Source organism: Mesocricetus auratus, unplaced genomic scaffold (assembly GCF_017639785.1).
Source record: "Mesocricetus auratus isolate SY011 unplaced genomic scaffold, BCM_Maur_2.0 Super-Scaffold_100691, whole genome shotgun sequence".
In the NCBI taxonomy this organism is placed as follows: Eukaryota; Metazoa; Chordata; class Mammalia; order Rodentia; family Cricetidae; genus Mesocricetus; species Mesocricetus auratus.
The window spans coordinates 49,227,704-49,299,792 of NW_024429267.1; positions in this window are offsets into that span (position 1 = coordinate 49,227,704).

A 72,089-nucleotide genomic window follows, 5' to 3' on the forward strand; every position below is an offset into this window, starting at 1 on the left:
AGGCAATCAATATCAAATCATGTAGAACAATTGTGAGACAGTGTGTGCTCAACTGCCTAGATAAGACCTGTCCAGATCTGAGAGGAAGCCCGTGAGAGTCCACGGGAAATTCTCTAGGAAATAAAACTGTGGGGAATGTATTTGATGTTCTTAATTAGAGAAAGGGTGGGGCCAGTCTGGAAGAGTGTGTAGTAAATACATACTAAGAGAAATTTTTTTCTAACATGTAAAATGTAACCACAATTCACTAGTTGGGATAGCCATTACTAATTAGGTATCTTATTGCCAGTCACTAACATGGATAGTGATTCAAATAGTGTGTATAAAATAACTGCTTGCAGCCACTAAGCAGAAGAAAGTAGAGCTCTCTTACTTCAAGGCTGGGATGGTCTACACAGTAAGTTCCAGACTAACCACAGTTCTATAATAAGACTCTAGCTAACAACAACAACATAACTTTAGAATAGAGATGTAGTATGGAACCTTTCATTTTATCTAAACCCTAATCAATAGATAGTATTTAAATGGGTAAGTAAACAGTACTTATAAATGTCAATGTAGAGGCATAAACACATAGCTAACAGAACTGAATGGTCTTCTCTTGTCTATGAGACTCTGCTATCGAAAGGCAGAACAACTAGTTTGGTATGTTTGTTGCTTTCAACCATTTAGAACAATTTTATTTTTTAAGTGCACTTTAAAAAACAAAAATAAACAGAACACAAATTAAAATGCAGAAACTCACATCTGGTTAAAGTGCTAAGAATAAGTGTGTGGGCTAGGAGGTGGTGGCGCACACCTTTAATCCTAGCACTCAGGTGGTAGAGACAGGAGGATCTGTGTGAGTTCGAGGACAGGCTGGTCTGCAGATCTAATTCCAGGACATCCAGGGCTATACACATAAACCCTGTCTTGAACCCCACCTGCCCCCCCAAAAAAGTGTGTGTAGCATGCTCATTCATAAATGTACATCAGTATCACAGTCCCTCTACCCTCAATGCTCAGGGAGCATCTCAGAGGAGAAGACAGAAAGACTATGGTGTCCAGAGGTCAGAGAGGTCTGATATGAAGTAGGACTGCTATGTTCATGAGCTCACAGTAGCTATGGTTGCCTGAACAAGAGAGTCAACATTCCAGATGGAGAGGAAAGAGGCTCATGAGACCCCAGTCTTAGCTGAAATGTTCTTAACAGTTGGTGGCTACTACTACAGGAGGGAGAGTTGATTTTCTTCCAGGGTATGGCCTCAGGTAGGTAGACCATACTCCAGTGAATGGCCCCATGCCATGCATATGTGGTCAGCACTAACTTGACTAAAGAAATTTTCCCAGGGCAAGACAGGAAGTTGGGAAAAGGTGGAAAGGTAGGGGATGGATCTGGGAGAAGTTAAGAGGAGTGGTGGGGACTGAATGTGATCAAAATACATGGTATGTGTGTATCAAATGTTAAAAAAACTAATAAAATATTATATGCAAAAATAAAAGATTTCTACTTGTGTTTTGGGGAGATTAAACTATCTTTTTATGTATGTTTTTTATTTAAATTAGAAACATGCATGCTTCAAATGTCAATCCTGGCTCCCCCTTCTCTCTCCACCAGCCCCCTCCACCCCCCCTCCAGCCCAATCCCCACATCATTCCCCAGGGAGTGTGAGGCCCTCCTTGGGGGGATATCCAGAGTCTGTCATTTCATCCATGGCAGGACCCTAGGCCCTTCCCCATGTGTCCAGGCTGAGAGAGCATCCCTCCATGTGGAATGGGCTCCCAAAGTTCATTTGTGTGCCATGGTGAACACTAGTCTACTACCCAAGGCCCCAGAGATTTCTGAGGCCTCCTCACTGACACTACATTCATGGAGTCTGGATCAGCCCCCTGCTGGCCTCTTAGTCATCAGTCTGGGGTTCAAGAGCTCCCCCTTATACAGTCAGCTGTCTTTGTGGGTTTCACCAGCATGGTCTTGACCACCTTGCTCATCACTGCTCCATCTCTGTTACTGGGCTCCAGGGGGTCAGTTCAGTGTTTAGCTGTGAGTATCTGTCTCTGCTTCCATCAGTCACAGGATGAAGGTTCTAGGATGTCACATAAGGTAGTCACCAACCTTATCATCAGGTAGGGGCTATTAATGTAGTCTCTCCGCTATTACTTAGTTTTCCAGTTGGTGTTATCCTTGTACATCTCTGGGAATCTCACTAGTGTCAGCTCTCTCCCCAAAGCTATAATGACTCCAACTATTATGGTTAAACTCTCTTTTCCCAGTCACAGCTACTGGAGGGATGAGTTTCAATTTTGCAACTGTGATTTTGTCAGAAGTATCTGAGATTTTATAGCCACTATACTACATCTGTGATTTATTATTGAAAACACAGACAATGACCCTTATCAGAGGAGAGAGAAGTGTATTCCTGATGAGATTAAATGAGTTGCTCATTCCTGCAGAAGCTGTGTTACCGGCAGGACAATGCGTGCCCCTCACTACCCTGAGATACCAGTTGAAGTGTCAACAAAGCAGAGAGTGTAGCAATGAGGAAACCAGGGCCAGGTGGAGGGAACAATGCTGATCACCAATGTGTCACCGTTGTCCTTGGACATTCCAGACCTCTGCCTCTCCTGAATATAGTTCAGTCCTCCCATGGAGGAATGCTAAATTCAGAGCTGCCACAGGAATTGTTTCCATTCTCGTTTTTCTAAGCTCTAAACATAAAGACCATCAAGGTCTGTCTCCCAGCATATCCTTCTTGTATTCTCTCATCTGCAGGATAATTTGTCTTTGATCCTCCATGTGACTATCATCCATATACAAAGACAACATTGCCAATATCTAACTAAAGCATGAACACACGGGCTTATGGGAAGAGAGTGTTACCCTAAAGCATCAAAATTACTTAACCATCTTTGGATGGATGAGTCCATCCACAAGACAGGGGTCAGTTCCTTCCCTCTCCTGCAGGCTCCATTTCTTCAGACATGATAACACTGTGGATAAAAGGAGATTCAGTCATTTCAAGATAACAAGAATGCAGGCTTTACAAGCAGTCAGTTTCCCAATCTTTACAGTACCAACACTGACAGCACTATCAGCAGAGTGGGAGTGTGTTCTTAGGACACTTCCAGGGTGTGTCCTGACATTGGTTGTCTCAAAACAGAGTGTGTCCTTGAACTCCTGCTGTGTTTGTTAATAACATGGTCATTTGATGACATTCTGCACACCGTTAGTGTTGACCTGTGTGGTTTGACTTTGAAAACCATCCACAGCCTTTGCCACAAATGTTGTACACATCACTTCTTCCTAAGCTTTTCCAGGACTCCTAGCAACTCTTGAAAAAAGTGTCCTGCTGGTCCCATGCCTGTGTCCTGCTGATTTCACAGCCTATGCTCTAGAGCTCTTCTGGGTACTTGGACACCAGAAAGAGCCAGAACTAAAGAGCAGATAATTATGTGCACTCATGCAAAGACTTGGGTCACTAAACTGGGGACAATGCAAGAAATACAAGGTTGCATATAACTCAAAAACTCTGTGTACTATCTCTTCCTCATTTGAGAAATAGCTCTGGTACCTGACCCTCAGTTGGTCTGAGGGCACAATACGTCTTTACCTGAAGGACAAAGATGAAGCACAAGCAGGCACATTGTGAAAATGGTCAAGGGTGACCAGAGTAAGCTATGTTAGCCCCTATACATCCTTCTGTTTTTCTGGGGCACCTGACTTCTTGAGGACCTTGGGATGCCATATTCATTAAGAGGAATGCCTTATTCTCACAGATGTACTCCTTACACTTCTGCCCAATATTTCACAGCAATAGTGAAGAAATAGAAAAATCTTTAGATAGGGAGTAGCCAAGGTCATCCTTGCTTTTAATGTATGGGATGCATGTTTTTAAATATAAACAATACCAACACATCATTGAAGTGACAGGAAAAATACTAATATCTGTTGTGTTTCACAAAGGTTTTGCTGAGCAGTAGGCTGCACCCAGCATTGTTACTTACTATGTGTTGATGTATGGAGACTTCCTAGGACTGTGTAGCATAGATTCTCATGCCTGGAAAGAGGGAGCTGAGTTGAGTGGAGAAGCCAGAAGAGTCAGTGATTTTCTCTCAGGAAGAAAATCCTTCCTGTGTTGGGAAGGGCAAAAGAATAAAATAAAAATAATGATTCTTGCATGTGTAATTGACACTGTTTATCAACATCCCCATTTCATTACTAGGTAATTAAAAAAATTTACATTTTTCCTGCTAGTGCATAGAAGCAGAAAATAGAACAGGAAAGCTTTGAAGGGAGACATGTGTTTCAAAAGATGAAAGTGAGATTCACTCAGGAGGTCCCTCCATGTGCTCTGTCTCCACACAGTCACAGAGGAAAACAGTGATGATGGTGGAGAGAGGTAGGGGCTGTCTTGAAAACCAGATGCCATGTCTAATGGACTATGAAATACAATAACCAGATATCAACAGGGGCCCAAACAGTAGCCATAGCAGACCATTTACACTTCTGTGCTTAGCATAGAAACAGGCTCTGTGCACCACAGAGTGAGCCATTCAGTAATGGGCCAATAGAGACTAGAGCAAAAGACAGGGAAACACAGAGACAAAAAGATAGATAGCTGATGCCCCTTCCAGGTGTACTTACATCAACTGAGGAAAATCCCGCAAATGGCTGAAAAGAATTTGCAGAAAAAAGTACCCAATACTTAGGGATCTAGAGATTGCCCTTATCTGGTGAATCCTTGCAGTCAATGGTAACTTGTTCTATAGACAAGGAGCTCAAAGGAACCTCTCTCTTTCTCTCTCTGTCTGTCTCTGTCTCTATGTCTCTGTCTCTGTCTCTGTCTCTGTCTCTGTCTCTGTCTCTCTCTCTCTCTCTCTCTCTCTCTGTGTGTGTGTGTGTGTGTGTGTGGAGGCTAGAGCCATCCTCTAGTATAATTACTCAGGTGGTGCCCACCTTGATTTTTGAGACATTGTTTCACACTGAGACCTGGAACTCTCCATGTAGACTATTTGAGGGGGCCAGCAAGCCCCAGAATTCTTTGTTCATGCCTCCCCAATGCTGGGATTCAAGCAGCACATGACACCACACTTGGTTTTTTAGGTGAGTTCTGAGAATTAGAACTCAAGTCCTCATCTTTCTGCAGTGAGGACTTTGTTGACTGGGACATCTCTGTAGTTTGCATGAAGAAACTCAACCTAATGTTCAAGGTCTGGATATATGTGGTTCAGATTCCAGAGGATGCAAGTCATGATGCCAAATCTGGGTCTTTCTCTTTGTGGTGGACCACCATGCACTCTTTTCCATTCTTTCCTCCGTGCTTGCCCAAATCCTGCAGAGTAGAGAGTCTATATGGATGAAAATGGGGCTAAAATACTTTCCTTACTGTTGGGTTGTTTCTTGATAAGGATATTCCTGGTTCTGTTTACTGATGTAGATGCCATTTTAGTGTTTGCAATTTAATTCTTATGCAGACAGGATAATATGGAATATATAAAAATGCATCCCATTGTTTGTCAGTTCTTACCTTAGCATGTTTCACTTAATTTTTAATATTTATTTCTATATATTGTTCATACACATACTATTCTACTCCACTTAGTATTAATAAGTGATTTACTTAAACATCCTTTTTTAAAGAAGAGGAGCTTCTGGGGCTGGAGAGGTGGCTTAGTGGTTAAAAGAACCTGCTGCTCTTACAGAGGACCTGGGTTCTGTTCCAGAGCCCACACTGCAGATCACAACCATCAGTAATTCAAGTTCCATCTTCTTCCCCATAGTCGCTGCACATACATGGTACACAGGCATACACACACACACACACACACACACACACACACACACACATGAAATAAAAATAAATGCATGGAAAAAATAAATACACCTTTAGAAGTAAAATACAATCCTTTTGAAAAGTAGATGAGCTATTGTGATTTACTGTTCTCCAAGACTGTGGAAAGGGTTGGCTGTCAGTTCAAGGATCAGCTGAGAAGTGATTTGATCCTGAGGCACTAAAGTCATCAATGATCTAATGCACTGATGAGCTAGCTCATCCTGAACAGTCTGGAAGAGGTGAGACCTGCTTGGGGGAAGTAGGTCACTGTGGACATGTCTTTGAAGGGAGCACCTTGTTGCTTCCTCTTGCTCTCTCTGTTTCCAACATGAGGTGAGCAGCTTTGTTCCTCCACTTTCTCCTCCATTATGTTCAGAATCATCACACATCAACCTCAATGGAGTCAGCCAACCACAGGCAGAAACCTCTGAAATGATGAGCCAAAATAAACTTTCTTTATGTGGTTTTCTCAAGTATTTAGAATGCCAGTGGAAAGCTAACCAACACATGATCTGTGCCTAAGTCATCACTAACAGTCATAGACCTGTGACTCACACATTATGTGTCCTTTCAGAGACAACATTGTTTCTGTCATTTATATTTCAATAAAATGAGAATAAAATGTCAATGATTTAAGGCTGTTGGTGCTTATTGCTATCCATCTACAAAAGATTATGTTAACTTTTGCACTGTGAGGTTGCCCAGTTCTTCACAGCCAATACATGTCATGGCCATTTTTCTTGTTGGGTTCTGAATGTTTGAGTATTTTGAGTGTGAGTCCTGGTGGGAAATATAGAAAGTAATTCCATCTCATAGGATACCTTCTACTCCAGTCTCAGGGGAATTGCCCTTCTTTTAAGGGCCAGTTTAATGTTCAGTGAGGGTCCAGAGACCAGTCTTGCCACTTCTGAGAGCACTTGGCACCTCTAAAGAACTTGAACATGTGTTATATTACTCTTTACAAACATCTACAGACTTCCTTAAGATCAAGGCATACTTTTAAAGGTAACAACCTTGATGCATAAAGCAAGTAAATAGTGTATTATTGTTATAAACTCCAAAACTACATCAACCCAATGTATGTATAAGTCCCATTACCCCAAAATTTCAGGCTCTACCATTCCAATGGCTTTGAGAAAAGACTTAGCAGGTTGCCATTCTGCCTCTGAATATTTCTTGGTCCTGGATGATTCCATCAGTTCACCCTTCACCACCTTGGAAAGGTGGGTTTAAAGTCAGAAAAAATCTGTAGGGACCCCATGTAGCAGACCTCTAACTCTAGCTACTCAGGAGGTTGTCACAGCCTGTCTGTATCAGCCCCATGTTTGGGAGCCATATGCAGCGGACAAGTGTTTGTAGAGCTGTGATTGGGACCAGCCGAACAGCCCAGGTTGGTTCCTGAGTGGGGGATTGTGGATAAGAGAAAGGCTAGCTATAGATGTTAAAGAAAATATGGAGACATAGAATAGTGTCAGGAGGGCAGATTCAGTTAATACAGAATACTGCAGTTTATTCATATATTATCTTAAGTAACCAACCAAAGGTGGGGACAATGGCAGAAGACTTCTATTATCATGTATAAAAGGCAAATAGCAATTATTACCTCAATCCAAAAGACACTCTGTAGCTGCAAGTAACACTTGGCCTTCAGGCATTACAAAGCTGCATGTATCACCTAGCCTTCAGGGTGATTGTAAACTGGCCTGGGCCTAGGTCTATTGTTATTTAGATAGTAGTCATTCACTACCAAGTCTAGGGCATCCTGTAGCCATTAAGCTAATATCTTAAAGACAATAGGAGCTCTCTGAACTCATGTCAGGATGGAATAGATATCTCTACAGGAGGCTGAAGCAAGATTCCAAATTCAAGGTCAGCCTGGCCAACTTGGTGAGATCCTGTCCCAAATAAAAAATGAATACAGATCTAGAGATCTAGTTTAGTGGTGGAGTTCTTGCCTAGCATGCCAGGAAACCTAGGCTCCATTCCTAGAACATTAAAAAAAAAGCAAGTTCTACAAGACTCTATTAGGATTCTTGTTTTATCAGTATAATTCCCAAGAGTCTGTCTTAGACAGCATGTAGAACTTTTATAATGGAGGAAGGCTCAAGAAGGAAATGAATGCCTTTAAAAAGAATAATTAGCTGTGATTATCATAAAAAGAAGAGTTGAAATCATGTTAATGTCTGATTATACTGCATGACATTAAGAAGAATTATAGTAATGCTTGCTGAAGTAAGATGTATTCAGTTAATTCAAGAGAAATGGCCTAAGCCAATATAAGACAGTGAGATTTGCTGAAACTTGAAAATGAGAGCTTGGCCCACCTTGTCTTCACTGTTTTCTCTCACCACCCAAAGGGTCCCTGGCCAGGAATGGATAGTGAGAGGCCCACTGATACTTGGCTGAAGTCAGAGTCAGTAAAAGTTAAGAAAACACACACCAGATTATTCCAAGTTGCATGGGCCACAAAATAACTGTCTAAGGTTCCTATTGCTGTGATGAATCACCGTGACCAACACTGAAACTCTATGGTACAGTTCCTCTTGTTCTGGTGACCCTCGACCATAAGATTATTTTGTTGCTATTTCGTAACTGTAATTTTGCTACTGTTATGAACCATAATGTAAGTATCTGATATGCAAGATATCTGATGTGTGACCCCCAAAGAGGTCACAACCCACAGGTTGAGGAACAGTGGTGTAGGCAATGTACCCAGACACATAATATCAAAATATTGATATTACTTAAGTGTACTTGTCTATGGTGATGCGAAACCTTCGTAGGTTGCTAGTGAGAGGTTGTTCGGCAGCCTTACTGAAGGCTCTCAGCAGAACACAACCCTCTAGGTAGCTGCAGGGAGCTTCTCCCCTCACTGAGTCTCCACCTCTTCCTGTGACTTCCTCTCACTAATGAGTATCAGTGAGCACTACAAGGAACAGGTATTAGAGTTCTGCAGAGCTGCAGAACACTTGGGAATGGCTCTATGCACACAGTGAGCCCACAGGAAGTATGCTGAGCGAAGCCATCAGAGTTCCTAGAGGGGAATAGAAGTTTCTTCAGAAGAGGCACTGTAAGGGCTTCCTAGGATGGGGAAAGTATATTTGCCCTTGAATCTATGGGCACAGAAAAGATACATCCTAGAAAAAGCTAAAGAGTTTATCAGCTTCATTTTAAATTATTTATTTGTATATTTTACATCCCAACCAAAGTGTCCCCTCCCTTCTCTCCTCCTGTTCTCTCCCCCCACCTCCCCTCCACACATCCCCAATCCACTCTTCTGTTTCTGCTCAGAAAGGTGTCGGCTTCCCATGGGCATCACCAAAGTGTGGCATATCAAGTTGTACTAAGACTAAGCACCTCCCTTTGTATTAAGGCTGGGCATACAACCCAGTATGATGAATAGGTTCCTAAAAGTCAGTCAGAGATTTAAGGACAGCCCTTGTTCCCAAGTAGATCAAGCTACACAACTGTCACATATATGCAGAGGACCTAGGTCAATCCCAAGTAGGCTCTCTGGTTGTCATTAAGTCTCTGTGAGCTTCTATGAGCCCAGGTCAGTTGATTCTGTGGGTTTTCTTGTGATGTCCTTGACCCCTCTGGCTCCTAAATCCTTCCTCCCTCTCTTTAGCAGGATTCCCCAAACTAAGTCTAATATTTGGCTGTGGGTCTCTACGTCTGTTTCCATCAGTTACTGGATGAAGGCTCTCTGATGACCATTGGGGTAGTCACCAATCTGGTCATAGGAGATGGCCAGTTTAGGCTATGTATGCACTGTTGCTGGGAGTCTTAGCTTGTGTCATTATTGTAGATTCCCATATGTTTTCCTTGCATCAGATTTCTACCTGACCCTGAAACGCCCCCCTTTCTAGTCATTTCTTTCAGTACTCTCTCCCTCCATCTATCCCCTCAGCCCCATCATTCATGTTCCCATACTGGCCTGCCCAGAATCCACCCAAACAAGATCAAAATTTCCCTCTCTTAGGGAGATCCATGCAATCCCACTTGGGCCCTCCTTGTTACTTAGCTTCTCTGGATTTGTGGATTGTAGTCTGGTTATCCTTTACTTCACAGCTAATGTGCACTTATGAGTACATACCATGTTTGTATCTCACTTGGGATGACTTTTTCTAGTTCTATCCATTTGCCTTCAAATTTCATGATGTCATTGGTTTTAATACTTCCAGCATCATTTTTTTTAGCAAGTCAGAAACTCATCAGTATCTGCAGTATCTGAGGCAGGAGAGTACTCATTCAGCACCTACCTAACCATGGCTGATGTATGAGGCTGCCATTCTATCTAATTAGACAATTTGTACCATCTAGGACCTTACCCAACAAGGCTCTATAAATTCTGCACAATGAGGATATCTTGTAACAGCTCCTACGGCCACCATGTCAGTGTCTGCCAGTATAAGATAACATTGATAAACAGCACAGCTTTCTGCCAATAAAACTAGAGAGCAAATTGAGTTTAAAGGCTTCAGCTAACTTTTTCTTGTGAGCCAGACAGGAGACAGGGGAGCAGAAGAATGAAGAGGGCTTGGTGTTCTGATTCTAGACTATGTGCATTGGGACTATAGCATCTGTCTCAGCTGTTGAGTCAGTGTGAACAGGCTGAGTCGCTGCCTAGGTCAGGTGGCGGTGTCCTCTTTGATGGTCTGGTGTGCCTGGGATGGCTGCTGAACTGTGTGAACTGTTGTCAGGGCAACATGAGACACGCAGACTGGACCACTGAGTCAGTGGCGGTCTCCACAGCAGCCTGCTCAGTCTTTTCTCCATACCTCCTACAACAACATTCATTTGGCTAAAATAACAACAGAAGGATGACGGTGGACCAGTTCTTCCGGTATGTGGGTCAAAATAAAAAGGACACTTCTGGGCAGGTGATGACATCAGTCAAAACTTAGTGAAGGATCTGAAGGGAACCTAGGTGAATGCATTTCCCAGATTTACACACTTTTAACAACAGGGGGCGACAGGCGCCCATGTTGCCTGTAGTATTCAGTACTAACTTTCACCCTTTCCTGGCTCCCTAGGCAGCTCCCAAGTGAAGTGTGCGTGGGGGTGCTGTTACTGCGCCGTGGATAGCTAGCTCTTCAGCGAGTCAAATGGAGACACGTCTGGCTGATGAAGCGGCAAGAGACTCCATAGAGCTGACTGTGCGCACAACATCCCGAGACTCCATAGAGATGACTGTGCGCACAACATCCCGAGACTCCATAGAGATGACTGTGCGCACAACATCCCGAGAGCAGTAACATCCAGCCTCCTTCTAGCAGCCACCAGCAAGGCTGTAACAACAGCAAAGCTTCTGTGCTCGGAAGTACTCCCTGACCCCTCTCTCGCTTTCACCTCTCCCTGAAGGTGAACTCTTTACTGCACAGTTTGTATTCTGATAGGGAGAACAGATGTTCATCCAGGAGTTGATCCAACTCACGTTCTTGCTTGTCCACAGCGTTTCTCCCTGCGCCGCCCAGGGGATGGATGCAATGTCTGAAGCTCCATATATTGCCAGTCATTGTAATCTTCCCTGTGTCTGGGGTGAGAGAAGTCATCATGTGTCACAGAAAATGGTGATCCCCAGCCACGAGTGCAGGGTGGGACACAGTTCCATTAAGACATCTGTTGCCTTTCAGCTAGTCCTTGAGCATTGAATTCAGAACCTTCTCAGGAAACACACGAGAAGGCCCACGAGCCACGTGTCGAAGAAGCCTCTCTAATTTATGGCTCAGTGGCTACGTTCTTGGAGAAAGACACAACGCATGAAACCTCAATACCCACCCTTGTCACACTATCATCCGTACCACTGAATGGAAACTTTAAGACCAGCCCTGGCGTCATTAAAAGAGAACTCCTTGGTTTTCTCTCCTCTTCTTTTGAACCTTTAACTAAAGTTATTGGCAAAGGATACTAACTTCCCACGGTCACTTGGTGGCCAAGGGAAATAAAGAAATATCTGTAACTCTCAAAAGGAGTTATTTTCCCTTCTCCATCTTCCTCCTCCAAACTGAACACTAATATTTTTTTCTCACTGTGTAAATATACTAGTATTTATCTCAATATCTTTTTCTATCACTATAGGTTCTGCTTAGGGGATGCCATCTTAAAGGGTATCATTACTATGAGCCCAACACACAACATTCTGCTTTTAAACTTTTACAAGCAGTATTCCAGAGTGATCCGCAACCGTCTCGTGTGGAAGAAAGGGGCAGTATGGTCACAACTGGTGGGAGAGGAAGAGGTTCTGAGGAAGAGGACTTTTTCTGAGGGCTCGCTCTAAACAAGACACAGGAGTCAGTGTCATGTAGAGAGGCATACGCAGTATCCTTTTAGATATCTCTTTTGGTTATTTTCTCATGCTTTTTTAAAGATAAAAAAATAAAAAAGAGCCTTTTCAGAAATTGCCCTTTATTGACAGGTGGTCCCCTCCCTCCCTGTCTCTGTTAATGAAACATCTTGCCTTCAACTTGGAAACAGCCAAGTGTGTGATGATTTGTAGCAGACAAGGTAAATGGTCCCCATTCTGTTCTTCCCAGCCTCTTGAGTGGGGCCTTTGAAAAGGCCCCGTCGCTGTTTTCATCATTGGCAGGATTCTCTTTATTGGAAAATAGACAGCTGGGAGAATTTGTGTTGGGGGTGATTCCTCTTTCTTGAGAGGATGATAGCATGGCTGAAATTATGGACGCATAAAAGCTGCAGGTTCTCTATAATGGGCCCCGCTCAGTATTATTAATAACCACACACAGGCACTTTTATGTTGGCAACTGGCTTCAATCATTTTTATCATGTAATAGCTGCAGAGGTTGAGTGAGCTTCTCAGTCTCTTTGCAAGATTGGGTCCCAGTTACATATAGTTTTAGAGCTGGAAGGAAAATCCCCAGGCTCATGCAAGAAATACTTGTGAATTAATAATTCACACAATAGTTTATGCATACCTGCACGTGCACCAGGGTATATCATTGGGATAAGCCGGTGGGTGCCCAGTTGTCTCATTTGATCTCTGCAACAGTCGTCTGAGAAAGATACTGTGGCTGGCTAGATTGCATTCCAGACTACTGCTTAGGCCACGCCCACCAGCTGCAACCTCTTTCTTCTGTAAAGGAAACAGCAGTCCAGCTTTCCCCTTTTACAGATGTTTACAGCTTGGGATTGCTTGCCTACAGAGACCTTCTACACAGGCAAGCCCCTACACCCAGCTGTACATAATAAACATGCTGAAGTTCCAGAGTGTGGCTCTAGAAGGTGCTACTCCACCAGAGGGCACATACCCCACCACACCTAAGCTTGTCTGTTCTTCCTTCCCTTGCTGTCTCTAGTCAGGGTTTCAGGATCCAAGGACAGGGTATTTCTCAGTCCCTTCTTTGACTCCCTTATAGCCACAGTGCCTCATGATACAGCAGGTATGCATTCTGGAAATAAACATCAGAAAGAGGGAAAGAAGTCAATTTTAAGATCAAATCAATAAACTAGGAAACCGCCCACCCCCCCAATAAAAAGAAAAAGAGAGAAATGTTTGTTTCTTAAAATTTAGAAGTTACGTTTTGAGAAATAATGATAAACAAAGTCCTGGCAATATAGGAAAAGAAAAAGAGTAGGATCCCGAAAGGAAATATAGGCAGCAATTCTGAAAGGGTTATGCAGTTAGTTATTCTTTTCAAAGCTATGCACAATTCACTAGCAATTTTAAATATTTTACCACAATAGTCAATATCTGCACTAATTACACTGAATATATTTAAAAAGTAAAGAGAAGGGGAAGCCTTGAATGATAAACACTAGTGGAAGAAAGAAAGCAACTTTGAAGAGTCAAGATGCATTGATGAAGTCCTGGGTTTTACTAAGGGTTTAAGGTACAAACCTTTCTCAAATTTTGTGTTTTATTTTGAGTGTGTGGATGTGCCTGTGCCAGTGCGTGCGTGCATGTGTGTATTCATGACTATTGAATGATTAAAGGTTATTAATTGACACACACTCCCAAGTTTACTTATGACCATCATATTCCATGATACTTAGAGGCCAGAGGACAATTTCTGGAAGTGGGTTCTCTTGTTCTACCACGTGGGTCCCAGAGCTTGAACCTAGAACCACAGTCTTGGCAGCAAGCTCCTTTGTCATCACAGCCATCTTGCAGTTCCTGAACCTTCATAGATAAAGCAGTCTGGTGAGGGAGGCACTAGTCTCTTACAGATGGAGAACAAGGTAAGTTTCATGACCAAGATGACATAACAGGAAGTGGGGTCAGGCTTTCAGACCTCACTTTCTCTGGGAAAGTTTCCTAAGCATTCCACAAACTTTCTAGTCAGCAACACCAACGTCCAAACCTATGAACCTATGTGAAACACACTGCATCAAGTCATAGCATTCGGGTAGTTTATTTGTGAAATTTCACTGCCAGACGTCTCATTGAAGGCTTGGTGCTCACTCTCTTCCTCTAGACACTTTGAGCAGTTATGAGTCTTTGCATCAACTGAAGCATCTTACATAAAAGAAAAAAAAGTGTTTCTCTGACAAAGCCCAAGAGCAGCCCAGGTTATAAATAGAAGCATTTAGAAGGCACTTTAACAGCATAGCCATTTAGTAAAATTTCAAGAGAAGGTTTTACCCTACAGACTTCCCAACCATGTGCTTTCGACAAGTATTACAGTTTCAGGAGTGAAAGTTCCAAAGTGGAGCAGGCCCCGGGTCCTATCAGAAGTGGCTAGTTACACCACAACAGTGGCCGCACTACTATACCAGTGGGTACTTCTTGACAGGTAAGTTTATATTACTGCGTGCAGGGGCCAGAATGCTCTGGTGAATGCGCTGGCTTCATGCGCCTATGACCAGCATTAGGGGTTATTAAGAAAGAAGGAGGAGGAGAAAGAAAGAACTTACAAGTTGGAGAGATGAAGGATCTGATCATGTTTCCTCATACATTGCTATGAAATTCTGAAATAAACTTTGAAAAGAAAATAAAAATGATGTCTAAACCAATTTATTTTAGTAGTCCATTTAATTAAAATGTCTGGATATTAGTTTAAGTTTCACAGACTTTTCATTTGATAGTGGAGATTTTCTTGGCCTCTCTCTCTCTCTCTCTCTCTCTCTCTCTCTCTCTCTCTCTGTGTGTATATGTGTATAATTTTTGTGATGGTTAGTTTTTACCAATGTTTCACAAGTCAGAGTTACCTGGGATGAAGGGAATTCAACTGAGGAATTGCCTCCATCAGATTGGCCTGTGCACGTGTTTGTGGGGGCATTTCCTTGATTAATAACTGATGTGTGTATGCTCAGACTACTCTTGGAAGCACGCCCTTGGGCAAGCAGTCCTGAAGTGTGTAAGAAAGAAAACTAAGTGAGTTATGGGAACAAGCCAGTTAGCAACGTTCATTCATGGTCTCCAGCTTCAGTTCCTGTCTAATTCCTGCCTTGCCTTCTGTTGATAATAGACTGTGATTGGGAAGTACAAACCAAATAAATCTTTTTCTCCCTGGCCTCTGTGCTAAATTGCTACCATCTTTGGGAGTTCTACTGGGCCTGCTTGAAAAAGATTATTACAGCTGGTTCTACTAAGTAGTATAAGGAGGCAGTAGGGGGGCCCATGGAACCCTCACCTGAATATTTGGACACCCATCAACTAGCTGTGTGCAATCTGCCATAAGAGCACATAGGTAGGGATAGGTTCTGGGGGGAGGACAGAGGCAGGGAAGGATTGGGGAGGGGACTCCATTTAGGTGGTTATAGGAGAACCATAATCCCTGCTGGGTAAGGACTTTCCAAGGGATCTTTTTGCTTTGAGGAAACACCTATTGTCTTGTAAGTAAATCCTCCCTGTGTTCTGTAAGGAAGCCTGATTAAGTCATTGGTTCCTCAAACAAACATTGCTGGAACTGTACCTTTAGATTGTCTTTGGGACCTTGGGAGGGTGGTGGATGCTGTTTACATCTCCTCCTGGGAAGGTATTTTAGTCACACTATCCAAGTTGCTTATTTGTAAAGTCAGTGTTATATTGTAGCAACAGAAAGCAAACTTGCACAATCTTCCCTTTGGTTATTTGTATCATTAAATCCTACTATACAAAACAAAAACACAACAAACTTCTCAAGGACTCACTCATTTTAATACTGGCAGAAATAATGACTGTGTGCCCAACTGTCATCTCCTTCTAAATATTCTCAATAGAATGTTGTTAGCTGAATGACACTGGCTTTTGAAATAAAAATGAATTTTCCTCCTAGGTCTAAGAATGTCACATCAATCTTCCCAGTAGATTTTCCAGGGCCTGTCCAGCATTCTATAACACCTCTAACTTGCTGCAGACTCGAATTTGTAGAGCATTCTCCGAAAAGACTGGGGCTATTTAGTGCACTGTGCTGGAAGGCAAGCCCTTTGGCACAGGATTAGTAGAGGCTGTGACAAATTGATCCAAAGGGAACACCCAGCTTCACTCCTGGAATACCTTGTAACCTGTAGCCTTGGAGCAATTAGTTTGACAGTTTTTTTTTTTTTGTACTTGAACTGTCAAAGCAGTCATTGGTCATCGTACCAGGTATCTGTAGTTCAGGGGTAAAACTGTCATTTTCAGTTGGCAGCAATAGCAAGAGTTCAACTCAGCCATTTTTGAAGGTCAAGAATCGATCGGAGGCAGTCTAAAAATCATCACCTAAAGATAGAGAACAAAGGAGAGAATCCCATGTGTACACAGTAGTGAGACTCACTGTTAATTATTATTGAAAATTTGACTCAGAAGAGAGGGGTGTTAAATCACTCTGAGCCCTGACATATAAGCACTAAGTGCTGATGAATTCTAACAATCATATTGGGCTCATGGCAGCAAACACATTAAGAATGAAACAGGTAATCACAGATGTGTTAACCCACAATGATACACTGTTTATCTTTCTAAAGAATGAACACTCAAAAGTGCAATGATCAGTTGATGATAGAAATCTTAAGAGATAGAATGTTGAACATGAAGAGTCTTGTGTCTCATCTCAGCACTTTGGGTACTGAGGCGGGCTTGTAGGTTAGCCTGGGCTAGGCAGGGAGATATTCTACCCTACCTCAACCCTGTCCTCTGAGACTCAAACAGGCACACAGGAGATAGGATCTCATTAACACTGCCTAGATATGACAAATCTAACGGACTGCCTTTTTTTTTATCCATACATGGTGCTGCTTCCCAGTGGCTCACAGAATGTAGCAAGGCGTGGATGCATTTGACCTCCAGGCACCACAGCAAAGCTGTAGATTCCATCCACACAGCTTCTCAGTTCCATGCTGTGCCCTTGAGTGACCTTGCTTTGATTTTTGAAGAACACTATCTTTGCCTCAAAACTGTTACTAAACCTCTTCTAGAATGTTCTTCTTTTATACTTCCCTTATTTATCTGAGTTTTGTTTTTTCATTCTGCTGTTGTTATATATCTCTCAATTTTCAAAACTTTCAACAATAAGTATGATGTACCCTTTTGTACAAGTAACTTCTTCACAAGTTCAAGGTCATCAACAAGGTCAACAAATTTCTTAACTATAAAGCCCTACCCTCAAAGAGGGAAATTTTATTTATAACTTCCTTGGAATCTTCATGTCAAAGTTTTCGGGGTATAGTGTGGGAGGAGTTGTTGGCCTCAGAACATTGAAAAAATGGTTAGTTAAATAAAGCTTTGGAGTGTTATTTAATATCAGACTATCTCAGACTAAATTGTTACTTCCCCCCCCACACACAAGATGATGCCTAAGGAAGGAGGGAGGGAAGGAAGGAAGGGGCATCTTGGCTCATAAGCAGGTACAGTCTGTCACAGCAGGGGAAAAGGCCTAAGAGCAGTGAGCTGTGTCGGCAGGAGTGGGAGGCAGCTGGTCCCACAGTCACCAAAAGGAAGCAGACAGCTGAACACTTCTGCTCATCTGGCTTTTTCCCACCCATGGGCTGGTGCTGTACAATCAGAGTGTGTCTCCCCTCTTCAGCCAAATCTCCCTCAGATGATTCTAAATGCAGTTAAATTCACAAGGAGATTAGCCTCCACACAGAGCATTCTATGTTTCCCAAACCTATCTGACTAACCCTGAGAAAGACTTCAAAGATTGTCTTACCTGGGACAACCCTCTGGAATGTGGTAATTGTAATATAAGCAGAAGTAACTACCCATAGAGTTCATATTAGATTACATACCAGTTTAAGATGGTAAAGAATTTTGAAACTTGAAATTTTTAAAATAATTTTCACACATAATGCTTATAATAATTCTGCTAGGTAGGCATCGTTAGCATTCCTATCATATAGAGAAGGAAACTGAAGTTATGAACCTTCCGCAAACTTACATCCTAAGTAGCGAACACAGACCTGGAATCCAGAACCTATGCTTCTGTGTAGACGTAGGCATTGTTTCCCGTGTGACATGAAAATGGCATCACTGTCTGTGGTGGTGTGAATGAAATTCTTCCACACTCTTGGCCATTTGACTGTTGGGTCTGTGGTGGTGTGAATGAAATTCTTCCACACTCTTGGCCATTTGACTGTTTGGTCTGTGGTGGTGTGAATGAAATTCTTCCATACTCTTGGCCATTTGACTGTTGGGTCTGTGGTGGTGTGAATGAAATTCTTCCACACTCTTGGCCATTTGACTGTTGGGACTGTGGTGGTGTGAATGAAATTCTTCCACACTCTTGGCCATTTGACTGTTGGGTCTCCAGTTGATGGTGCTGTTTGTGGAGGCTCAGGGGTGTGACCTAACTTGGTGAAGTTTTAGACCAATTAGAGACCCTCTTTCAAGTGGAAAAAGAAAAAGAAGATGCCTGTGAAATGCCCCTCAAGGCTGACCTCTGACCTGCATGCATGTGTGCATGTGAACTTCACACACATGTTCCCATAGACAGGGATGTGCGCGCACGCGCACACACACACACACACACACACACAACCACATAAAGTATTGGAGATGAAGATGTCCAAGTTGCTTTATATGTCCTGCTATAAATCTTAAACTAACTGTATGGCTCACTAACAACTAAGCCAGGCCGTGTCTTTAATCTTCAAAACAAATGTCGAAACTGAAGAATCTTTCTGAAATTTAATTTATTGTTTGTGTTTGAGGTGTAAGAGATTTGAATATCTTTGGAGATAACATGATTTGTGTTTCAGATGAGATGTGCCTTGTCAATCATTTAAACATCTCAACCTTCTGTACAGAATGAATTAATGAAAATAAAATCAGGCTATAACAGTTCTTATACATCTCAGTGAGAGACACATCAGTATATGTGAGAGGAAAAAGAGTTACTTATATACTTTTTCAGAACAGCTAAGATAAAATATCTAGTTTTGATGACATCACTTCCACATGTCTTGGCTTAGGTTCTATAAGCTGTTTTGGTGTCTCACTATAACATAGTCAATGGAAAAAAATAATCTGCCAGTTAAATAAAAAGAGAAGAAAATATCTTTAGAAAGCTGCCCAAGTTGTGTCTTGGCAGGTCTGAATGGTGGCAGTCCCCAGGTGTGAACCAAGTGGACTCTGCTCTTCCACATGGAGATAACATGATTTGTGTTTCAGTTGAGATGTGCCTTGTCAGTCATTTCAACATCTCAATGTTTTCCTATCATTTTTAGATGCAGTCCCCAGGTGTGAACCAAGTGGACTCTGCTCTTCCACAGCTTCCTTCTGGTCACTTGGTTCGTAACTGAGGGCTGCCACCACTCAGATATGCCAAGACACCACTTGGGCAGCTTTCTGCAGATATTTTCTTCATAGCAAATCAACTTGAGATGTGCAACCCAATGCAGCCAGAGGTTGTTAGGAATGACCATGTACCAGGAAATGAGAAGAGGTATGGGAAATCACTCTGCAGAACCTTGAGGCCAGAAAGTCGTTGGGCATCTTAGCTCTAGCCTCAGTGGGCATTTGAAAGCTCTGGCTTCTCAGCAGCCTGATGGGGGATTATGTAATCTAGATCTAAGATGACTATTTATCCGAAATGGATGACATGGTGTTAGGTATACATGGAATTCTGAATTTCAATGCCTCTTTCTAGACACCACTCACCTCTAACCATGAGACAATTGGTTGTGGGAGTGACAGGGAAAGCTTACAGCTGGGTTTGAATCCCTTCCAGAAGCGAACCCGGCCCTCTGTTTAACTTGTGTCACACTCATGACACAGCAAGACTTAATCAGCCTTTTGGAAGACTTAGGTGAAGGGCAGTGGTACCCTCAGCAGGTTTACAAGCAAGAGAAAAGAAATGTGAGATGATACAGGAAGTGGTAAGAAGTGACATAAAAAGAAGAAGTAACAGATAGAAAGGAGACAGCAGTGAAGCAGTATGCACAGAACCAAATGAGAAAGAACTAAAATGACAGAAAAAAAGAGAACTTCAACAGAAACGGAGACTCGATTTCTGTGACAGCAGACTGCGCACAGAGATCCACAGCCTCTTTAGCAGTGTTTGTCTTCCAGCCTGTCCTGGACTAGTGGGCTTTGATGAAAGATGTTTCTGTTACAGTGACAAAGCACCCAAGAGGAACAGCTCCAGGAAGGAAAGATGGTTCTTGGTTCATGGCATCACAAACTTTGGCTAAAGGTTGGGTGGCTGCATTGCTCTAGGTCTATAGCAAGCTAGAAACATCGTGGCAGAAGGGTATCACAGTATCACAGCAGAGGAGATGTGCTTATCTCATGACAGCCAAAGGGGGAGGGACGGAGGGAGGGAGGGAGGGAGGGAGGGGGAGAGAGAGCGAGAGAGAGAGAGAGAGAGAGAGAGAGAGAGAGAGAGAGAGAGAGAGAGAGAGAGCGAGAGAGAGAGATTGAGAATGATACATACACTTTCCTCACTGTTTTGAAGGGGCCAAGAATCCCTGACTAGATAGGTCATCAGCCCTAGGGAAGAATCCCATGCTGTTATTCTGCTAAATGAGCATAGTATTAAAATGACTCCTAATGACTTATTGCTGTTCTCACAGACCAAGATTTCTCAACCCTTAACATAGAAGCTTCTCCTTGCAGTAGATAGAAGTTAACCCGGAGACCCCGATTAATGAATATGCAGAGAGTCAGAGGAGTACGCAGTCCTAAATAGGACATACATATCTCATTCCTCCCCATAAGGGCTCAGGGCCTTAGACTGTAGATCCAGAGGTGGTGGATAGCATCATCATGTTTTCCAGACACAACAGGGCAGCTGCACATATGAACTCAGAGCAATTGTCACAGTATGTACACGGTCTGTACAAGCTCTAACCAGATAAAACCCTAGTATAGAGAGGGAAATACAGACAGGAACCCCCACTGCCAGATGTTTCCTTATTCACATTTGATAGTTGGAAGAATAGTCAATTTTCTTTAATAATGTGCCCCATGGTAGGTTGATTCCACACCAGGGCAGCTCCACCCCAAAAATTACCTGAGCAATGAACTGGACTGTATAGGGAAAGGGTGAGGAGTGAAGGAAGACTAACTCTCAAAGTTGGATGGGAAGGGGTGGGGTGGTTATGGGAAAGAACTGGGGGTGGGGGAAGAATTCAGAAAAGTTTTGTTTAAAGAAACGTGTTTCCTAATTTTGTCAGAAGCTACACTCATAGAATCTCACCAACATGATGGCTCAAATGTAAGTTGAGCGAAGATGACCCCAATGAACATGCCAAAGAGGATGGGAAAAGCCCATGAGACCTCAACCCAACAGAGAGCTACAAGCAGCTGAAGAGAGCTTGAGAGCAAGAATGGTGGTCTTCCCCAGAGAAGAACAAACCTGTAGGTTGTCCAGTATTAAATGTTCAGCTGTGAAAATATACATACAAGTAGCATGATATGGACTGTGCAGATTATATTTAGGAATATATGTATAAACATATACATATACTGGTGCATAACAATTAGTGAAAGAAGAGTCCATGAAGTTGAAGAATAGCAGGACAGTGTAGAGGGGAGGGTTTGTAAAGAGGAAATGGAAGGGAGAAATGTTATAATTATTATAATCTCAAGGACAAAATTTAAAGAATGATACAAACTTAAAGGCATGCTCGAATGACCTACTTCCTTCAATCAAGTCCCACCCATGAATAGCCCATTCAGCGACATGAGCTTGTCAGTGGATCTCCTTATAAAAGTTGCAGGCTCACTGTAACATATCAAGCCCACCCTCAAACACTGCTGTATGAAGAACAGAGCCTCTAACACAGGAGTCTTCAGGGCCCACTAAAATCCAAACCACAGCATTTATAATTACAAGTTCAAGGAAGACTTATTTTTCTTCTTTTCAGGTCTCATTGAATAAGTCAATCTTGTAAGGCAAAGTATAGCAGGCTCATCAATACAAAGAATACAGAGAAGTAGTTCCAAACCTCTCTGTAGACTTGTATTCTCAGACTAATGCAGACAATCTTCTAGGGGATCTCTAGCTCTTTGTTAGTAAAAAAGAACATCTTTAAAGACTGTAGAAGGTAGAAACAAAGCTCAAACTTCCACAGTACCTAAGATGAATCAAGCCTTGGACAAAGGGGCCATTCAAGTTCAACCTCAGTGAGCATGACCTTCATGTCTATTTTCATTTTTACAGTAGTCAGTGAATATTATGTAGATATAAAAGGGATGGACAGAGATTGCATCTAAAATATTTTCTGTTTTATTTGGGTCACTGGAAAACTTCTTGTCAGCAGAAACACTGCAAAGTAATAATCACAGCATTTCACGATATTTTGTTAAACATTAAAATTGGAGGACACGATTCTTTTCCTTTTGGAGACATGTGCTGCACCACCTGGACACTGGTGTCACCCTGCTCTCCCACACAGGTATGGGAGGGACATGGTTTTTCAAACTTATTTTCAGTGAAAACACAGCCACAAACATTGAAGCCCATGGGTGCAGGTTCTTATCACCCTACCTCAGTGAGGAGCTGAGAATTAGTTCTGGCAGAGTAAACATCACAGAGCATTACAATTACAGGCTGCTCAAGCATGGCATCAAGCATGGTGTCAAGCATGGCGTCTGTAGGCAAAGCTGTTTGTGAGTCTGGCCAGGAGAATTGCCTGTAACCAGGAGCTAAAGGCCAGCCTGGGCAATATAGCGAGATCTATTCTAACATAAACTAAATGGGGCTGGAGAGATTGCTCAGTGGTTAGTAACATGCACTGGTTTCATAGAAGACGTGAGTTCAGTTCCCAGCCATGCCTTGCAGTTCACAATCATCTGCAACTTCAGTTTCTGAAGATTCATCCCCTTCTTCTGGTCTCCATAGGCACTTCACTCATGGGCAAGACTTTCCTGCCCATACATAATTAAGAATCAAGTACGTTTTTCTAAACAAACAAAACTATTATATTATCTTTATTAGCAATTCATATAAACTGCTCTTAGCATTTAGAAACACAAGTTTCCTATGAAAAGCTAATTTATATGAAATCACAATGAACCAACATTTGTATTCAGCTAAGTACCACCTACGTTCAAAGGCAACAGCAGAATTTCAAGTTTTAGAATATCTTCCCAAAGTTTGAGAATAACAAGTGTCTATTCAACAGATTTAAAGGGACCATTTAGCTTCAGATACTGGAAGCCGCAGAGCAATCAGCAGCGGAGAGATCAACACCCACACAGATCGAATAGTGAAACTGTTTCATTCTCCCTAGGAGTGAGCTGGCACTCTTTACCTGTCACTTTCCTTCTCAAATATGAATATTAATGACTTCTAAAATAGGATGAATCATGGGTAGTGAAATTATGGCATTTTTCACTAGAGATAATAAAACTAAGAGTAAGACCTGTTTCACACAATGACCTCAGTGGGGATGGTGTGATTCATTGACATCCCTTCCAACCAGCAGATTTTATTTCTTCACAGTGACAAGGTGAACACATCCCAGGCAGGACAATGGCAGCTCTGAGGTCATGGGGAGGGCAAATGTCAGCATTTCCCATCTCTGTCTCCTATGTCAGAGCAACATTTGACAGCTTTGTTAAAGGGCTGAAGGAGGGAATGTGCTTCCAACATTTATTAGTGGTTCCCTAGGGCCAAGAAAACCTACACAGACTCACAAATGAGTCCTTTCTACAGATGAAGTCCTTCTGTTGATTTCTTTGGCTTTCAAAATGACTCACATACTGGATGAATTAAGAAAAAATACTCAGCTGAAAATTGTGAGTTGGCTATCCAGATTTTTTTGTTATTTTTATTTATTTATCTTTTTACTTATTGTATATGTCTACATGTTTATATATGCACATACTTGCTACATTTCTGATATATTCCTTTTATAGCTACCTGATAGAACAATGTTGAAACTTGAAAGACAGCCAAGATCATGAGTGAACATAGTCCTGAGAGTTATGTAACTCCATCTTACTAATGACACCAGCAAGCACCCACAATTAATTGAAAAAGAAACCTGAGATCCCAGAAGTGAGGGTCACATTCTGTACAAAGGTAGAAAAGGTGGAGTGGACAGAACCACTTGGGGCCTCATCAAGGGCAAAGGTGACAAGTCACAAGAAGGAAGACTGAACCAGTCTTCATATAACTTCTTACTGCTTTCTCATTGGAAACTTTGAAAACTATGTTCTTAGTCTTGACGATGTCAGAGTCCTTCCAATAACAACAAGAAAGCAGAGGAGGAGAAGCAGCAAAGAATACAAGCCTGTCATTATATAATCAATCTTCAGAGGTCACCAGGCACATTAGAGCAGACACCTTTCACCTGGAAAATAGCCCATCTTCTCCATCATAACCATGTCCAGTCACCACGAGTGAGAAATGCTTCCTAAAAACATATAAGGAGATGGACATGATAACTTCCTTACTGGGCTGTTGTTCTTTGTATACTACACCAGATTATCACTTTGTACCCACAAGTACATGTAACTAAAACAATAACAACTAATCTCAAAGGGAGGAGAAGGAAACAAGACTCACTCTGCAATTCAGTTTTCCTCATGTCTAGAATGTGAATTTCACGGAGTTGGCAGATTCGTCAAACAATCATGTGTCTGCATTCATAAATTATTCTAGAATGCTTTGTTTTTGTACCTGGGATTCTTACAAGCTAGTGCATAAGTTGCCCGATGTTGATCAACTTCCTTTTCTCTATTCTCACTAAGGCCAGCTTCTGTGATGGAAATCCCTATAGCATTTACATCTATCTTTTTTATGTTGGCAGCAACTCTAGAGAACAAAAGCCAACAATCAACCCATTCTCATCTTTGTTGTGCAGAAAACACTTGCAGGGCTTCCAAAGGAAGAGATTCATTAAGCAGTGGAACTTAGGAAGGTGCCAATGTGACCAAGAATAAGATTAGGTCTGGGGTTGGGACCTGTGCACTCTCTCTTGCTTCCTGGGACCTGCGCACTCTCTCTTGCTTCCTAGGACTGTGGAGAGCATCCAGGTTGCAGGGTTGGCATCCTTGGAGCAGGAACCCATGGCAGTCATCTGTGTACGTACAAACTTCACTTAACCTGGACTGAGTCTAGTGAATCTTGATTCCCACAAAATACAAAGCAGAGCATCAAACAAGTTAGAGCCCACCCTAGTAAGTTCTAGAGGTTTATTGATCTACTCAGTTTTTGTATGTGTGTGTGTGTGTATGCATCTGTCTGTGTGTCTCTGTGTGTGTATGCATCTGTGTGTCTGTGTGTATGTATGTGTCTGTGTTTCTCTCTCTGTGTGTATGCGTCTGTGTATCTGTGTGTCTCTGTGTCTGTGTGTCTCTCTGTGTGTGTATGAGTCTGTGTGTCTGTGTGTGTGTGTCTGTGTGTCTGGGTGTGGTTTCAGCAGGGTGCCCCTTTTATTGTACTCTACCTTTGTTGATTTGATTTATTCATTTTTAAGGCACAGTCTCTTGTCGAACTTGGAAATCACCTTTATTTTATTTTTATTTTGGCTAGGCTTCAGGTAAGCATAGTATAGGGTATAGTCTCTCCCTATATATGCAGGATATAAGTACATACATGTGTATGTGAATGTATATGTATTTAAGCATAGGGACTGACTAGTTTGGTATCCTATTTGGTTTGGGGTTATGTATAACCCTATTCTAATGTGTTTGGCAACATTGTTTCTTCACCTGCACATATTATGTGCACACATCCCCCACCCCGCTATACAAAGCACCTAGCAAACACGGAGCCTCCTTGGTGTCCCATATGCATGTGGCTGCTCACAGACCTGCACCGGAATGGACATTAGTACATATTTCTCCATCCTTAGTAACAATCAAGTTTCCATCTAAGACGATTCCCTGTCAGTCTGATAGAAAGTCTAGAAGGACTGGTTCAGCCCGAACTGTTTTGGATTCATCTGTGATAACGCAAACTATGTCCTTCAAGTGGCCCTTTAGGTCAAATACTCTAGTTACTATCTTATGCCTATGAATAATTAGGAATACACATGATTAAAATAAGAGGCATTATAGAAAAGGGCATGCACATTAGAAAAGATGAATATATGACCCAATCTTTCAATCCAAATAGAGGGCCACTGGAACTGTGCCACTTAGTAACTATCTCCTTCTTCCTTTAGATGTGATAAAAGAAGAGCTCCAATTCCAGACAAACCCTTCCTTCTATAAGCTAGAAAAGTAACTGATGCAGCATTTCAGAGCATAGCCAGTTGAACAATATTAGATTTTGAATCCTTTCACTAGTGGAAAGTCTCAGGAAGATGAAAGTCAAAACTATTGAGTTTTTATGAAGTTTATTTAGAGAAATCCAAAAGGTCACTTCCAGGGATGCTAATGACTTCCTTCTGGCTATCTTAAGGATACAGGATTTTAGCATCACTGCCTGTCAGAGAAAATGAAACATTGTTCTTGATTTGAAGATAAACCCCATTGGAGTTCTTTGTGTCAATATATTTATAGTGAGAACCCCAGAGGGAGAGCATGCAGGAAAGTAACATGATTTTGCACATTGTCTTAAAAAGCACCTCATTGTTTACAGTCCATGTGAAGTTAAACACAGACAAAGGCAACTATGATTTGAATTGTGTTTGCCAATTTGGCCTCATGTATCAGAAGCCTCTTCTCTGGTAGGGGTTCCTTCAGGTCATGGGTGGTAGCACTGCACACATAGGCTGCAGGATAAATCTTGTGGAACCCTGACTCAGTTCTCTTGGGAGAGAGAGTTGTTGTAAGAATGTATAGTCCATGAGTTGCTGTCAGGATTTTGTTCTTGTGTTATAATTTCCCCTACTTGTCCCATTTTTACCATTGTTCTACCATCTTCTTGTGGTGACACAGGCAGAGGGCTCATGCCAGAGCCAGCACTATGGTATTGGAACTCTCAATCTCTCATTATTACTTTTCTCATTGCTGGGACCAGACACCTAATGAGAGGAAATCTTAGAGATGAAGAGATCATTTTGGTTAGCAATTAAGTAGGGATACAGCTTGCAACCAAGGAGCAGACATGGTGTCAGGCCTATGAGGGATCTGTTCAAACTGAGTCTCCAGTCTGGAAGTGACAGAGATGAATGCTGGTCTCCAGCTCACTTTCTCCTTATTCAGTCTTGGAATGTAACCCATGAGACTGTGCTACCCATATTCATGCATTCATATTCATGCATCCAGTCTATGTCTTCCATGCCCAGTTATACCTTAGTAGAAACACCTACATATATACACCCAAAAGTGTGCTTCCATGCTGTTCTAAATCCAGTCAACACTGGAAGCTCAATTAAATCTTTTCTTTCTATGCACCCATCTTCAGAAAAGTTGATATAGCAATGAAAAAATGACAAATACCCAATACAAAGAATCAATGCAACTAAGAGTTGGTTCTTTGAGAAAATCAACAAGATAGACAAACCTTTGTCCAAATTAACCAAACAGCAGAGAGTGAACATGCAAATTAACAAAATCAGAAATGAAAAGCGGGGCATAACAATGGACTCTGAGGAAATTCAGAGAATCATCAGGTCATACTTTGAAAACCTGTACTCCACAAAATTCGAAAATTTAAAGGAAATGGATGACTTCCTGGATAGCTATTACTTGCCAAAATTAAATCAAGAACAGATAAGCAATTTAAATAGACCTATAATCCCTATGGAAATAGAAGCAGTCATCAAAAGTCTCCCAACCAAAAAAACCCCAGGTCCAGATGGCCTCAGTGCAGAATTCTACCAGAAATTCAAAGAACAGCTTATACCAATTCTTCTCAAAGTATTCCATGCAATAGAAGAAGGGTCTTTGCCAAACTCTTTCTATGAGGCTTCAATAACCTTGATCCCCAAGCCACACAAAGACACAACTAAGAAAGAGAACTTCAGACCAATATCCCTCATGAACATTGATGCAAAAATACTCAATAAAATACTGGCAAATTGGATCCAAGAACACATCAAAACAATCATTCACCACGATCAAGTAGGTTTCATCCCAGGGATGCAGGGATGGTTCAACATACAAAATCCATCAACGTAATCCACAATATAAACAAGCTGAAAAACAAAAATCACATGATCGTCTCACTAGATGCTGAAAAGGCTTTTGACAAAATCCAACACCCCTTCATGATAAAGGTCTTAGAGAGATACTTAAACATAATAAAAGCTATATACAGTAAACCAACAGCCAACATCAAACTAAATGGACAGAAACTCAATGCAATTCCTCTAAAATCAGGAACAAGACAAGGCTGTCCACTCTCTCCATACCTTTTCAACATTGTACTTGAAGTTCTAGCCATTGCCATACAACAAAAAAATGGAATCAAGGGGATCAAATTGGGAAGGAAGAGGTCAAACTTTCACTGTTTGCAGATGATATGATAGTTTACATAAATGACACAAAGAACTCTACCAGGGAACACTTACAGCTGAGTAACACCTTCAGCAAAGTGGCAGGCTACAAGATCAACTCAAGAAAATCAGTAGCCCTACTATATACAGATGATAAAAGGGCTGAGAAAGAAATCAGAGAAACATCACCCTCTACAATTGCCACAAACAACATAAAATACCTTGGGGTAATGCTAACCAAACAGGTGAAAGACCTGTATCGCAAGAACTTTGAATCTTTAAAGAAAGAAATTAAAGAAGCCCTCAGAAAATGGAAAGATCTCCCATTCTCTTGGATAGGTAGGATCAATGTAGTAAAAATGGCAATCCTGCCTAAAGCAATCTACAGACTCAATGCAATCCCAATTAAAATCCAAGCACAATTCTTCACAGACCTTGAAAGAAAAATAATCAACTTTATATAGAAAAACAAAAGACCCAGGATAGCCAAAACAACCCTGTTCAACATGCAATGTCCAGAGGCATCACCATCCCTGACTTCAAGCTCTATTATAGAGTTATGGTCCTAAAAACAGCTTGGCATTAGCACAAAAATAGACAGGTAGACCAATGGAATTGAATTGAAAACCCTGATATTAACCCATACATGTATGAACATCTGATCTTTGACAAAGATGCTAAAAATATACAATGGAATAAAGAAAGCATCTTCAATAAATGGTGCTGGCATAACTGGAGGCTGGCATGTAGAAGAATGCAGATCGATCCATGTTTATTGCCATGCACAAAACTTAAGTCCAAATGGATCAACTTAAGTCCAAATGGATCAAAGACCTCAACATAAATCCAGCCACACTGAACCTCTTGGAAGAGAAAGTGGGTGGTACCCTTGAACGAATTGGTACAGGAGACAGCTTCCTGAACATAACACCAGTAGCACAGACAGTGAGATCAACAATTAATAAATGGGACCTTCTGAAACTGAGAAGCTTCTGTAAGGCAAAGGACACAGTCAGAAAGACAAAAAGGCAGCCCACAGAATGGGAAAAAATATTCACTAACCCCACATCTGACAGAGGGTTGATCTCCAAAATTTACAAAGAACTCAAGAAGCAAGTCTCCAAAACACCAAAGGATCCAATTAAAAAGTGGGCTGCAGAACTAAATACAGAATTTTCAATAGATGGGTATAAAATGGCTGAGAGACACTTAAGAAAGTGCTCAACATCCTTAGCCATTAGGGAAATTCAAATCAAAACACCTCTGAGATACCATCTCATTCCTGTCAGAATGGCTAAATCAAAAACACCAACGACAATTTATGCTGGAGAGGATGTGGTAAAAGGGGAACACTCTTCCATTGCTGGTGGGAGTACCAACTTGTTCAGCCACTTTGGAAATCAGTATGTAGATTCCTCAGAAAAATTGAAATAAACCTACCACAAGACCCAGCAACTCCACTCTTAGGATATATCCAAAAGATGCCCATTCATACAAGGATGTCTGTTCCACTATGTTCATAGCAGCATTATTTGTAATAGCTGGAACTTGGAAGCAACCTAGAAGCCCCTCAACCAAAGAGTGGATAGAGAAAATGTGGTACATCTACACAATGGAGTACTATTCAGCAGAAAAAAACAATGGAATCCTGAGATTTGCAGGCAAATGGATGACACTTGAAGAAACCATCCTGAATGAGGTAACCCAGTCACAAAAAGAGAAACATGGCATGTACTCTCTCATATATGGATTTTAGACATATATCTGGGGAATGCCAGCCTACAATCCCATGGCCAGAGAGTCTGGGAAACAGAACCTTCATTCAGTGGCTGATGGAAGAGGAGGCAGACTCCCAAGGCTAAGCACTGAGCTGAATTCAAGAAAGCCAGTAACAGAGAGGGAGGACTGATGTCCAAAGGGATTAAGACTGGGCTCTTTTCACCCCCAGAAACAGCTGACCTGACAAGGGTTAACTCTTGAATCCCAGGCATCAGCCTGGGAATCCAGCATGGGACTGATCAAGACCCCCTGACTGGGGGTGTCAGTGAGGAGGCCTAGGTTATCTATTGAGCCTTGGGCAGCAGATCAGTACTCATCCCGAGTATACACACGGATTTTGGACTCCCATCCAACAATGTGAGATGCACTCTCACCCTGAACTCTTGGGGGCGGGTCTGGGCCCTGCCCTGAATGAAATGACAGACTGTGGACACCCCCATGGAGGGCCTCACACTCCCTTGGGATTATGAGGGAATATTGGGGGGAGGTTGGGAGGAGGGTATGGGAGGAGGGGAGGGAAACAGAGAGGGGTCTGGAACTGACTTGTGAAGCAACCTAGTTTCTAATCTAAATTTAAACTTAAAAATAAATAATAAAAAATAAAAAAGAAGGCATATTTATTAACAACAGCTACAAATCAAATTAAGTCCTTATGAGGAAGGGCATGCTTGTGAAAGCCCCCATCTCATGGCACACAAACAGCTGTCAGCTCCAGGAGCATTACCTACTTGTCATTTCTCAACTTAAATAAATAAATAGCTCTCACACCTACAATTTCACACAAAAAGAGCATTTTCAGTTCACTGGGGGTCAGAACTTCCCCTTTATTTACTGTTAATTGCTGGGGGTCCTTGTCAACCACACTATGCCTTATTAAGACAGATATTTAACTTCTACGGAGGCTCATTACTGTAAGAAGAGGGAAGGAAGTATAAATGGAGAAGAATAGATGTTTCCAGATCAGCCTGAGTTTTGTCTTTTCAGAAGTGTATTTTTGAAGCTTTCAATTCTAGTACTTAGCATCTCTTTTAAGTCTTCCTGATTAAACCGTAACTTATTTGTTAAGATGTTTGTGACAGAAAGATCATCATGTTCTATCCTTCTGTGTTACAAATTGCACAGAGTGACTATTTTATTTGAAGTGAGTTATCAAGCAGCTTTTACAGGAGTGTCACTAATAAACTAAAAGTGCCCTTCACGGCATCGGAAGGACGCCTCCACTTCAGATTGCAATTGCAGTCCTACGTGGCTTCACACCCACCTGGTTCCACTGCCAGATTCCAAGTGACGTCCTCCTGAACACTGACATCGGGAAGCCTTGTGGACCAGATACTCACCTTGGAGGATGTGGTCTGTCAGCTGGGAAAGTTAAGATCAGGCTCCATGGCAGCTTCGAAGCATTTCTGCCCAAGGACAGTTTGTGGGACTCACCTTACTGCCTTACATCTTGATATATTAACCAGTAAGGATACCCAGGAAACATTCCTGTGTGTTCTCACCTCTGCTGTGCCCTATCCACAGGGCAGTTTATCACCAGAGTGTATGAAAGAGACTTCAGAAGCTCAGGGGATGTGACTGTGGTCCGTCTGAGTTTCGGTAGATGTTTGAGAAGAGGTTAAAAGAGGAAATATTCAACTGTGAGAAATGGGAAAGTGTCACCATTGTACACTGTTTCATGAGGTCAGAGTTATCTTAGTATCCCTTGAACAAATACAAGAATGCACCTAGACACAAAGGACAGAATATTTGCTTCTTATTCTGGAAAAGAAATGACTACATAATGGACTATTTTTACTTGCACAGATAGAAAGGTAATACCCTCATGGTGACGGTGATCTTGGGGCAGGATCTGACGTCTAGTCTTCCTGCACATTCATCTATTGTACTGGGGTAGCTTGAAAACAGTGAGTGCTGTTCTTGAAGAGAAGAATGCAGAACAGGGGATGAAGATAAGTCTCAGTGGTCAAGAGCACTTGGCTCCCAGCACCCAGGTTAGGCAGTGTGCCACTTGTAAATTTAGCCCCGGGGCATCTGAGACCCTATCTTGGCTTCCATGGACATTCTTGAACCACCCCTCACATTTAATGAACTAACTTTAAAAAAAAAATAAGGCAAGGAAAGCCTGAGAACAACAGCTCGAGGATCAAGGCCACTGTGTTTTAATGCCTTGGTAATCAAACCACTGTCGTACTGGTTTAGTAATAACAAAAGACAAAATTCTGAAGCATATGCAGGAGCGTGGACTTGCAACAAACACACAGCACAGATACACAATTAGAAGAGACGAGAATATCTTCTGGATGGGTAGTGCTTGCCAGTTATTTGGGAATATATATATCCATCAAATATTCCAAATGGTTGGTGTGTCTATGTCAGCTAATAGAAAAGCAATGATCGCTTTTCCTTATAAAGCAAGAGTGGAATTGTCTTTGTGGCTCAAAAATTCAGAAGCATTTAAAAGGAAACAGTTGCGATTTCAAGCCACGTTACATGGCCTTTATAGACTTAAAAAATTGGCAAAAAATAAAAAATGAGAAAATTTCTGTAGAACTATATGAAATACAATGATATTTAAAAATTAAACATATAAACAATTAAAATTAACAAGAGGATTACTAGGGAAAAAGTAGACAAGACATATGAATAGACATACCACAGGAAAAATTAATTTAAATGGTCCTTAAATATATGAAATGATGCTCACACTGATGAGAAAGAGTGAATTTTGATGCTTATTGTTTATGGAAAGGAGTGAGTAGCAAGGTTGCAAAAAAAACCCAATAAAACTACTATATGCCCTAGCTACACCACTTCTGGGTACATATCTGAAAAATCTAAATCAGTATTCCACAGACCTATGTTCATATACATGTTCACTGCGGCACATTCAAAACAGTCTATGGAAGCAGACTAAATGCCTAGCTTTCCATCAGGTGATGAATAAGGAAAATATATACATGTACACATGCATGCACACACACACACAGACACACACACACGCACACAGACACACACACTCACAAACACACACAAAGATACAAACACACACACACACACACAATACTTTTTTTCATCCATGAAGAATGGAATTGAGGATATGGCTCAGTTGATAGGAATGCTTACATGGCATGTTGGCATGTACCTAATTTGGTTTCTGTGACTGTAATAAAATACTGACCTAAACCATCTTGAGAAGAGAGAATTTATTTTATTATACAGTTTATGGCTCATTATCAAGGGAAGCCAAGGCAAAAGGTTGAGGAAAGAAAAATCAACAAAGAAACTTGGCTTCCTGGCTCACTCTTCCTGCATTTCTCAGCTACCTTTCTTATACAGTTCATGCCAACCAACCTAGGAATAGTGCTACCCAAAGTGGGCTTCACCCTCCTACATTAAATAGTAATCAAGAAAGTGCTCCACAGACATACCCAAGACCTGTTTGATGGAGATGATTCCTCAGCTGAGAGTCCATCTTCCCAGGTGTGTCAAACTGGTGACTAAGATTATCCATCACAAGTTGACCCCTTAAGAACTGTTTACTAGCTCTCCACCCTTGAAATAACCCATTATAAAAAGACAAGATCATGTATTTTATTACTTGTGGATCCTAGATAGTATATAAATATATAACACCCCCATAAACACAACATGATACACACACATCATGAAAATAGAAATGACATGTCTGAGGAAGGAAAAGGACCAGCAAAGGAGGAGGGGGGATTAGAGTATAGAGAATAAATGGAAGTTGTACTTTGATGAAAATATCCCTACTGAAAACCATCACTACATAAATCAATATATCAAACAAAATTTTGAAAAAAAGTATAGCTGTCTAGCCAGACTAAGGGCAACTTTGTAAGAAATAAATTCCCCAAAGGCAAGAGATAGCTATATATTCCAAGGACATTTTAAAAGTTACCAAGAGAAACTACAAACATTTTGTGTTTATGAACACTCAAATGACAAATGCTAGTTCCTTGAAAATGTAAGCTATGAGTTCTTTTTCAAGATGAAACAAGATGAGTAGTCCCATGGCTATTAAAAATTAAGTTGTGGACTGTTGCCACCCACCAGGAGCTGCACCCTTAAAGTAAACTGACTCTCCCTGTCGTAGAACTTATCAATCTCAATAACTCCTTAGTTAAGAGTGGGAGGACTTCATGCACAACTCCCCTCTCCCTGCTGAGATTTTATCTGGCTTGAGCACACATCCAACAATATGTGACTAGAACAAACTGGACTTTTTGAAAGAAAAAAAGAGGACACAGTTGGGAAGTTCAGAAAGAGGGGTGGATATGAGAACAGTTGGAAGAGGGGGAGTATGATCAACATGTATTGTAAGAAATATTCTAAGAATTCATATAAAATGAGAATAAAAAACTAAGTTGTTGGGGCTGGAGATATGGTTCAACAATTAAGAGATCTTCTTGCAGAAGGCCTCAGTTTAGTTCCAAGAACCTAACCAGGGTGACTCACAGTCACCAGTGTGTGTGTGGAGAACCCCTCATCCCCCACCCCCACACACATGGGAAGGCAAGGTGAAGAATAAAACTAAAGTCAATGCCATCATTGTAGGCACTGGGTCAAAATTTTCCAGAGACTGACCTCTTCTTATACATTTAAGCACAGTATAACTCTGGGAAGGGGTTTCCATGCAACAATTATCACAACAAAGCTTTTGGCAGAGCTGTGCAGAATCTCCCTATCAAGGTAGCAAAGCATCTGTGACCTTTACAGTAAGAATGAATTCTACTGGTTGATAAACAGAGCTTAGGGCTAGGACCTAGAGGTAAAGATCTGTGATAACATAAGGATAGACATATTGGTGGAGGATGCAAAGTACATGGAGCCTCTTCCCTAGGGATGGGTTCTACTTGCTGAGAGATAACGGCCTACTCAATTCTCAGTATATTGGGGGAAAATTCAGGTAGAGGTTGGCTCCTAATAGAATAGCAAAAGATCACCAGGTTGTTTGAGCACTTCATTCCAGCACTCATGGTGACCAGGCATCAGTCATTTCCTTCCGTTGAAGAATACAGGCTCACATGATTGACAGTCCTGCTTTCTCCAGTGCTTACTGTGAGCTATGCTTCCTACACTATTCCCAGGGAATTCAACGCCTTCTTTGGGCCTTCTTTCTGAGCACTGCACACATATGGTGCACATACATGTTCTTTGCACACAGAGCCACAGAAAGTGATAGACAAATAAGTCTTTTTACAAAGTTATATTTAAAAATAGTGTTTTGGAAATTAACAACTATAAAGCATACTTAAGAAATAAATAATAACAGTTCTATAACATTTCATCCATAAAACAGTAAAGGAAAAAATAATCAGTAAATTATATTGGCATAAAGAATACAATTAAGGAGATGATAAGAAAATTGCAACTCAGTAAACCTTCATAGTGGTACCATGCCTGATGACCTGAGTTTGGTTCCCAGGACTCACACGCTGGGAGGAGATAGTGAGTTCTAAGTTGTCTGTTGATTTCTCCATGTGTACAGTGGCACGCACACTCCCATGATCACCCCGACACACACACACACACTAAAATAAATAAATTCAAAGTGTAGAAGATATTCTTTTTGTCCCTCAATATATGCTTTTATTTAAAGTAGAAACATGAATGTTTCACATGTCAATCCCAGCTCCCTCTCCCACCCCTCCTCCCTTGTCCCTCCACCAGTCCCTCATCCCCCCCACCCAATCCCCACATCATTCCCCAGAGAGGGTGAGGCCCTCCTTGGGGGATCTCCAAAGTCTATCATTTCATCCAGGGAAGGACCTAGGCCCTTCCCCATGTGCCCAGGCTGAGAGAGCATCCCTCTATTTGGAATGGGCTCCCAAAGATTATTTATACACCATGGTAAACACTGATCTACTACCCAAGACCCCAGTGATTTCTGTGGCCTCCTCACTGACACTACTTTTGTGGAGTCTGAATCAGTTCCCTGTTGACCTCTCAGCCATCAGTCTGGGATTCAAGAGATCCTCTTATCCGGTCAGCTGTCTTTGTGGGTTTCACCATCATAGTCTTGACCTCTTTGCTCATCACTCCTCCATCTCTGTCACTAGGTTTCAGGAGTTCAGTTCAGTGTTTAGCTGTGGGTATCTGTCTCTGCTTCCATCAGTCACTGGATGAAGATTCTAGGATTCTTGAAGAAACTGTATTTATTAGCCTTTATAACACAAGAGAATCAATTTCTTTCCATTTTAATTATCATGAAAATGATACAAAAATTTAATTAATGGGGAAAATAAACTCAACCATGAATTCTCAACATCTCTAAAAGCAAACAAAATATTCATCAGATTGTGATGCTAGGGAATGAAACATTAAATTAAAAATTGAAGAAAAATCCTGCTACTTGGTTACTTTCAAAATTATGATAGAATTATTAGATATATTTTACCAGGAAATGGAAATTTCCAATGAATAAATAAAAATGCATCCAAATCATTATAGAGGATGTTGAGAAGGCTACCAACAATATAACAGTCAATTAAACACTAGGTTCAGATGTTTTCTTATACTTTATAAATCTTCATTCACCTAGATTAACTTAAGCCCTTCTAATCAGAGAAAGCAGGTAAGAACATGTATGTGTACAACATGATATTACTGACAAAAGTCAAGAACAAGTGTGGTCAAATTTTTAAATATTGAGGCAAAACCACAAATTATAAGATGGAGCATTGTTGCTCTTATTTTCTATCTGTTACTGTGAAATACACTTTTACCAAAAGTAACCTGGGGAGGGAACAGTTTATTTCGTTTTACGGGTTATAGGGTATCAGTGAGAGAATGCAGTCCAGGAACTTTAACCCTGTTTCTGCTCAGCCTGCCTTCTTCTACAAGTCAGGACCACCTGCCCGGGGTGGCACCTCCCACAGTGGACTATACTCTTGTCAATCAATTAATAATCAAAAAATTGTCCATTGACATGCTCACAGGGCAGTCTGATGGAGGCAATTCCTCAGTTGAGGTCTCTCTTTCCAGGTGTGTCAAGTTTACAACCAAGTTTAGCCATTATAAATATCCATATTAATACAATAAATGTAATAAACAAATGTTGCTGAGACAAGAGGCTCTCCATATGCAAAAGATTTAAGTTGAAACTGTGCCTTACATTAGATGTATAGTATATATAAACTGTACTTTACTATATATATGTATAAATATGTAAGCTGTACCTTATAATAGATATATAGTAATATACTATATATATAAACTGCACCTTACAGCAACATATAATATATATATTATTTATAATTATTACCTTACAATGTGTGTGTGTGTATTAACATGTACCACTCAGGTAAAGAATTTTACCACTGATCTAATCACCCTGAATTCCATTCCTGACTCCCATACGTTCCCACACAAGAGAAGTAGAGAACTGACTCTGGCAAGTTATTTTTTGACATCGACATGCATACCATAGCTCACAAGTACACATACACAAACTCTCTCTCTCTCTCTCACACACACACACACACGCACACACGCACACACACACACACACGCACACATGCACACACGCACACACGCACACACGCACACATCTCATAAATATAGAAAACAATAAGCAAAGGGCTGAGGGTGGGCCAGTGGGTAAAGCACCTGCCATTCAAGCATGGAGACCAGGACTCAGATTCCAAACACCTCTACGGAAGTCAAGTGGAGTGGCGGCATGCCTACAATGTGTTCAAATGAGATACCTGTCTCAGTGTTTATGGTAGAGAACCATTAAGGAGAGCAGTCAAAGTCAACCCTTGTCCTTCTGTATATATGTTTCTCATTGGTTGATGAATAAAACACTGTTTGTCCAACAGAGGCAGGAAGATAGACTGGACTAGGAGATAAGGAGAATTCTGGGAAAGGTAGGCAGAGAAGTGCCCCGAGAGAACACCATGTGGAGACAAGGAAAACAGGATGCAGCCGATAAGGTCATGAAAAAATACATAAATTAATTGTTGGCTAATAATTAAGACAGAGCTAACCAATAAGAAGCTTTAACCATTGGTCAACAGTTTTATAATTAATATAGCGTCTGTGTGTTCATTTAGGGAAAGGTGGTTGTGGGACCAGGCTGGAAAGAAATAACTGCAACAAAGCCTGGGTTTTCACATACCCATATATGTGCTTCTGAACACACATGTGCTTACACACATTCACACACACACACACACACACACACATTCAAAGACACTGTAAATAGAAAATAGTTTCTGGCCACATATAAAAATTTTAAAGAGAATATGACTAAATTGTCACCATGATATACTACCTTGTGTAAAAAAATCATAAACTTCTCATTGCATTGAATTCTTTTTAATATAAAATTACTTTATTGTAATGAGAACACAAAATCATCTTGTAGCTAGATTACATGTTTTGATAGCACATTTCTTGTATTAAAATACATGACAAGTACTGGGTTCAAAGTTTTAGATTTTGAAAATAAAAATGTAATTAAATATGACAGGGTTATGGTGATATATTATTTATGATTTGTTAATGCTTGCCTGAGGATTCAGAAAGCAAAGCCAGCATCAAACTGTAGAGATTAAGAGGTGGTACACACCTTTAATCCCAGGACTCAGGAGAAAGACAAACGGATCTCTGCGTCCAAGGTCACCGTGGGCTACCAGAGAGTGAATCAGAGCTCACGCCTTTAATCCCAGGATTTGAGAGGTATAAAGGTAGACACATTCAGTCTGAGAGTTGGTCTCCCACCACACTGAGGAGAGCACAGCAGTCTGAGTGAATCTGAGGACCAGAGACGTCAGGAGCAGTCTGAGGATCGCCCCTTTGGTCTGAGCTGAGGTAGAGGTAAGAGCTAGTGACTGGCTGCTTTGCTTTTCTGATCTTTAGCTTGAAGCTTGAACCCCAATATCTGTCTCTGTGTCTTGTTATTTATTGTGCTACACAGGATTGAAAAAAAATAATCATTTCATAGTTGGAGATGCCTTGGTAAGAGGGTCAAAACACTCAGAGAAGAGCCTGGAGTGATGGCTCATGCCTGCAATCCAGTACTTAGTAGGCTGAAGCAGGAGGATGTTTTCCAACCAACCTAGACTGCATGAACTCTCTAAAGGGCTATATAGTGTGAGACCCTATTTCAAAATGAAAAGAAATCTCTTCAGAGCATACAAGGAACAAACCTGTTATTAAGCCATGTTGAAGATCATTTTTATTCCCATGAATACCTAGGCACATTCTATTTTCACATTGTTAATGGTGCATTTTAAATTTAGACAATTGTTCTATGTAAATGACAATATTTAAAGAAAATCCTTACTCTGGGATATTTCTCCGTTCAGTTCACGCTGAGCCCCACTCACATGTGAATGGCCCATGCTGTAGACATGCATGCCAGGGAACAGACAGATGCCATGTTGAATTGGCTCCTTGAAACACCGAGTGTGGTAACTAGTCATAGCAACTCTGAAAGTTTCCTGTAGGTAATAATTTCCTGAGTACAGTTAAAAACTGCTTTATAATACCAACTCCCACAAAATCCCAGTCATAAGGGCTTGGTAGCATTTTATTTTAGCACCTGATTGACAGGCATATTATGCAGCTATTACATTTTTTTGTGCACAGAACATTCTTGACATTCACCTCCCTCATACTTTCTATCAGAAAAACAATGGAAAGAGTTCACATGAAAAACAATCTTTTGGACTGAATGAGAATGGGAAGGAAGTCCATTTTTTTTATGACTTTGTGTACCATTGACCCAAAGCTGAACAAGCCAAGATTCATTCAGATAACTTTTCATTCATTTGGGCACTTGCGAGCTCATTCATTTATTATACAGACTTTTTTTAATTTTTAAAATTAATCACCTGGTGTGGTCTGGTGCCAAGCATCAGAGATGTGAAAACAAAGGCACTTCGTGATTGTGAGGAAGACACCTTCAGTGGCAAGCAATGATGGACCAAGTGAGTTTTGCAAAACAGATATGAAATACAGCCCATTTTCTCTTTCCTGCTAATCCTCAGAGAAGTCAAGAAGCACCCTTCCTCCTCTGGTTTGTTTTTCTCCTTGTCCTCTATGTCTTGCTTCCTGACCTTATTTAAAGCTCTGCCCCAGGCGCATGCTTGGAGACTACTGCTCCAACGGTTCTGTGTGAAATACAAGCAGCCATTGCCCATTTTCTACAGATGATTCTTTTGCATTTCTTCAACAATGCTCAGCATTACCTCATATCATATTAGGTAGTTTACATTTTCAGCTTTTCATTTATTCCTCCTGAAATATAAGCCCTACACGGGCAGAGGTTTTGCATTTTCATTACCATAGGATCAGTAACTAAAATAGCATTGTCCTCTGCAGAAGAAAGCCAATTAATGACAACGGGATTTACTTTGTGTGGTTGTACAGATTTGTCACAGCTCCCACAGGAAACACAACGTCCTGTACAAAAGTGTAGAAAGTTGCTGACTGTTGTCCTTGACCTCATCTTCTGTCTATTTCCTCAGGGGGAGAGTTGGAGATGGCCCTTTTACCAGCACAAAACAATAGCAATTGGGCCAGCAGAAAGGACAGCTTTGCCCATAGTCTTTCTGTGATGGGGAAGTGGCCTTGTTTCCCCCACCCTCTTCTCATGAAGGGTGACAGCCCTAAAATAGGAAAAGACTTGATAAGCAAGTGGTTAACAGACTAATTTTTTTTCCACTTCAGGTGCTTATTTGAATTTGGTCTGGAGCTAACAAAGGGGCCTCTATCGGAAGATCTCACCCTGGTTATCTTAGTGGAGCACGCACTCCCATGACACCATCAATCTTCTCTCTGATGGCCACAGCCAAATCCTCTCCTCCAATAACATGTCAGGCTGACTTCTGAGTGTAGACGGCTCACCTTAATCAAATTGTCCTTCCCAGAGGAGGAAACGGCTGCTGGGAGCCCATGGAAGAAGAGGCAAGGTCCTCATGCTAACACTTCAGCTGACTGCTTGCAAATCTGTCACTTTTATTGTACCTCAGCTTTTCCTGAGATAGGAGCCTGGTCACAGTTGAAGACTGCTATGAAGGATCAGTTAACACTGCTTTGATAGGTGGCTATACAACAGGGGGAGGGGCTAGTATACATTTATATAGCTCTACGGTTTATATTTATTTATATGTATTTACTGGTATATAGTTATACAGTTGTTCACAGTCAAACATTGGATTGTTGTTTCAATCATGAAATCAGGTCAAGCCTACCTGTGTTTTTTTTTTTTTTTTTTGAACTACACATCTAAGAGCCCAGCTGTGGTATGGGAGTGATTGAAGTAGTTCTGCTTGTGATTCGGTGTTAACCAGACTAATTTGTGAATCTAATTTCTGAGCCCTGGGTGCACATCGACCCCGCTTCATGATTTATTTTGTCCTGGGCATGTGATCACCTTAAGATTAGCCTTGGATATCTTTCTGGATCCATTTTTGGGAGGGGCTAATTGTCAGCTCGTGTGGGGAAATCAAATACCCTCGAGCCATCCTTTTACTCCCTGTGTCTGCCCTTCCAGAGGTAAAATTGCGTCAAGAGGTACCGAGCTATTGTCAATCCAGCTTCCTTCCCACTGTTTGAGTTCTGTGTCCAGCATCCACATCAGGCTGCTCACAACTGCCTGTCCCTCCAGCTCCAGGGGGCCCTGACACCTTCTCCTGGCCTCTGCAGGGGAGTTAGCGAGGTGGCCCTTGTCCTCCTCCACAAGGGCGTTTGCACTCGGTTCTCCGTGATGAGTTTCCAATGACCTCTCAGTTAGCAGCCCTGCTGACAAAGGCGAGTCTCCTAACTGTTGCTCAGTTCACTTTGCAGGATACCATTTCCTTTTAAACAGAGGACCTGCCAAGGGCTGTGCTGTTGATGTCCAGGCTTTGTTGAGGTAACTGACTAGGGTAAATGGTAAGTATTTAAAGAGTTCTACTCATTGCTTTGCAATGTATGTACTCTGAAGTGATTTAAGAATAAATTAATCCCCTGCCCCTCTCCTCTCTCTCTCTCTCTCTCTCTCTCTCTCTCTCTCTCTCTCTCTCTCTCTCTCTCTGTGTTGAAAACACTTAAGGTAGATATCTCTTGGCAAATTTCCAGGATACAGTACATCATTTCTAATAGTCTTCTTAATTTGATTATTTTTTATTTGCATATGTGTGTGCTTGAGTGAGTTTAAGTGGGCCACGGAGGCAGGACCCTGTTGAGATCTGAAGAGGCCATCAGCTTCCCTTGAGCTGGAGTTACAGATGGCTGTGAGCCACTGTGTGGGTGCTGGGGACTGAACTAGGTCACTGACAGGAACACCGGGTACTTTCAATCCGTGAGCCACCTCGTCAGCGCCCTCATTACTAATAATATTAGCCATGCTGTTCAACTGAACCTCAGCACTTAACCAGATGGAGACAGTTTGAATTATTTGACCAAAGTCACTTCATTTCTCCCGACACCCAGCCCTTCCTTCCTTCTTCTGTGTGTTTCTATGAGTTAGGTTTCTTTAGAGTCCAGAGAAAAATAAGATCACAGGGTACTTGACGTTCTGTCTCTGGTTTGCCTGTGTCTTGCAGTTTGGACATTTTAGAGGACAGCCATATTGCAACTGCTGTTAACACAAGCAGCCTTGTTTTTCTTATCTGCCTTCTTGTCAGATAGAGGACAACACTGAGATTTGTTTTTTCACCATCATTCAAAAGTAGGTAGTAGAAGGCATGTATTTTGGAGATTTGGTGACAAGGTGGTTTTGGCCTGTGCTGCTGTGATGCAAGTTGGGAGCCTGCCAGTGATTCTAACATCACAGGATCTGTTCAGCAGCGTAACTACCAGGGAATCAGATCATCAGCCATAGTTAAGAAATAACCCATGGAGCTGCTCACCAGGGACACACGCTGTCTTTGCACTTCAGAGAAAAACAGCCTTCTTTCAAACTGCTACTGTCTAGGAGGGAGGCCAGTGCTGGGTACCATACCGTGTCCCAGAAGGCCTGCTGCAGTGAGTTCCGTGGATACTGCATAGCTTACTTTTAAGTTGGTCCACCTTAAACATCTCTTCGAAGTTTGTGGGAAGCTTTTCAAGCTCCTTCTCATGTTTCTCTTTATATTTTTATAGATGAAAGAATAGTTTCTTGCTCCCGTATGCATGTAGGAAGGGCTGGCATGCCTTCCTCCTGCCTCTGACCTGAGCGACAGTTCATACATCTGTCCCGATTCAAGAGTTTTAACAGGCAGTAGAGAGACAGCCCAGCAGTTACGAATCCATACTGTTCTTGCAGAAGACTTGAGCTCTGTTTCCAGCATCATCCACTTTGGGTAGCTCACAGCAACCTGTAACTTAGCTCAGGGAATCTGTCATCTTTTTTGGCCTCTAGAGGTACTTGCATTCAGATGTGCACACACACACACACACACACACACACACACACACACATACACACACATACAAACACACACACACAATTAAAAACAAAATAGATCATTTTAGAAGAGTATCTAACAAAGCTAGTGATAAAGTGTACCATCACTTCTCTCTAGGATTTGGGTTCAAGGACACGCCATAGAGGCAATGGTAGACTCAGTGTTAAGTTGACTCTGAAGACAAAGATTTATAATGAAAATAAAATCTTGCACAATAAGTAACAAATGCTGTTTTCTAGCCAGGCGATGGTGGTGCACACCTTTAATCACAGCACTTGGGAGGCAGAGGCAGGTGGATGATAGCGAGTTTCAGGCCAACCTGGCCTACAAAGAAAATTTCAGGACAGCTGGGGCTACTCAGAGAAATGCTCCCTCGAAAAAGAAAAACAAAACTAACAAACAAAAACACCTAAAACAGAAAAATCTGTTTTCCAGATTCTCTGGACTTGTTACCATCAAATACTAAGTAAAACTTCTATCAGGTGGTTAGTCTGTTGCTTGCTGTCTAAACACAAGACCCAACTCCAGTCACCACCCACAGAAAAAGCTGGACATGATGGATCATACTTATACTCCCAGTGCTGGCGAGCCAGAGACAGGAGGATCTCTGGGACTCCATGGTCTGGCAGTCTAACCTACCCGGTGATTCCAATCCCAACAAGAGGCCCTGCCTCAAAAATAAGGTGAACAGCTCTTGAGGAATAACACCTAATATTGACTTTTGGCTTTTACACACGCTTGCACAATTTATACCATGTCGACACACATATGACCACACAAACATATGTGCACATATTCACATAAAAGTCCCATTAGAAGTGGGATTGAAACTCATACTTGGAAAGCAGTATAGTGGCACAGCCATATTGGATGGGAACAGTAAAAGTCCTAAGGCCAGCACAGCTGCTTGACAAAGACCCGGCACACCTGAGCCACATGACGCCTGCCATGCCACCTATAGGCTTCATCTCCACCTGTTGCTTAATATTTGTACAGTTTGGGGATACTGGGTTGATAGAAAACGTCTTATGAATCATTTATGCCTTCTCTCAGGAATGCTGCTTCTAAGCTTCCCAGGAATGTCCTGAGCTCACCGCCCCTCCCGCTTTTAGGGAGACGTCCTTATCTACTAGAAGGTCTTCCTTATCCCTCAGAGGTTGTGACACACATACAAAACAAGAGGTCTCTTTGTGAGGCTATAAGATACTCTTGAAACATCTGTCCCAAGATTACCAAAACAAAGTAAACTTAAAAAGGTCAACAAAATTTGGAGTTGGCCACAGTTCAGATGGCAAGCCTCTTCTCACTACACACTCAGGCAATTACTTGGCATACACAGCAACAAAGTTAGATTAACCGAAGCTATCTCAACCCTACACAGAGATGTATTGATGAACAAAGAGTGATGTAAAAAAGATGATATGAGAGTGAGATGTCAGGACCTCCCAGTCTTAGAAAAGCTAGCACATGCAGAGTGTCATATGACCAAAGAACAATAGAATGCCAGGGCTAGATATATAAACCAGTTTTATGCATACGTAAAATGTAAACATTGTGCTATGCCAGAGTTTGAATAACAACTGCAGCAGCTTTGGCCTGAGGACATTTTTTGGGCATTCTGACCATTCAGAGTTAATAATAGACTGCATGGGACATAGCAGTCTTCCAGGGCTGGCTTGGAAATTTTGTTGTAGTCTAGTGTCCTTGTAGCCACAGAAGCTACTACCCTGAGAACAGGCTGTCATATGCCTCTATATTCTTAAAAATTGGGCTATAGAGTTAATGAATAAAAATGATAACTGTTTATTAATGATGTCAAAACTTGAGGGAAAAATTATTGGAAATGGTAACTCTGTTCTGCCATAGTTTATTAATGATGACTAAGAGATGGGCAAGATGAAGTGAAATGCATGTCCAAATGCTTTGGGACAGCACAAATGTATCCCTACCTACTGAATTCAGGATAAATAAAGAAGCACTCTGTCTGCTAGTCAATCAGGCTGCTAGATTCTCCTGACCATCATGGCCTGGCTCACTCCAGACCTTGTATATCCCTTGCACCCTCTTCTGGGACCTCTCTACCACTCTGATGACTCCTGGCAGTATAGCAGAGCAGGGAAAGGACAGACAGAAGCTTGGTGCTGGGGCTGATGAGTGCTCTAGTCTTTTGTTTATGTGGGGCTCTGCGCACCCTACCTTCCATCTTCTGAGATACCCAGAGGGAATGACTCACTGATCCACGGGGAGGTGGTGCCACCCATTGCGTTAATGCAATCAGGAAATAAATGAGTGATGAGTGAGAGGGAAAGGATGTCATCGATGCTTAACGAGCTCTGTCACCTTGGCTGTGCATTTCTAGCTTCCAAGGCCTGTTAAAGAGAGAAGTCTGCACTCTTTGGTGCAAGATCATTTCCAAAGATGAGCTTTAATGAAGTTAAAGGTGTATGGAGAAGCTCTACAGGAAACTAATGAAAGCAAAAATGAAAAATGTAAAAAATAACAAAAGCTTATTAGGTGTGCCTATCAGGGAACCCCCAGAGTGAGGATAATTCATCCTTGCTGAGAAGAAATATTACCCAACACTGATGTTTTTTTTTCTTGAATGTAGGAGATGAGCATCTTAGCCACTGAGCTATATTAAAGAATATCCCAAATGTATTCTGTGTTTTTACACTTCAGGTGTAGACTTGTCAGTCAGGCTATCTCTCTGTGTGTGTCTCTGTCTCTCTATCTCTCTCTATCTGTGTGTCTCTTTCTCTCTCTTCCCCTTCCTTTTTCCCATCTCCTTCTCTCTCTTTCCTTCTGTCTCCAGTGCTTTAACTATCTGGGGAAAGGAATGTTATAGCTTGTAAGATAAGCAGTTCATAGAAAGGAAGGCTGAAATGAAATGACCTCTTGGGTGAGTTGTGTAAGGACAGCTACAGCATTGTGGCCATGGGCAGCCCTGAAGAGACCCTGAAGAGCAACATCATGGACAGTGTCATGATTCTCCTAAAAGGGAAGACGCTTTCAGTTTCCTTCAGTCCTTAGAACATTAAGAGAGTTATAGCCTTGTATCACAGACAGAATAATGGGGTCTGGAAAGGAAAGACAGCCTCGCATTCTGGAACATCAGGGGAGTTGTAGGGTCATCCTGCAGACAAGGTGATGGGGCCTTAAGGTGGAATGGCCCTCAGTTCTTCCTTAGTTCTAAAGAACAAGACCGAAGTTTCTTTCTAGCATAGACGTATATTTTGGTGTGTGCTAGTGGAGGAGTTCTACATCACGTGACTCAGCCTATGTGACCTGAGTTAAGACAGAGATGGGCACTGGATAAAGTTATAATTTAGGGTTTTCTGCTGGGAGAGGGAGAAAACTTGCCAAGACACATCACGTGCTGGTTACCAGTGCCCTGGAGAGAACTGCAGAAGGACATAGCCTGATTTATTGGAGAAATAGGCCATCAGAGGATCTGTGAACTAGCACGGTGGGGGTGGGGGAGTTTCTATGAAGCCTTACAGTTGTGCTGCTATGGGGTTGCCTTCAGATTCCCTTCCCATGTCCCCATTCCTCCATGTCTTCCAGGGGCATCTTTGGCTTGATGTCAAGAGTCTCTCACTGGGACCTGGTATTAGCCAATATGGCTAACCTGGCTGGCCAGCCAGAGAGCTCCAGGAATCACCAAGTCTCCAATCCCCTAGGTTTGGGATTACAAGCATGGGCTGACATGCTTGGCTTCTTATGTGAGTACAGGGCTATCCTGAGAAACTCAGAGTGGCTAAGTTCTCTGCATGACCTTTGTACAGATTGAAAGTGAGGTTAGTGTAATCAGGAGGCCAAGAAAGTGTGGTGTAAATCTACTCCAGAGAGGTTAGGTGAAGCCCACATCAGTCTTTTATATCAAATGTCAGAAAATACCATTAGATATATTGATAGTCGCCAACTAGGTGGCAAAAGTTTCTTTCATTGCTTTAAATGTACTACATTTGGAAGGCAAGATACCACTGACCTCATTAATTTTACTAATAATTCACAGTCATTGTCCAAGGGAATTTGTTTTTATATGGATCAAACAGGTAATTCAATCAAGAATGCAACAGTGTTCACCTTTCTACTCTTTGAAAGGGACAAAAACCTATGGCCTCCCTTAACCTAGGGGAGATGTCCTGTTTCTGTTGGGGAAATTGGGTTTTTAATGCTTTCACGGGACTTACTACCACAAAACACCTGTTCTGGTAAAAGAGTTTGGGAAATAAGCCTGATGCCAACCACTATGAAATAAGTTTCATATCTTTGGACCCACTAGACTTGCTGGGAAATTGATTTAATCAGAGACTATACTAAATTGTCTCTAAACTGTATATCCATAAACTTCTACTTTAGCTCAGATCCATGGAGGCTTTTGGGTCTTTCTCAATTTTAGACACTGTATTAGTCTTCATGTATTTACCCCTGGGCATTCCACCTAGCTTCTTATTTATTTATTTATTTATTTATTTATTTATTTATTTATTTATTTAGCAAGTCTTACTGAGGGAAAGTGTAGGCAGTTTGATGACATTCCTGTGAGATACTACCGAAGTACCTGTTCTCCCTTCACTAGGGATCTCTGAGTGAACTCATGTTTCTACACTCAACAGCAACAAAATGTATCGGTTTCCTATAAGTTGACATGAAACAAGGTTGTACACACCAGACAAAGAGTTTTGTTGTCTGGTTACGTAGATGAAGCCATGAGTTACATATTTCATTTCTCGGGAAGTAATAGTAGGTCACTACACAGAACCAGGCGAGTCAGAAGACTCAGATTGCTCCTGTGCGGTCATGTCACAGCAAATACACAGCTCTGCTTACTTTCATGTGTCTTTAGAGTTTTAAACCCAAGACATGATGTTTTTTTGGCATTTAGTGAGAATTATCCTCACCTTCCCACAATCTTTCACACTATCAAGTGATCCTGAGAAAGTGTGGTGACATGACCTTGTCACATGCAATCTGCCTTGGCAGCGTCTTTCTCACTGCTCCATGGAATCCAATCCTAGAATCCTTGTTCCCTTTTCTCTCAGTGGCACAGAGAGATCCACCTAAGGCATTCTCTAGAGGTCTGGAGTTTTCTTCTCCAGTGCTCTCCCCTGAGCACTTTGCATATATCAATTAACTCCCCATTGTTATGATGATTATGAGTGAAGACATTTCCTGTTAACTAGGACTGTGGTGACCTGGAGTGGTAGATGGGATTAGCAGCCAGGCAATGATATTTCCAAGGCACATCAGAGAGACTGTTTCTCTTGGAAATGAAAGGGAAGTGAATACAAAAACACTTCCCATGCTTTGAAACAAACTAAGGTGGAGAGTATGAACTCTCAAAAATATATTTAAAGTGAACGGCTACGAGAGCAGATGCAAGTGATATTCAAGGAGTTAAAAGGAGAAGTGAGGCTCAGTAAAGGGCTGCCAGGAAAGATAAAGCCATCTCAAAGAAGCAGCTCCAAGTGCAGAGGGGAAGTCAACATTACAAGTGCTAACGCTGTCTGCTCATGGGGAGAGTAAGGCAGAGAAATGTGAAAAATAAAACGAAAAGGTCCAGACAGATGGAAATAAACAAGGTAAGGCAAGGGCAAAGGGAGGCACATTTGCATCCACAATGCACCCAAAGAAGACACCAGGCGCACTGGAAAGAAAGACCATTTAAAACTATGTTCTTGAAATAATAGAAGGCCTTTAGTTTTCACTAAAATCTCCTCAGTTTCTTTGTCCTCTGAAGAAGGGTGCAGAAGAGTCTTCACAAAGAGCCGTTATAAATGAAGGAATGCTCTGGCGAAGAAGCAATTCCTTGAGAGATGCATGGGAAAGGATGAAGAGGGAAGAGAAGAAAAAGGAAGCATGTTCATGGAGACTGCCCTTAGATGGGTATCCATAGCCACAGGCCAGATTGACTCTTTTCTTTGATGTGACTAAGTATTCAGGCATAATCCAGAACCACATAAACATAGCAAGCTGATTTTTTGAAAACTGTTTAAAAACAGTTCAGAGGAGAAAATATGCTTTTGAGATATTAGTTATGAATATCTATGGGAAATGACAAAGGACACTCCCATGTCTCCTATCTTACATAGAATGAACTCAGAAGGGACAACTACTCAGCATGCAGAAAGGGCTAGGCTCGATTCTCAGCAATGGCAAAAAAAAACAAACAAACAATTAATTGACTAAAGTAGAAATAAAATAATAGCACTGAGTGACACAGATTTTAAACAAGACATACAACATTTGCAGAAATCACAGGGAAACTCTGTGTGGCCTAGAGTTTGGGGGAATTCCTACTGATGATATCACAACCATCATCTATAAAAAAATCAGTGGATTATATCTTATTAAAATGAAACAGTTTCTCTTGGTGAAAGAACACTTGAGATTATGGAAAAAGACAGTGTATAGACTGGAAGAAAAGATTTGCAAATCATGTATCCAACAAAAATTAGCAACTAACCCAAAACACTGCTTAAAATCTCAAGTATTCCAATTTGAAAATGAATTTTGAGAAAGCTAATGTGACCTTCACAGAGCTTTCACCATCCTCATAGGATAGTTTATTTCCTCAGCTCCTATCTGTGAGGAAAGAGGGCTCACAGCTCCACATTACCTCTTAGATTATCACAGAAGGTGCCCTTTATACCAGTGCAGTGATGGGAACATCACTGGTACTGAAGAGCACTGGGAATCTGCAGGTCAGAAGACAGAGTCAAAGAAGACAACCAGGACTTATGGAATGGAGTGGCAAGTAGAAGACTGAAGAGTTCCTTTAAAACCATTTGATGGTTCATGACCGGCAGCATAAAGAGGCCCTTGTTCTGAGCAGGCAGGTTTGCAGTTAAATGGGCCAGATGAAGGGCAAGTGGGTTGCTTTTGAGACTGCCACAGCTGTTGAGAATGGAGTTAGAGGCGAGGTAAGAGCTCAATAGCACAGCATTTGTCCAGCATGAATAAGGCTCTGGATTTGATCCCCAGCACTGAGGGATCAATTATAAATTTAAATAACACAACAGCACTGAGTAATAGACAAATGAATTAAATGATCACAGAGAAGAAAATAGTGTTGACTGGTCCAGAGCTCTAACATGCACATTTGAAAAGTAAAAAAAAAAAAAATATGTAGAGATAACAGTTGCGCAGATAGCGGAGAAAAAAAAACCCTAAAGAAGAAAGATCAAAATCAGGATGTGCTCGGTAAGATCTGTGATCTGTAAGGGCAAAATGTACAAAACTGTATTGGACAAAAGAAAGACACACCCACAAAAGAAACAGACACTCTGACTTCGTCACATGCCTCAATACTAAAATGTGCATTTAGAAATCAATAGGGAAATATCTCTGTGCCATTTTCCAAAGACAAAACGATTGTAATGTTCAGGTGTGGTCCTTGCACCTGTCATCCTAAAACTTGGGAGGTAGAGGTAGAAGGATCAGGACTTCAGATTCATCTTTAGGTAAATAGGGAGGTTAAGACCAGTGGTTTACAGAAGACTATGTCTTAAAAATAGAGTCCTAAATGAAGAATGCCTTATCTTATCTCTATATTTATCTGCTTATGCTTCTGCCTGTTTGTCTTTTGTCCATTCATCTGTCTATTAAGATGCCATTTGAACTGAACCAGGCCTGTATAACCAGTCTCTGAAGTGGGAAGCTTGTGAAAGAGATAAGATTTGCTGAGCAGAAAGCCAAGCACAGAGGTGGGAGTGCTAGCCTCCGCCTCCCTGAAGACAGGGTTTAGGGATGCTTGTGTATAAAGGAAGAGGGTAATGTAAAGCGTATGGAGAGGTGACAGATGGTGAGATAGTTGGGGGCCTGTATAGGCTTAATCTTCATAACTATGGACACACATTCACACAAAAGCCAGGGTAGGCCTGATGGTTGGCTTTCCTTGTCAACTTGATACAACCTAGAAACATCTGGAAAGAGAATCTCAATGGAGGACTTAACTAGATCAGGTTAACCTGTGCATATGTCTGTGAGGGATAGTTTCAATGGCCTTTAGGGATGTAGGAAGACCCAGACTGAATGTGGGTGGCACCAGTCCCTGATTTGGGTGTCAGGCTATTTAAGAGTGGAGAAAGCTAGTTGACAGCATGCATACCTTCATCCTCTCTGTTCTTGCTGTGGATGTGATGTGACCATCTGTCCATTAATGACACTGTGGCTTCACCACTATGAGAGATTGTAACTTGGTGATTCTGAGCTAAAATAAACACATTATTATTATCTATTATTATTGGCCAGAGTAGATCTGAATGATCTGAGGTCAGTGTTTGAGGCAAAGAAAGTCATCCATCAAACACTTGCCTGAGTCCCGTAAAGAGTTGGTGGTTCCAAGTTGCTTAGTGCTGACAAGGGTTGCCTCTGAATCCCCAAAAAGCATCCGAAGCAGGGAAGGATTGCCACCAACATCCACAAACAAGAGGCATCATCTACACAAAGCTGTGGGAAACTGGTACTACAGGGCTCGCTCTATGACCCCCAAGGTTGGTGCTTTTAAGTCTAAAGCCAATGCAGTGAATGAGCTTCAGAGTGCTTGACAATGCTTTTAGGTTCTTAACCTGTGATCCCATTCTCCTTTTTAGAAAAAAAAATTGAAATGTACTTTTAACTCTCAAATGGACTAGAGACCACAAGAGGCAGAGAGGATGCCTATGAAAAAGATATATAGACAAGCAAGGCCAAGATCTTATTTGTTACTGGTTGTGAGGATACTGAAAGGCTTCTAACTTACTGGCACACAGCTACTACTATCTCTGAACTATGTTCCAAACCCTGATATAGCCACCTGGATCTGCCTCAGGCATCCCTGGGACCATCTCCTAGTCCAGAAGCTGCAGATGTAATGTCACACCACTTAGTGTCCCTGTCTATGCACTTGTCATGCAGCTGTCCAATTGTCCATCATATGACTCCCCTATTGTGTGTATCATTGCACTCATGTGCTTTCCTGGTTTGTCTCCTCTGATGCTCACCCGCTCCCTAGTTAGAGCCAATATGTGTTCATCTATTTTTGCAGTCCTTTCTTAAGCAAACACTGCTTGCTTGATGGAACTGGAATTGCTGGAATTGTTCTGTGTGCTCGCCAACAGAGACCCTTAATTGGTTTGTGCAGAACTCCATCATCAAGGATGGCCTCTGCTGTGTCATTCATCTTGCTGCTTCTAGACACCGAGACAGACAAGCACAGATACAGATAGATCAAAATGGGTTCACACCTTTGTTGTTATTATTCTATCTGATTTTTAGATACACTATTATCTACATTGTGGCTCAACAAACAGTCACAGCCGGTACAATTTTACCCATACACCAGTTTCTTCCACTGATACCCTACTCTCAGATGCTCAAGTTAACACACCAGTGTTTCATTATTGCAGACACAGGTGCAGATGTGTGTTCATGTGTGTAGAGACAGAGCCCAACTTCTGTGGTCATTCCGTCATTCCTCCCCGGGCACTATCCACTTTTTATTTTATTTTATTTTATTTTTCTGCCTCTCTCCACTGGGTCTTGGGCTCAACTGATTAGGCTAGGCTGGCCAGCCAGAGGACCCCGGGGACCCTTCTGTCTCTGGCTCCTCAGCTCTGGGATTACAGCTCTCGGCCTTTTCATATGGGTTCTGTATAAGCACTTAAATCCTGGTACTTGTGCTTCAAGCACTTTATAGACTCGGCTCAACGTCCCCTTATTTTATAAACCTGGCAGAACAGCCTGAAGTGCTCCATGTCCACTCTCCTCCACACAGACATGCTTCACCCTCCCCTCTCTCCTTCCCCTCCTCCTCTGCTATGTCCTCAGCAGTGGTATCTACTTCGGTCCTCCCCAGACTTTTGTCTGGAGAGCAAGATCGTGGAGGGATCAGGTGACATGTGCATAGCTTCTCTTTCCCCCTCCTCGTCAGTAAGAAAGAAATGCTGCCAGGGATTACCAGAGCCAATTCAGGGCAGCAGCTGCCACGACAGGCAGGGAGGGGGCAGCACAGACCTTATCCAGCACCACAGGGGTGAAGAGGTCAGAGGGGGTGCTGTGTGCTCTTCAGTATGTGTAGCTGACTGAATTCATTACACAGTTGGGTTTTCCCTGTGTGTCCAGCGAGAAAGTCTAAAAGCTCCCCTCCACCAAACCTTTGGAGAGGACACTGACCAGTCTTTGGAATTAAATGCCGTGAGGACTGACCTCTTTTCTACCCTGGCTGCTCAGAGGGACGCTTGTACAATTGCTACATTTAGACAGATTTTCAGCTTTGGGGAGACAGACTGGGAAACCCCCTTTGGCTACCTTGGGAGTCTTATTAAGGCAGTCAGTTAGCTATGCAAACAAACAAACAAACGAGCAATCTATAACTGGCAGTATAAATTACCTACTTAGCTTGCTAAAAGAGCATGAAAGAAACCAGACACAGACAAAGAGAATCATTTGTGTAACTCCATCCACTGAGCAAATGGATGGAACGGCACACTTCGCTCGTCAATGAAGCCACTGACCTCTGAAGGGCAAGGACAGCATCTGGACATGCCAGCCAAGCAGGCAGGGGCAGCTGTGACCTGCTGGCCTGTGGCCGCACTCCACAGACTTCACTAATGATGTAGGAAAACCTCACAAAGCTTGGGCCTCCAGCATCAGCATCAGAACAGGAGACATGACCTGGGCAGGTAGAGCGGGTGACTGCAGAATGTCCCTGCTGGGGGTTAGGAAGGGCAGAACAGGGTCTTGGTTCTGTTATCTTGCACAGTTGCCTGAAAGATAGATGTGAGGACTTGACAGGAACCAGAGGGGGCACCAGGATACCTCACTTTCAGACCGCTTTTGACAAGCTTATTCCCCTCCCCATGACTTACCCAGTTTCTGCCATCAGTCCTTAAAAGGCCACCAGAGAAACACTGGGATGGTATCACATTTCTGGGAACTCAGTCCTGACACGAGGGAGCTCTGCACCCCACCTCTCCTCCCTTAAGCTCCCACCTGCGAGTCTATAATCCTTAAAGCCCATCACATGTGATCCTTGAATCCAATTCTTTGAACTCCTGGTTTAGGAACCCAGAAGCTGCTGACTTTGGTATCTTTGGTAGCCATAGAATTTTCTGGCACCCTAAACCCCTGAGCTAAACTTGTCAGGGGAAAGAAAGTCTCAATTGCCCTCGAAATGCCCAAGATCTTCCCATCTCCTCATCATCAACTGCTGCTGGGGGTCTGTGGCAATGTAGGTCTGGAGACCACAGGAGAACAAGCAGGTTCACACAAAGACTAAAGTGCCTCCAATGAGCCCACAGTTCATGTTTACTGCCAGCATCCCCGTGACTTCAAGGTACAGATGGATGCTGACGGAGCCAGTGAAGAAAGCAGGGAGCCTCCTGCCATGGACCCCGGTCAGTCCTTGATTACAGCATCTGGGTCTATTACTGCCTGCATCCTCTGGCTTGGCTCTCTGTAAGAATATATGGACTCCATCCGCTTCAGTTCTCTTAACGCTGCTGGGGACCTGGTTCATTTTTCTACCGAGATTTTATTTATTTTATTAGGCTTGCTGCTTTTATAAGTAGGGCAAAGTGAAAAATGCTTGTTCTTTACATAAATTATCTACAATTCAGCAACACAGAGATGTTCTACTGGACTAGAATCTCATTTGGGCATCTCAAAGGACCAGATCCAGAGTGAGGAAAACCATAAAATACATTTAAAAACACAAGTAGCATCAACGTTCAGTTACAACAAAAGCCTGGGTGTCTAAAGAACATAAAGTAACGACTTTAGGGGTTGGAGGAGATGGGAGAGTTTCAGTAGCGGTGGCTGGACTGCAGATTATAGGGGAAGGTGGTCCTACAGTCCCCTCCAGACAGTACTCATGCAGGGCTGGCTCCCTTCCAGCCGGCCCCAAAGACGTTATTTTTGTTTCTTGTTCAGCTCCTTGATATACTCTCTTTCCCTCTAAAGAGTAAAAAGATAAATAAAAAGCTTGGAATATTGAGAGGACACTGGGCATGAAAATGAGAATTCCACAGAACTGGTTACCCCAAAGAATTCTAGTTAAAAGAACAGTCTTGGCCTTTTGCTAAATGTGTCTCTCCATATTTCCCTGTACTCCTCTGTAAAGTAGATAAAAATCACATCTACTTCCTAGGTCAGAGGTCAGGTTTCTATAACCAACACAAAGAACAGTTATCAGAAAGTCTGCTGCATCTGGATGAGAAAGGAAGGGAGCTTGTGACAGCCCAGTGTCTGTCCCCATCACAGGCATCCATTCCACAGATCTGGGAAGGGGTCTAGGCCACCCTGAGCTCTCAGAAGGTGCCAGAATCTGCTGCAGCATGTTCAGGGACCCCACCCTGGCTGGGGGTGATCTGGTGCAAGTCACATGTTCATTTTACTCCTTTTCTCCTTTTCACTGATTTTCCAGCCTTTGTGAGTGGCTGCATGTGGAAATTGTACTAATGTTGAACGTGTGTTTCATTGGCAGTCACCTTCCAATGAAACACAGGACTGCCATGGAGTGGTTTGAGTAGCCAGAATGAAGACTGAAGAGATGAGAGCTAAGGTGGACTCCATATTGGGACACCTTCTTTGTTCCCTTCCAGTAACAGGTATTTTCTTTTTCTTTTGGACTTTTTCCTTCATGTTGGACGTTAAATTATCATTTCTCCTTAGAGTGTTGTGGGGATTAAGATAATAAATGTAGGAATGATATTACATTTACAGCAGATGCTGATACCGTGAAAAGTCTCGCTTTGAGCTTGGTGGGGCTACTACAGTGAGGTAAAATCATCCGTGGAAGGACTCGCATGCATGCCGCAAGTGCTTAGGCCCACGCTTTGAGTACGCCATGCTTGGCTTGAGCAAGCTGAATGTCCTTTCTGTACCCGACTCCATGCAGTGTTTGCACACACAGGCAACGTAGTTCAGACTCATTCTTCAAGCTTGACAGGCTCCAGGTCTGCAGCTTCACTCTGTCTTCTCCTTTCACCAGACTCTGGAGAAGGCCCTCAGGGAAGGGTCGTAGGCCTTGTAGAGTGTGCGAGGCTGCTCCCCAGAGCTGAGCCTAGAGGTCGCAACAGATCACTGAGCTCGGTGAAGGACCAACAATACAGCACAGCGATGACAAGAAGCCTTGAGTACAGCATAGCAAGGAGACTCGAGTGTGGACCCCTGATGCATCTGTCTCTGCTAAGAGCTTCAGGTCTTACCAGGCAACACCAAGGTGGCACAGAAGGTCTTTAGCGAGGAAGCGCTTGGCTGGGGCATCAGAGAAAAGCTTGCGTGTAGGACTTCCGAGATTCACCTTGCATGCCAGCAAGACAGTTTAGCTTCCCAAATCTGTGAGCAGAGGCGTTTCAAAACAGGCGAGGTTCAGAAAGGAAGGCTACACGCAGGCCACACGCCCCGCCCTCTTCTGGCCTCTGCAGATACAAGGCGCACTTGTAGTACGCAGACACACAGTTAGGCAAAATATCCATACACATAAAATGAAATAAAACAACAGGCAGAGAAAGATCTCAAATTATTGGAAGACACAGCTAATACTAATTTGTAAATTCTCAACTCTATAAAGAAAAGATAAAAAATTAAGGGAAAAATAAACATAGCCTCTGATTTTAACACAGCATTCAGTTTGGCTGATGTTGACATTTTTTAATACTGTGAAAAATATACAAAAGAGTGGGTTGGTGAGACAACAGCAAAGACAATGCATAAGGATCAGAAAGAGAGGACTGCAACGACTCTACTCATGTGTTGTAGTTGCTAGATCAACCAGAGAATCTATTGACTTCTCAGAACTCCTGTAGTTGTGTGTGTGTTCACGTGTGTGCAGGTACACTGTGTGTGTTGTTGGGTATGTACAAATGGCATGTGGAGGCCAGAGGACAGCCTCAATTGTTCTGATGGCCTAAATGAGAATGGCTCCCATAGGCTCCAAAGTTTAAATGCTTGGATCTCAGTTGGCTGAACTGTTTTGGAGGATTATGGGGTGAGGCCTTTATAGAAGGAGGTATGTCACTGGGTTGGCTTTAAGGTTTCAAAATCTCATAGAATTCCCAGCTGGTTTTCCCTATCTGTTTATGAATTAGGATGTAAACCCTCAGCTATCATTGCAACATCATGTCTGCCTGCCTGACGCCATGTTCCTGGCATGATGGTCATGGACTCATCCTCTGAAACTGCAAGCAAATCCCTAATAGAAATGAAACAAGGCAGAAGGATGTGATAGAGGGAGGGACAACTGTTGGGAAGAACAAAGGGCTGCTGAGTGAGAAGAATATGAGACAATAGATGTCCAGTGGAACCAGGGTGTCTATGTGCAAGTATGAGATTATCAAAGGCTAAACTAATTAAAACAAGTAAATGAACAAAAAAATTAAGTCATTCAAAGGCTAAACTAATTAAAACAAGTAAATTAACCAAAAAATTAAGTCATTTAACAAAAAAAGTCATGCATGTTGTCCTGAGCTTATAATGCTAGCTCAGGGATGACAGAAACAGGCAGATCCCTTGGGATCTCTTGGCAGCTTGTCTATAATACTCAGTAAGTTCCAAGCCAGTGAAAGACCTTGTTCTCCAAAAAGAATGTGGACATTTCCTGAAGAAACACATTCAAGATGGACCTCTGGCCTTCACAAGCACATTCACATATGTGTATGTGTGCATGTACACACACACACACACACACACACATACACACATTTCCAAAATGAGGTCAAAGAGTTTGATTCTCCTTCTATTTTGTGTGCTTCACTAGTCTGTGGTTTAGTTTTTGCTCATCCACACTCTACTTATTCAGAGCCATTGTATCATGAAGAGGGATCCGACCATCCCCACTGAAGAGCTGTTCTCCAGTTAGCTACAGCCATACAAGGCCTCACCATGCCACACAGGATATCAATGTCTTTTCTGTGACTAAGACTGTTGCTGTTGAGTTATTGTTGAATAAGGTGTCTGGATAGGTCATAAACCTTGGGGGTATAACCTTCCTCTATTTATTGTGCTAAATGGATATAGCATTCAAAAACCTCTTAATATCTTAGTGTTATACCCATTGATCCATGCACATCTCAACTGTCCTCAGAAAAGTTTCTTTTACCTGAATATGGTGATTAACACAGAGACCCACAGTTGGTTAATTTGCAGGGAATAAGATAGTGCAAAGCACTGTGTCCTAAGTGAGACAAATATATGAGCCTCCCTCTTTCCATGACTCAGGGTTAGTCACAGAAGAAGGCAGAGTGTAAAGTCATCCAGAGGGGGGTGGAGAACTACAACAAAACTGTTTTCCAGACATATAGTGCAGTTGTATGTACTAACTCACAATGGCTTTGACAGTACATACAAGATCTATGACAAATAACAGCAAGGAGGAGTAATGCGGTCATATAGTCCTACCTTTACATGAGGATCTACTGGGAAATTATGACTTATGAGAGAGAATCCATTTTCTTCAAGGTAGTGGCCCTTGAGAGGTTACCTGTGCTCCAGGTGATACCCATGAACATACTGGCAGTGCTGACAGTGGAATAACGGAAAAACAAAAAAACGAATACATGAATTTGGCAAGGAAATGCAGTAGGGACAGTGGGTGAGAAAATGGAGGGGAGAGAATAGCTTGGGTTGGATGCAATCAAAACACATAGGTATGTACAAAATCCTCAAGCAATAAAAAAGACTATCAGAAGTCTTCTGCTGTCTCTGTTCCAAGTACTCTGTCTAACGCTGCATGTTCTTCCTAAAGTATCTCTCTCTCTGTCTCTCTCTCCCTCTCTCTCTCCTCTCTCCTTACTCCTCATTCTTTATTTCTCTGCTGTTGGTGCTAGCATTGGCTTTTTTATGACTAGCCTCATGAGATGAGCACAGCAATGTAATCCTCTACTCTTTTAAATGTCCTCATTTGGGGGGTTAGAGATTTTAATAGCATTGACTTTAACTGAACTCTTTATTATGTTGCATAAACATTCTGATATAACTGTCTTGCCTGGTTTCAGTTGAAGAAAAATGGCAAATTCAGAAGACTCTGAACGATAGTTACATTGACTCAGCTCTTCAGTGCACATAGGAACCTAGGAGTCTCCATCTGCTTGTGGCAGGTGAGTCCCGAGAAGTTTATCAATCCCAGACAGAGAGGACATGGATGGCCAAGAAGAGGCACCACATGCCTTCCAGCTTGGTGGTCCAGTGACTTCACTGGGGTTACTTCCAGGAGCATGAGTGACCCAAAGATGTGGCTGAAGAGTCACTCTTGGCAATTGTTTCTCTTATAGAACCCTCCCAACGTTGCTTCTGTCCCCTCCACAAAGGATGACAACAGTCCGGATCTTGAATGTGTCAGGTAGGTGACCACAGGTGCTTGTGCTTCCAACCCAGATGAAACAGCTTCTCTATGTCCTTTCTGGAGCAAGTAACATCTAGACAAACACAGCAGCACACTAGACAGTGAAAGGAACAAAGACACATTTGTGCAGATAAGTCTGAGCTGCAAAGCCAATTAACACAATCAGGAAGTAGCACAAAGTCAAAGGCGTGGCTGGCTGCAGGGCCCATTGTGTGTCTTCCGAACACACAGTCTGGTTTCTCTCTGTGTGATCCTAAGGGCGCAGAATGCCTTATGCCCCCAAGAAGTGCTGCTTCCAGGGACTGCACTGGCCAGTGCATCCCAGGCTCATAACAGGAGCCACACTGATTATTGGAAGGACAACTCGAGCTCTTGAGTTCCCAGATGACCTTCCAATGTCCTGGTCCTTAATGCTTGGACACCCAGACACTGGTATGTGCTGTCACTAGAAGAGACAACCAGATCCAATCCTACAGACTGACCTTTAACAGGTACAGAGAGCCTTAGGGGTACAGAAAGCCTTACTTAAAAGATAGATGGTGTGGACGAGGTGGTGCTGAAACATTGTACTGCGGCTCACACCTGTGATCTCTCTCTCTCTCTCTCTCTCTCTCTCTCTCTCTCTCTCTGTGTGTGTGTGTGTGTGTGTGTGTGTATAGGGATTGGAGGTGGTTAGTCAAGAGGATCACTGAACATTTAGGGCCTAGCTAAATTACACAGTAACTTTTAAGTCAGTCTTGGCTATTGGGTGAGAGTGTTTCAAAATAGAAAAAAAAAAAAGTAAAACCAAAACCAACCAACCAAGCTTAAAACAGAGAACTTGATACAAAAACAAAAACTACCCAAGCTGTCACAGTTTGGGTAAATCTCTATTAGTCCTGTCACAGAAGGGATAGATGATGATGGAAAATAGCACAGAGATTATAATCTGTACCAATTGAAATCCAGTAACCTGATGGTTAAAAAGGCACCTTCTAGTCCATTATACTAAAAGTGCAAGCCCAGCCAGTGACCAAAGTAAGGTGAAACCTTCATGGGCCCAAAAAGTGCAAGGAAAAAAACGTATCTCCATGGGCCTTTTCAGAACAGCTCCAGAGAAACATACATACTCACATAAATGCCAGTTGACCCTATCCAATATGAAACCTGTTGCTCAGCAAATATAATTGCTTAATTTAATCCAATTGCTTTGCTGTCTCTTCATTCAAAGGCCTCTGACAGCTTGATGGTTCTTTTTTTTTAATTAGGATCAAGCGGGGCCACTAACTTAATTGAAAGGGCTGTTCCAGAGCACCTGCTTCTGAGAAGTCTTGAAGGTATGAGCATGTCAGGTAGTTAACTGGATTTAATTTGCCTCATTTCTTGACATCAAACCATCAATCATTGGTTGGACATAAAGGGTATATAGAGCATTTAAGGAGAAACAGTGAAAACACAGCTCATGTATTCTAGTGTGATTTCTTTTCTCTAGTACTTATAATAAGCCATCATCCCATGGGAAGCAGAGCTTCTAGGGGACATTATCAACCATTCACCAGGTTGGCCTCTGAGTACAGTGAAATGTTGCTGGAGTTTCTTGTCCCACCAGGTCCTGAGACCCTTGTGCCCCATATGAACACACAGAAACTTATATTAATTATTAAACTGTTGGCAGATAGCTGGGGCTTCTTTTTTGCTAGATCTGTCTTAATTATTAGCCAATTTCTATAAATCTATGTCTTTCTACATGACCTTGTCTTGCTAGAGAATGCCTGGAGTGTCCTGTCCTCCTGGTCTCTACATGGCGTCTCCTTTGTCTCTCTGCCTATCCTTCCCAGTATTGTCTTTGTCTCCTAGTACCACTTATTTCTTGCCTCTATTGGCTGAACAGTGTTTTATTCATCAACCAATAAGAGAAACACATATACAGAAGGACATCCCCATCAGTGAAATACCAGGACCAGGACTGGATAGTATTTGAGCATCTTTCACATATGTATCAATGGAGACCAGTAGGAAAAAAGAATATGGATGTGCCAGGGAGGCAGAGATGTAGCAGTTGCTAGGGACTAAAATCAGTTCTGCCATGCAGGTTGGACTGGCTTTCTCTTCCAATAGGGCATGAACAGAGGCAGACCATTGTTTTTTCCAAGTACCAGTGGTTCTGGGTCCAGAAAGAAAGAGGACATGAGTCAATTAGCTAAACTGTAAGATAAAGAAGAATGGCAGGGAAGTACTGGTATCTGAGTGACTGGTGTGTGAATTTCCTGATGCTTCAATGACACAGCACTGACTCAAGTGACATTTTGAGGGAGACTATGACGGTGTTGGTAAGTTCTCCCCTTCCTCCACTTCTGGTCTCTGGAGAGGACATGGTCTTCTTAGAGGGACAGTGAGCAGAACATCAATGGCGGGTTGAAGTGCGGTTAAAGGAGTAAAGGGGACACTTGTCAGGACTTGGGTTGTTGCTCAGATGGTAGAGTGCTTGTCCACATGCAGGAAGCCTCGGGATTGATCCCCAGCACCGAACACCATCAAACCTGTAGTCATTCCCAGAACTTGGGAGATGAAGATGGAAAAAGTATCATAAGTTGAAGACTGTCCTCATCTACAAAGGGAACTTAGGGTAGCTGGGAATACCCAACCTTGTCTCAAAAATGACTTTAAAAAGGCCCAGGTTATTTCTTTTAGTAAAGCTACATGTTCCAGCCACAGATTCTGAACTTGTTGGTAAAGCACAACCTGAATGCTTTGCCTGTCTTCTGTCTTTTCTACAAATGCCACTTCTACTCACTATTATGTTTAGCAATCACTAAAACAGAAACTTGAAAACATACTAATTATTTTATAGCCTGAGAATTGCTGTCTGGATTTAGAGCAGGAGGCTTTGGCACAGGGTTTGTCTTTGTGCTCCAGTTTCTAGGCTCTTCAAATGGAGAATTTCTGAAAGCACTTCATACACATGAGGCCACACCACAGTGCTCAAGGCCATGCTTCAGGGAGAGCTCCTTTAGGCAGCACCTGGGAAGATGCCCTCACACTTTCTTCAGGATGGTGCTACCAAACAATGGGGAAGGAGTCCAGTCAGCAATGGTCAGAACAAGAAGTTAATAAGAGTCTGTTTTTTAAGGGGTTTATTGTATGATATAAAGTAAAAGTGCTATTCGGGTAATTCAGAAATGTATAATTCAGTGACATTTATTGTACTCAATCTTTTTTTGTGCAAACATTGGTTCCAATAATTAAAATGCAGCCCTGGTCCTTTGCTTGTCTCCTGTCAAGTTGTCAATAGCTTTGATTCCATTGTATCCCACTGGCGACTAACGGGATTTTAAGTTGACTTTTTAAAGAATATGTTTTGTTTTCTTACTGAGATATTTCTTCAGTCAGGTATCATATTGCAATATTACAGAAATAACTAAGGCATAAAATCGTAGCACTTTAAACATAGAAACATAGAAAACATAGAAAAGCTAAGTCTTGAAGGACAAAACAAACATAAAACCAAATATCCTTCCTTCCATGATGTTGAAGATGTCAGTCATTCTATGACCTTAACTGCTAATCCAGGCTTGGGGACATGACCGTCAGTAGGGAGGTTGTTTCGGGAACCCTGCCATGGTCTGAGGTAGAAGAAGTGGACATTGTAATTGGCAAATTGACAATAGCTAGGTAGAACTGTTGTGTCTCAAGTGGACACACTCTGCCTTTAATGTGAAAAGCACGTGCGTGTGTTGGGGGAGAATAGCTCTTACTGTCCAGGAGCAGTCCTAAAAATAGGTGATGATGTAATGATAACGCTATTTATAGAAATCAGGAAGCTCCTGGAATAAAGATATTTTAAGAAAGAAAGCAAATGTTCCTTTGACATGCTCAGTCTGAATAGAAAATAACAATTTGGAAACGGACATGGGCAGAGTGATGAGGCATGAATACTAATGGTCCATACATTAGCATAGTAGAAAATTTCTGCAGGCTACTAATTCTAGAAGAAAATGTCATAGAGTTACTTTCCTTGGCGATCTTCTCTGAATACAGTTGAATTTCTGAGCAATAACGCATAAAGCAACTAAACATGTCTCTAAAAGAGGGCTAGAAAAGTTAGGTGCATGCACACAATCCCGGCTGGCAGGCAAAGCCAAAAGGATTGTTGAAAGTTCAGGGCCAATCTGGTCTATGTAGCAAGTTTCTGGTCAGTCAGGGTTACAGAGTAAGACTCAGTTAAACAGGAGCAAACAAAGAAACAACAAAACCCCAGTAACAGATAAATGGTGTGTTAGGCAAATCTGGACCTTTGTTGGAGTCTAGCATTCATCTTTCATATATCTTAAACCAAAACAAAAAGACCTCCGTTCAACCCCTGGAACTCAGAGAAAGGTAAAAGGAGAGAACCAATTCCACAAATGTGTTCTCCAGGTTTCAAGTAAGAGTTGTGGTGTGTGCCACAGACAACAACAAGAAAAAACTGTAAGAGAGGAAAAATTTTAAACAACACAAATACCAAAGCAAAGTTACAAAAAAATACAAATAATATGACACATTCAATCATAGAAAATCAAAATCCACTCACTGTCTCTCAACAAATAAAGACCTGTGAGTTACATGACAAAGTATTTTTAAAAAATCTAATGAAGATCTGAGAGTTACATGACAAAGAATTAAAAACTATATCAAGGAAATGTAATGACATGAAAAACAGAGAGAAGACAGACAAACAATATATATAAACAAACTGGTAAATTGCAAACATAAATGAAGCATTTTTTAAAGAAACAAACAAAGCTTCTGTATAGGCAAAAATAACTAAAGAATTTAGTAAAAGGATTTTTTTTTTTTAGTTTTTTGAAACAGGGTTTCTCTATATCGTTTTGGAGGCTGTCCTGGGACTCACTCTGTAGACCAGGCTGGCCTTGAACTAGAAGAGATCCGCCTACCTCAGCCTCCTGAGTGCTGGGATTAAAGGCATGAGTCACCAATGCTCGGCTTAATGAAAGTTTCAAGCATGAATTTTAAGAAGAAAAAATTAAGTCAACTTGACCACAGGTTCTTAATCTTCAAACAAAATTAAAAAATAGTAAAAGTGAGGAAACTGGAAGGAATATACACGACACATTAAAAGCATCCATATGTATGTGTTATGGGAATCTTTAAAGAAAGGGATAGAAAGTAACAAAGAGCTCATTTTAAAATGATGACTTCAAACATCTAAGTCTGAGTAGGAAATGCGCCCTGTGCTTCCTGACACCAAAAGCAGTTATCATCAACTTGTCAAATGTCAAAGATAGCAGAGATTAAAAGAAGCCACAGAAAAACAATTCTTTGTATCTGAGAGGGCCTACGTGGGAATAGCAGATTTCTCAAGTAAGTCCTGAAACCAAACAAAACAAGTGAAAAGCTGCTGCAAGACACACAGAGAGGTCATTATGAAATGACCAAATGTAATGACCACTTCTCAGCAGTAGAAAACAAGTGTTTGTGGAAAGCTTAGTAAGGCAAGTGACAACAGGACAGAAGGGAACAAAAACAACCTGAACCAGGAGACAGCAACCCTCGGCTTCCAGCAACCGATAGAACTTTGAGACCAAATTAAAAGACCACTGAGTAGATAGTAAAAATGACAACTATAATTAATACTATAGGACCAAAGTGTGTGAATGTGTGTATGTGTGCATGCATGTGTGTATGTTTGTATATATTGTGTATGCATACATACACTCTCCCATAAACAACAGGTTATACACTGTTTTGTGGATATAAAATACTTACCAGCATGTGTGAAAAGACCACAAGGAATCTTTTAGCAAACTTCAGGATGTTAAGGTCATCCTGTATCTTCATCACCAAGGAGATGGACAATATTAATTACAGAAGGAAAGATGATGCCTGTGGGCATTATGCAGTATACTTTAGAACAGGTATGTCAGAGAAGAAATCAAGATAAAACTAGAAAGTAATTCAAGTCAGGGATAGAAACACAGCATATAAAAACTTATGTGATATAATAAAAACAGAACAATGCTAAAGATGACAAGTTGTAACAATGAATACAAAGAAAAATCTCAAGTAAACAACTTTTCACCTCAGGGAATCAGAAAAATAAAAAATGCAGTTCATGCTTCACAAGGTAGCAAATAATGAAGATTAAAGCAGAATAAAGCAAAACAAAGAAGAGCAAAACTAAAAATTAATAAAAACTTCAAGCTTTTTTTGGAAAAGGTTAAAAAAGAGAAAAAGGTTAAAGAAGAGCAACAAGCTTTTTGCTAGGCAAGAAAAGGGGGAATATTGTAGTAAATACAACTAGAAGTAAAAGGGACATTGCAATTACAAAAGGGAACACAAGAAAACACACACACACACACACACACACACACACACACACACACACACACACACACGATGAATAAGTAGGGATATATAATCTTCCAGGACTGAATCATGGAGGTATAGAAATCCTTCACAGACTGACGATGATTAACAAGATTAATTCAGTAGTCAAAAGCATCCCACCAAAGCAGAGTCAGGACTAATGACTTTCTGGTTCAAACGTACCCAAACATCTTCCAAAATTTAGTCTGCAATTTTGGCCAGACCGACTTTCTGAGCTACATGCATATCTTGAAGAGTAGAAGGAAAACATCTATGTTCTCAACTAAAATTACTAAAATAAACTTAAATTATTCAATTAGAGTTTCAGAAGTGGGAACAGTTCTAGATGTATTCCAGGAACACAATTTTAACCTGACAGCAGAGCTAGACAGATAGACAGGGATGGTGCAAGAAAAATAACATCACAGGGGAAATATTCCCAATGAACATAAATGCAAAATCCTCAATTATATGGTAGCAAAGAGAACCAACAGGCCATTAAAAAGTTTGGATACTATGACTAAATATTCCTTTCATGGAATGCAATGATGGGTCATCATATAAAGTAATGCACTAACAGATGCAGGAAAATTATTTCACAAAATTCAACATCCTTTTGTCATAGAAATAATTCTAAAAAGCTAGGTTTACAAAGTAGTGGTGTTGCTATTTCATTTTTTCTCTAGTAAATAAGTCCCTCAAGATAACCTTTGTAGTATAATGTATAACACACCCAACATGTGATAACTGAGGCACTAAAATCATGAAATTCAGGCCAATCTGGCCACACTGTGAGGTCCTGTTTCAACAGCTAAATAGAACAAAAGAAGAACATGGAAAAATGAGTTCCCAATTAAAAATGAACAGATAAGAATGCCAGTAAGGATTAAAGCCTCACAAAACAAGCAATAGACAAATTATTGATCTAATAAAATGTCAGCTAGAAAGCATAAATTATATGTCTGTTTTAAAGTCAATGTTTGTAGTGTTTTAAGATGTGACGAGAGGAAACTCTTTAACAAAGAATAATCTATAATGAATTTGACAGATATTTGGGTATGGGTGTGTGGAGGACGTCCATAAATTAAGACCTGGGAGACAGCAAAGCCTTTCCACACAAGCATGGCCACCAGAGTTCAGATCTCCAGCAGCCAGGCCAAAATCTGAGCTTGGAAGCAGCATGTCTGTTTCCTCATTGCTAGGTGTTGTGAGGTGTGACACAGACAGAAGCTCACTGATGGTTGTTGTCCAATCATCCTAGTCAGCCAGTGAGATGCAGATTCAATGAGATGCTGTTTCCAGAAAAGGTTGAGAACAAACAAAGACGTCCAGCCTCTAAGCTTACGAGCACAAATGTGTACATGTATGTGCTCACACACCACAAAAACACCTACATGTACTACACACACACACACACACACACATTACACATATACGCATACTAAAAAATGTATCTTTGTAATGTAAAAATGGATCTCTTAAGCCCTCTGCATGAGTGTGAACATTTGTGTAGTTCTGTCTTTTTGTAAGGCTCTTAGCAGTGAGATCAGGACCTATCCCTGGTGCTTAACTGGCTTTTGGAAACCTGTTCCAAATACTGGAACTGAGCAAGGTAATACTGGATTATTTGCCCAGTCTTGCTGCAGGAGAAGAAGGTTGGTCCTGCCTCAACCTGATGTAACATTCCATTCTATCTATCTATCTATCTATCTATCTATCTATCTATCTATCTATCTATCTGTTATAGTATCTCAGAGAAATGATTAAAAACAGTGAATTATCTAAGAACCAGAAAGAAGTAGGAAGAAGTTTCTAAGGAAGTTGTATTAAATGCAATGGTTAAAATTTGAGAGCGATTAGGCACCATCTGAGGCTGAAGAGAAAAGCAAAACATCCATTTACTCTGGAATTTATGGGAATGGTATACATATGCAGAGCAAAGGAGCCTAAGCCACAAAAACTCATCCTAAGAAAGCACGGGAAGTGTAGACCTGGTTGAAGACAAAGAAACCCATATCTAGACATTTGATTGCAGATCGGCACAAATTTAATAAAAGGAGAAGGCTTTAGCAGTGGCTGAGAAAGTACAATTGTCAGAAGGTGGAAGAAGGAAGACAGTTAATTTTTCAGTAGCAAAAATAGAAACTCAGAAACTGTCAGGAATGTCACAGAAGTGCTGAAAGAAACCTTAAGTTGTTTAAAGAGCCTAAGATAAAGATGTGTCAGGAAAACAAAATGAGGTTTCTTGGCAGACATCTTCATTAAAAAGCCTTCAGAATGAAAGAATCGCTAAGTGACTCCATGATGCCAAAAGAATAAGGCACAAAAGGAATCATGGGTAAATGTTAATAGGCTCTGGCAATCAAGAGGGATGTTTTTAATGTCAAATTTACAAGAGTAAAAATACAAAGATATATTTTAATGTCTAATCCATATATTAGCTGAGAATAACACAGGACAAAAGATGGAAGACAGTGTGGAGGCAAAGTGTCCATTGTTCTTACATTATTTGAGAAGAGTATAGGAAAGACAACGGGAACATTTTTGAAGTTATATGCTGTGGAATTTCAAAAGTGAATGCTGAAGGAATACACTGCCTATTTAAACTTTTCACCCATGGAGGAAGGAACGTGACAAGAGAAACCTCTAAAAATTTAAAAGGATAAGAAACTATAAGAAATTGTAGAAAAAAATTAACAAGGAAGAAGCAAGTACTCCTGTTGTCCCAATAATAATAATCTCTCAAAAGAGCCCATTTAAAATGGCCAGATTAAGCTGGACGTTGATAGCACATGCCTTTAATCCCAGTACTCAGGAGGCAGAGGCAGGCGGATCTCTGTGAGTTTGAGGCCGGCCTGGTCTACAGAGCAAGTTCCAGGACAGCCTCCAAAACAATGCAGAGAAACCCTGTCTCAAAAAGAAAGATGGCCAGATTAAATAAGAATGCCTTGCTACGTGCAGTGCAGAGAAACATAAGTAAGTTGGAAGCCAACAACCTAAACACTGCAGAGAAATAAAGGGAGATGATACCTAGAAATGGTGATGGACTGAATGATCCTGGCATGTGTGCATAGGGTGATTTGTGTAATCATAGCCCTCAGGAGGTAGACACAGGAGGATCAGAGGTTCAAAGTCATTCTCAGCTACACAGGAACTTTGAAGCCAACCTATGTTACTTGAGACATGTCTCATGTAAGGGAGGGATAGGCTCAGAATGTAGCTTGTTAGAATGCTTGCCTAGCAAGCAAGAAAACACAAGTTCAATCCCCAGTGTGCATAAACTGTGTGCTCACCTATAATACTAGCACTTGTGAGGTAAGGAGGTGATGATAAGGAGTTCATGACCATTCTTGGCTATGTAGGAAACTTGAGGCCAACCTGAGATACCAGAGATCTTGTCTCAAAAAAAGTCAAACTTCCATCAATTGTGATAATTAGGAATAAACCAAATATAGTCAATTTTTTGTGATATATTTGATCACATGATATGAAGATGTGTCTGTCCTTCCTTATCTACCTAAGGTACTTTTCAACTGGTTTAATAAGGAGCTGAATGGCCAATATCTAGGCAGGAGAGGATAGGCAGGACTTCTGAGGAGAGAGAGGAACTTGTGGGAAGAATCTGTGAGGTAGAGATACACCAGTCAGACATGGAGGAAGTGGGACATATCATACTGAGGAAAGGCAATGGAGACATATGACAGATGTAGATTAATATAAAAGGGTTAATTAAGTTAGAAGAGCTACTTGGAAACAAGCCTAAGCTAAGGCTAAGCTTATTAAGCTCATACTTAATAAGAAGTCTCTGTGTCATTATTTGGGAGCTGGTGTTCCAAAGAAAAACTTGTTACACACTCTGGTTTTAGTGTGATTTGCCTGGAGCACAAAATATAGCTTCATTATCCTTTCCATGTGTGGAGAACTACATGTAGATTGACATAATTCAGTGGCAATAAGATATGGTGGCCAACTGCTACTTTTGGAGGGGAACAAAAACAGACAGGGAAGCCACTGAGAAAGTTTCTGTGGATGAGACACTAGAAGAGGATAGATGCATTGTCACATTTCCTGGGATGACAGGAGGCTGGGTCACACTCTCAGCTTCTCACACTTCCTTAACTGAATGCCTGCTGATAATGTTAAAAGCCTCAAAGGGAAGAAGGAAGTTAATTATAGAGCCTAATGTAAGTGACCAGAACCTGGAACTCAAATTCTGACTACCTCGACCTCATATTTCAATGTGGTAAGAGTTTTATGATTTTTTTTGTAGTAACTACAAAGTAAATCACCCTTCAAGGTATTTTCCAAGTACATTCGTGGAAGCAGCAGGAAGGCCCATTGCAGTAGAGTGGAGACACTTTGTCATGGGTTTCGGATGCTACCTGACAACATTCTCAGCATTTGGGTTGGTGGAGCCTAGAGGTCTGTGCAGTCACATGTGTGATTAAGGCTATGCCATTTTGTACAGCTTCCATTTTGGTTGGACCATGACAATTCCAGTAACTACAGAAATTTGATTTCTAAGAGTACATTGATTTGCTTGACTGCTCTTTCCCATGGACCTCAAGCAGTGGCCAGTCAGTGAATGTGCTTATCCATCACCTAACATTATTTACTGGTTACTCCTAGTCAGAACCAATCTCAGGCAAACAAGAAACTTTACTTCCATTCCACATCCCTCTGCTCTATAACTACTCTAACTTATAAACAGACACCTACCTCTTATTTACAAACACCCACTGAAGGGCTCTCTGGCAGGTCCAAGCATTGCAGACAGGTCTTGTCCACCCTCTTTCCCCCTCCTTTGCAAAAATATTAGATTACATTCATATAACTAACCCCCAAATACAAGGTCTGGGTATATAAAGGCTTAGTTGTCAACATATGTAAATGCAAGTTATAAAGGTCTAGGAAAGTGTTTTAAGGTCTGAGGATATGAAAACTTAGTAAGTTGTGAGGGTTTGAGAAAGGGATTTATGGGCCTGAGAATGTAATTTAAGATTTATGAAAAGTTTCCGATTTCTTTCCCTCTCTCTATGCTATTGTTACACTAAAACTTACAAAGTTCATAATTTTAACATTAATCAGTAGATCTATATAAGCTCTTAATTGGGCACAAACCTTTTTTTTTTTTTTTTTTTTTTTTTTTTTTTTTTGGTTTTACGAGACAGGGTTTCTCTGTATTGTTTTGGAGGCTGTCGGTCCAGCCCAGCCTCGAACTCACAGAGATCCGCCTACCTCTGCCTCCCGAGTGCTGGGATTAAAGGTGTGTGCCACCACTGCCCGGCGGGCACAAACCTTTTAATAAACATAAAAAAATTCTTGTAAGCTTCAAGAAGTGAATGTGAATTCACTGTCACACATCAAATGGACTCCAGGTAAGCACTCCTGTCAACCAACAGCCTGAATTTCTCCATCTATTTCTGAGGGTGGGATCTCTCCCCCCTTTACTGGTCTTGGGACTCCCATCCACCAACCGCCAGGAACCTGAGACTAAAAGTTTCAAATGTACACCCCCAAAAAATTTCCCCTGAACTCCTTAGCTTTACCTTCTGTCCATAGTCTATCTGTTCTAGAAGATTTCAAATCAACTACAAATGGCTTCAACACTGCTTGAATTTCCCTCCAAAGCTATCTGCCCTTCCCTAGCCCCAGATGGTCTCACAGAACCTGTACAGCAACTCACACGACCTGCTCTTCCCGACCTTGATCAACAATCCA